This window comes from Drosophila sechellia, chromosome 2L (assembly GCF_004382195.2).
Source record: "Drosophila sechellia strain sech25 chromosome 2L, ASM438219v1, whole genome shotgun sequence".
Taxonomy (NCBI): Eukaryota; Metazoa; Arthropoda; class Insecta; order Diptera; family Drosophilidae; genus Drosophila; species Drosophila sechellia.
The window spans coordinates 4,117,659-4,178,461 of NC_045949.1; the positions used below are offsets into that span (position 1 = coordinate 4,117,659).

The 60,803-nt window shown below is 45.8% G+C and overlaps 6 protein-coding genes across 12 annotated transcripts; 2 read left to right on the forward strand and 4 right to left on the reverse strand.

The window, feature by feature from the left end:
• Nucleotides 1–5,874: 5,874 nt before the first annotated feature.
• On the reverse strand, nucleotides 5,875–7,409 carry LOC6613314 (tubulin-specific chaperone C). Of its 2 annotated transcripts, none has more exons than XM_002037754.2 (2): nucleotides 7,340–7,409; nucleotides 5,875–7,128 (listed from the first exon to the last, which is right to left on the reverse strand). In XM_002037754.2, exon 2 carries the CDS (start codon nucleotides 7,110–7,112, stop codon nucleotides 6,045–6,047), a length of 1,068 nt encoding a protein of 355 aa, XP_002037790.1. In that variant the 5' UTR covers nucleotides 7,113–7,128; nucleotides 7,340–7,409; the 3' UTR covers nucleotides 5,875–6,044. The 2 variants fall into 2 exon arrangements, with proteins under 2 accessions (XP_002037790.1, XP_032578533.1); XM_032722642.1 differs by lacking the exon at nucleotides 7,340–7,409 and adding an exon at nucleotides 7,196–7,304.
• A 122-nt stretch (nucleotides 7,410–7,531) lies between these two features.
• On the forward strand, nucleotides 7,532–8,899 carry LOC6613316 (C-type lectin domain family 4 member G). The gene is given in 1 exon segment (XM_002037756.2): nucleotides 7,532–8,899. A coding segment is annotated over 1 exon segment (1,191 nt). The 5' UTR covers nucleotides 7,532–7,682; the 3' UTR covers nucleotides 8,874–8,899.
• A 34-nt stretch (nucleotides 8,900–8,933) lies between these two features.
• On the reverse strand, nucleotides 8,934–17,047 carry LOC6613317 (nicotinate phosphoribosyltransferase). 6 transcript variants are annotated; one of them, XM_032722565.1, is made up of 12 exons: nucleotides 16,817–17,043; nucleotides 16,203–16,504; nucleotides 15,441–15,611; nucleotides 15,247–15,373; nucleotides 14,694–14,777; nucleotides 14,497–14,624; nucleotides 13,232–13,372; nucleotides 13,003–13,174; nucleotides 12,337–12,669; nucleotides 10,271–10,536; nucleotides 9,801–10,210; nucleotides 8,934–9,738 (listed from the first exon to the last, which is right to left on the reverse strand). In XM_032722565.1, the coding sequence occupies exons 2-12, from the start codon at nucleotides 16,291–16,293 to the stop codon at nucleotides 9,661–9,663; spliced, it is 2,001 nt and encodes a 666-aa protein (XP_032578456.1). In that variant the 5' UTR covers nucleotides 16,294–16,504; nucleotides 16,817–17,043; the 3' UTR covers nucleotides 8,934–9,660. The 6 variants fall into 6 exon arrangements, with proteins under 6 accessions (XP_032578456.1, XP_032578449.1, XP_032578468.1 ...); XM_032722558.1 differs by having other exon boundaries at nucleotides 16,203–16,605; nucleotides 16,664–17,043; XM_032722577.1 differs by lacking the exon at nucleotides 12,337–12,669 and having other exon boundaries at nucleotides 13,018–13,174; nucleotides 16,203–16,605; nucleotides 16,664–17,041.
• A 1,580-nt stretch (nucleotides 17,048–18,627) lies between these two features.
• Nucleotides 18,628–41,600, reverse strand: LOC6613320 (cadherin-related tumor suppressor). Its single transcript, XM_002037760.2, has 9 exons — nucleotides 41,075–41,600; nucleotides 32,308–37,873; nucleotides 29,102–29,410; nucleotides 28,796–29,029; nucleotides 28,534–28,735; nucleotides 28,179–28,465; nucleotides 25,123–27,885; nucleotides 21,510–25,066; nucleotides 18,628–21,444 (listed from the first exon to the last, which is right to left on the reverse strand). Exons 2-9 carry the CDS (start codon nucleotides 37,771–37,773, stop codon nucleotides 18,774–18,776), a joined length of 15,489 nt encoding a protein of 5,162 aa, XP_002037796.2. The 5' UTR covers nucleotides 37,774–37,873; nucleotides 41,075–41,600; the 3' UTR covers nucleotides 18,628–18,773.
• A 2,815-nt stretch (nucleotides 41,601–44,415) lies between these two features.
• LOC6613321 (cleft lip and palate transmembrane protein 1) lies at nucleotides 44,416–46,749 on the reverse strand. Its single transcript, XM_002037761.2, has 2 exons — nucleotides 46,620–46,749; nucleotides 44,416–46,540 (listed from the first exon to the last, which is right to left on the reverse strand). The coding sequence occupies exons 1-2, from the start codon at nucleotides 46,659–46,661 to the stop codon at nucleotides 44,651–44,653; spliced, it is 1,932 nt and encodes a 643-aa protein (XP_002037797.1). The 5' UTR covers nucleotides 46,662–46,749; the 3' UTR covers nucleotides 44,416–44,650.
• Nucleotides 46,750–47,416: 667 nt separating this feature from the next.
• On the forward strand, nucleotides 47,417–48,295 carry LOC6613322 (ubiquitin-60S ribosomal protein L40). Its single transcript, XM_002037762.2, has 2 exons — nucleotides 47,417–47,492; nucleotides 47,754–48,295. Exon 2 carries the CDS (start codon nucleotides 47,767–47,769, stop codon nucleotides 48,151–48,153), a length of 387 nt encoding a protein of 128 aa, XP_002037798.2. The 5' UTR covers nucleotides 47,417–47,492; nucleotides 47,754–47,766; the 3' UTR covers nucleotides 48,154–48,295.
• Nucleotides 48,296–60,803: the final 12,508 nt, after the last annotated feature.

Here is a 60,803-nt window from a genome sequence, read left to right on the forward strand (position 1 = left end):
GCCCCAAAAGGCGGTCAAAAAGGGTCAGGGAAGGGTCAAAGTTGCAGTCGCCTTCTGCCATTTGTCATTTAAATTTTTGTGAAAGGACAAGAAAAATAAAAATGGTTGCTCTACCAAAAGAGAAGGAGATCGTACACTAAGGAAAAAGCAGACAGACTATATCCTAAATTGTTTGCCAAAATCTTTAAAGTGTCATGGAGTATATTATAGATCTGAGAATGTAAGAATCGAAATATTTATCTAATTTCTTCGAGTGCAACCAAATTTGCATCTCTGTCTGTAACTCCACCGACGCCCCTGCAACCTTTCCATCAGTTTTGGTTTTATCTTTGGCACTCGTTTTCAGCTCCTGGAAACGAATAAAAAAAGTTGAAGTGAAAAAGTTAAGCAATTAACAAGCTGATAACTTTTTCGGCCGACTTGCAGCTTTTGCCGCTCGTCTCCTCGTCTCACAGCTTCTGTCAAAAATCCTCTTGACTTTTTCGCCAAATATATACGCTCCCATTTTCATGACTCCTCTCATTTATTGTTTGCATACAATTCGGTGTCATTTTCGAGGTCAACCCTGGGAGTCTACGGACCCTCGGGACCTCCAATGATAAACCCTGTGGGCTAAGAGTTTTATGGCCCCTGGGTCGGCGATTCCGGCATAAAGCGGCATATCCAGCGTATCCGGTTTTTATGTGCTTATACGGCGTAATTGTGGCCCCGTAATTGGCTCGACAATTGCGCCGAATGCCAACATAAATGCAAATGCCTCGCTGCCCGCTTAAGTAGGATATCAGACTTCCTTTGTGCGATTTTTTAAATACACATATATATATATATATACGGAAAGATATAGCCTTATCGGCCTTTATGCAGGGAGATGGTAAACAATGAAGATGCAGATGGCTCTGCAGCTCTTAAAATGGGCAATTACAACATAAACTCGAAAGAATTTAAAGGGTGCCAATTGTTGTGATCTTAAACAACTTGAATATACATTTTATTTATGTTCCTGGTTTAAAACGAATTTATAAGCACATAACTTAATATATCAATGCTTTAAAAAGCCAGCAGACTGCCAACCCCTTTTTTATAGGGATATACATATTTCTTTGGGAATATACACGCCATTTGACACATTCCCCCAGCAGCTAATGCTAATGCACAATTTTCGGGAGTTTATAAACCAGATATGAAGAAGCAGGACGACAAGATAGCGAAGGAGACAGTGGCAAAAAGATGGCCATCTTTATGCTGGGCCAAAAACTGACAGAAATAAAGTGAAGTTGGTCATAAATTTGCTTTCACGCCAAGATGACTTCATAAAGCGACAAATACGCAAAGCATAATGCCGAGTGCAGCCAACCCGAAAGTGGGGATAAGAAGGGGCTAGATGGATGGGGGGGTGATGCTGGATGATGCTAGGGACGCACGGAGGCGCCGCAATGCAGGCAACAAAATTTGTTGTGTTTTGTGTCTGGCCGGGCATTGTCGAGGATAATGCTGGCAAAATGGGTGGCGAAAAGTCGGTACTGGGTGCAAACGGTTGTCGCCGCTCCCAGACGTCGCTGATTTATAAGCATGGCTCAGACTGTAGCGAAGAAAGCAATCACAGAAAGAAATGCTCTTTGTTGCAATTGTTTAAAAGTTGCACAGAAATCTATACAGCATGAAAACTTCTTAGGTAGCATGTAAACAGTATTATATCGTAAGAATTAAAGCATTTTGTAGCATACTTTTTGACAGCTTTAGTCCCTAGAGAATTGGATACTTTTAGACACCTTTAATCTTTGTAGAATTTCTTACTTTCAGACACCCTTTGACATCATTTCAGATTCTCTCTGCCCGATTATGCAGTCTCATTTTTTTCAGTGCCCCATGTGGCAGGGAAATCAGGGGGAGTTGTGGGAGCCTCGCAGATAAGAGGGATGCAGACTGGTGCTTGATGCTGAAGCCGAAAGCTGAAAACTGTAAGCTGAGGTGCTGCCTCTCGCATTTTTCGATTTTGCATTGCATACTTTTTGGCGGAACGCGTCGCTGCCTGGCATCGTTGAATGTGCTGGTGAAGAAGGGGACGGACGCAAAGAGCTGGGGTATGTCTCGATTTTTTTCTTCGAACTCAAATATTGAACGTTTACATTACTCGCAGCCCCAAAAATCCTTGCCCCACTCGAATGCGAATGCTACGCATGAAAGCGTTGCAAGTCAGCAACGCGAACGAAGAGAAATGGCCAAAACGACCAAAGCACAACGAAAATGCCAAGCAGCGGCGAACAGAAATAATAAAAAATTCGGAGTAAGGGAGCCAGCCAAGAGATAGCAATGCACAGGGAGAAAAGTATTGGCAATTGCATTAGTTAATTTATAAATGGTATCCTTGTCAAGAAAATAGATCAGGAAGTGTTAAAAACTTTGTATTTTGCTTTTTTTGCGGCTTAATATCAACTAGAATTTCTCCAAGTGCATAACTGGAGTGCGGAAAGCAAGAACGGAACTGCAAGGGAAAGCGAGAGACGGAAACGTGGAGCCCGAAAAGGACAGGCACAGGGACAGCGAAAGAGACAGCAAGACAGCAGCTTACAAGCGCATTTCGATTATTGTTGATGTAATCATAATTTTTCATTTCCAAAGTAAACGATACCAGCTCCCTGCCCCCCGATCTGCCGCCCTCCCCCCTTTCACCAACGCCTCGTTCGACGCATAAAGAATCGACGAGAATTAAACGAACTTTTCATTTATTTACACGAAAAGCAGGAGAAACGCGTTTAAAACGCGCGCCGCGTCGATGATTTAAGTAAACAAACAGCCAACGTGGAAATTGCATATGAACGACTTTGTGAATACTCTAAAGTCTCATACTTTGAATTATATTATGAACTTAAAGCAACATCTTTAAGCACAAAGCACATCTTTAAGCATCAAAAACATATGATAAACAGCCAATCAAGAATTGGTTTTGCTTCAATCATGCACATGGGCATTGTTTCAGTCATGCATACAGTAGGTGGAAACCCCTATTTACAGGGTAAAATAAAACCCACAACAGAGGGAGGCGGATGCCACACGGTGGGCGGGGCAGGATGACAAGGCCAGGCAGAGATTTTCGGTTTGGATCCGACTGTGGTCGCTGGGGTCTGGATTTTGTGGGGGATCTGGGTGTGAATGGGGGAGGGACTGCCGGCTGTCTTGCATCATTAATTACAATTTGAGCGGAGATTCGCAGCTCGCGACGGGCGGGTGAAGGAAAAAAGCGAGACAAGCTGCGAGGAAAAAAGGCCAGAAGGAGCGTTACATAGCCCAATCCTGGACATTTTGCCCAGAAGCCTACCATCCACGTACATATTGAATTTATATATATGTATATATATCGCTCCGACACTCTGTGGCTGCGCTGACATTTTAATTGCACTGCATGACTCCCGTAATTCGCTTAATTAATCAACATTTTCTCGCTTATCAATAACGGAACAGCTTAAAGCGGGGATTGGAAAAATCGCTTTTTTTTTTTTTTTTGAAATTTGAAAGCTTTTAGATCTCCATATAATATGGTAGTATACGTGGCGTATGAGTGATATTTGGCTGACTTGATCAATCGCCGTTATTCCACCTAGAAATCACACTAAGCCCTTGTGACTTTGGGCCAACACACATTAAGGCCGCTTAACTAAATGCGTAAATTAGCATCGTTGGCCACATCAGCTGAGCCATAAAATCCGCACACAAAGGCATTTGCGGATTGCATGTCGGTCACCGTGGGCAAGGGCGCAGGATCGAAGGAGCCAGGACGAAAGTGGCGCGGCTCGGTGATTTTGCAGTAATTGAAACCATCAAAGTGTGAGGGAGTCAGGCAATTACACCCACTGCGATAATATTAATGTGGGGGCGGTCACCGTTGTTGGGTCCTCGGTCTTATCGCAAATGCGGCGAATATTATCTGCGATAATGAGAAAACTAATTGTGAGCTATGCAAATGTGGCATCACCAGATGCACCTGTACGTATACATATGTGTGTATGTGTGTGTGTGGCCGGAATTACCAACACAGTTCAAGTGTGAAAGCAATTAGATTTGATAGTGTATCGGCTTCATTTAAATAAACGGATATTGCAGTCGCTGGCAATCGCAAAAGACAAAAAGTTAAAAGAAATAAGCAGAATCTGCATTTTTAGATATTTACGTAATATTTCAGTTTAAATATTTTATATATTTAATATAATATATGTTTCATTTAAGAAGTGATCCTATTTTCCATAGACTGTAATCATAAAACGCATCCATTTGATATTCAAACGTTATTATGTTAAAAATGAAACTAAACTTTGATAAATTTCCAGTGGAAATTACAGGTGAATGCGAATCATGTGAACTTGACATCGACTGACAGCAAATTGAGGCAATTTCGTCACATTATCGACAAATCATTTGCAATTAGATTGGAACCATTTTGGTTTGTGTATTGCTTATTGTATTAAAATGGTAAATAAGTTGTTAAAATGTATTGGAAATAATAGATGCAGTACATAACATATCAATGGGGGTACATACATACCTCATAATCCTTTCGGTGAGATTTTTAAAATGATTTATCCATGCTACACATGTACATACATAAGTAGACGCCACTTTAAATTATACTTGTATCACTTTTATATCACTACACACCTCTAAAATTTAATTAAATTGTATCACTTCAATAACACAACACTTAAAAAAATAAACAAAAATAAGCTTATCAACAGCCGTTGCTACATTTTATACCGTAATTAGGTAATGCATACACATTTACACTGAATATTTACTTGCTGAATAGATCTTGTAGTAATCCCCCAATTTGCACTTTATCTCATGACGCATTCACATTGAATGAAAGCGCAATTTTAATGAGACATTGAAGATCAACCGAGAGATAAGCCGAAAGCCTGGAAACTTTCCCGTGTTTCTTTACCTCACTTGCTGATCTTCCGTTCTTTCGCACTCTGGTATTTGTGCATCTCTCATTCTCCTTGTTTCACGTTTTTGTCACTATCCGCAATTGTGACAGCTCATTACCTGCTCTCAATTTGGCACTCCCCCTTCACCAGCATACAGCATTACCGTTACTTGTGTAACTCGCAGTTCAATTACCTCTCTAATACGAGATGTCTCTTCCGATTCCTCCGCCTTCATGAGCTATAGACACATACATACATATATATGTATATACACACATGTATGTACTTATTTGCGGGAATGCATCCCCTTCTTCACCGCGTGTTACTCGAATTCGTTAATTATTTTGACAGTCGGCCATGTTGACAGCCGCAAAAGTCAACGGGATGAGAGAAATGGTGAGTGAATGGGGGAAGAGTAAAAGAGATTAATCGTTAAGAGAAGACGAAGAACAGATACTCTAACTTAAAATTGCATATAAGTTTTGAAGTTGTCAGTTCGAAAAAACTAAAAGAAGCAAAAATAAATTCTTAATTTCAGTTTGGCACCAAATCAGAAAACGCAATGAAAATAAGCTTTTAATTTATTTCTTTACATTTGTACTTGCAGAGCGAACCTGATGTGTAAGTGGAGTGACCCGATCAATGCAGGCAATAGCTTGAGAGGTCCTGTTGTGGCCACATGAAACTTGCATGAGGAGCCGTCTTCCGCCCATTCCGGAATGTGTGTGGCAGCCACAGCCATTTTGGCCAACCACTGATTATGCCACATCCGAATTGGACATGTCAAATTAGCCACGACATAAACAAGAACAGATACAAACATACGCATGTATGTACATATGCTATGGAAGAAGTCAAACTTTAACTCACCCACTCCAAAGTGAAATATTAACTGCTACGATACTTTAAAAAATTATGACTACGATTGGAGTGTCTAAATATACAGGAGGTCAAGTTTTGTTTTTTACATAATGTTTATTTAATCAACACGCTTATAGCTAATTACACAGATCGAGGATTAGATTTTGGGCCAGTAACTGAGGGCCGCAGCAGCAGTTCCCAGAGCAGCCAACCGAGGATGATGCCGTAGGCTAGCCAACCGAGGAGCAGCCGCCGATGCCACCACTAAATAATGGATATGTCCTTGACATCCTGCTTAAGTTCGCTGTTGTGGTTATTGGCAATAAAGTCGCGCCTTAGGGCGTTCCAATTCGGATCGGGATAATCCTTGAGGAGGCTCCAGTTCGGCGAGGGGACATCCGGCGAAAGCCAGTTGAAATCGGCCACATCCGTATAGTTGTTCTGTGCCTTATTCAGTCCAGAAGCTAGGTAGTCGGCCTCCAGTTCGGAATAATCGTAGTTGTACTCTCCGATCTCAATACTCTTGCAATCCTCGATTATGGCGCGGCAGGTGACATGCATGTATATGCGAATGGACCGGGAGGAGTGCAACCTCAACTGCTGGCAGGCAATGGAGAGGGTGCAATCCTCGAGATTCTCGGCAAAGAAGGAGCGTGCGATGGGGCCGCATAGCAGCGTGCATTTGGAGGCACTGGAAACTTGCACAGAACCGGGATGCCCCTGAAGTTCAACCAAACAGTGGGTTAGGTTCGATATTGTGATGTCCTGGCCATTAACTTTAGCGGAATCCAGGACTATATGCTCGTTCGTTCGATTGGCAATGGTCCACGTGAAGTTGGAGCCAAGTTTTTCCGAGACTTTACTGAGTTTCGCGTCGACTATATCCTTACTTGATGCGACTTTCGGCTTTGTGGCGGTCTTTTTGCCACTGAACCCAAACTTTTTCTTGGGCAACAGCCGCTGGCGGGTTTCATCACTCACGGCGGTCAGGGTGTTTAGGATATTCTGACAGGATTTGATCTTGAAGTCGGGCAGAAACATGGTGGATGCGGTGAGATATCGCTGCAGATCCTGGATCTCCACAGTTATGTCGGCGAAGTTTCTGGCCAAATCGATTGGCTGGCCATCGCCGCACTGCACATCCTTCAATCGCTGCTCTATATCGATGGTTTTTTGGCTGAAAGTCTGGTAGAAGTAGTCAACGCCCTCGTTCTGCACCGTTTCCTTGGACCGCAGCTCCGATTTCACATCCAAATAGTTTTGCCTGTCCTTGTTTCTTTTGTTCAAACGCTCGAGGATTTGATCCTTGCGATTTTCCGCGTCGCCTTCCATGATTTTCGGTATCAATCTGTAACGAAATATCTTGTTAAAAATCAATTTCTAGGGCATAACTTCAATTTGGTCGTATGAATCACAGTTGTTGTTGTTTTTCTTGCCAAGTTGCGCAGCTGCAAAAAATGAATGGAAAACCCGGCTTTCTCACTGGGCGTGTGTCATATGCGCAATGATTGCAGTTCAAACTAGCCGAAATTTTTTATATTTTTCTTCTGTTTATTAACCTTTTGTTTAATTTTCTCGTTATTTTGTGCAGCTGCTCACAATAACAAATGTTGCCTAATCGATGTGAATGTCAACAGTTATGTACTAAAAAAGACCACAAAACATTACCGTTTAATGCGCACAGTGAATGGCAACGGCGGCAAGAAGAAGAATGCGCGCCAAGGAAAAATTTAAATTTGAATTTTTTTATAGGAGAAATGTGATATTAATTATTATAAATTCTTGTAATCAACGTAAGAAACTTAATACAATCACACATCTCGACGAACACACAGTGCATTGAAAGTCGCCCGCAGAAGCGAGAAATTCTTGATAAGTGCAAAAACGGAATTCAATTCTCAAATGAAGTCTTATCTTGTTTTGCTCTTCAGATGCCTTTACATAAATGAGGATCACTACGTTTTATTTCCGCGCTTGCAGTGGTTGTGCGATATCAAAATGTTTAGGCTTGAAAAAATAATTGTGTACTTATTTGTTGCCTGCAATCTGGTTGGATCACGAGTGGAATGCACAGAAAATTCCCGATCCGTGTGCCTGCTGCAAGATCCGCCAAATCAGTGCGGAGAATTCTGCCTTTCGGTACTTCAACCTCTATTGGATCACATTGTGACGCACCAGGAGCAATGGAACACCTCCGAGGCCCTCAGGCTGAACGAAACCTAGGCCAAATTGGACAGGATACAGACCCAGCTGGCGGCACAAAACCTATCCTTGCAGGAATCAGCGCAGAAAGTTCCAGGAGACATCAAGGGGAGACTGGACAGAATGGAACATCTGCAGACGGCATTGCAGGAATCCCTAAAGAAAATGCCAGCTGAACTCGACGCGAGGCTGATGAGAATGGAAAATCAGCAAAAAACCATCGGCGACCAGTTGGAAAATCAGATCAATCTCACCAAGGGTCAGCAGGATCAGTTGGAATCACTAAAGAACGCCGTGCCCATAAACTTCGAAGTGAGGCTGGCTCAGATTGAAGAACAGCAGAACTTACTTCAGGAAACTCTGAACAAGATCCCAGAGGATTTTGAGCAGAAATTGCAAAAGTTGGAGCAGAATCAGAAGGATGAGCTGACCAAGTTGGGAGCTCAGCAGTCCGCCAACCAAGTCACTCTTATGGAAATTTATTCAAAGGTCTTCTGGCCGAATTTTGAGCGAATCGGCTCTAGACTCTTCTACATAAACCACAAAGATGCCTTCAACTGGCAATCCGCTGTAGACTTCTGTCGTGGCATGGGTGGCTATATAGCCGCCATCAAGGATCAAGAGGAGCTGGACGCCATTTCGGCGCGACTGGACGACAAGAGCTACTGGCTGGGCATAAACGACATGCACAGCAGGAACACCTACGTATCCGAGGCATCCGGCAGGGAAGTTGAGTTCTTGAATTGGAATGCGGGTGAACCCAACCACGGCCATGATGATGAGAACTGCGTGGAGCTGATCAATAGCAAAATGAACGATGATCCGTGCCAGAAAAAGAAGCATGTTATTTGTCAAACAGACAAAGAAGAAGAAAACACTGTCTTTGCATAATCGAAATAAAATAAAATACAGATACTTAAAATTATTCCCAAACTATCGTAAAAAGTTCAGTTCTCTTTGCGGCGTTCTTTTACCTTTTATTTTTAATCAAAACTACGGGCAAACATTATTAAGAGGCGGTGTGTTTTGGGTGTGTCTGTTATTGCTTAGTTGGCTTACAATTATCCAGTTGAACATATATACATTTGAATTTAGTTAAATACATAATCGCAGTATGTAGAGTTATATATAGATAGAGTACATATAGTTGTGTGCTTGATGTGTGCCCTACTGCGTGCAAATGTCCTAAAAAGCATTTGTACTTCTAACTTTCATCCTTCGTTCGCAACATTTCAACACTTAAGTACTAGAAAAATATTAAAGACATATTTATTCCGCTCCGATATTTGGTTGTTACTTATTAACTCGATTTGGGTTCGTGATTCCTGTGCATCCTGATTCTATTTCCGCTTCCGCTTCTCGTTTAAGGCACATGACACATTCCTGAATATGATGTGCGTTTTACATAGTAGTAGTAGTAGTATATTAGATAAACACGTTAAAACTATTGATTTGAAATTCACTCGCTACATTGCGTGGGAGTTTGTGCTTCGTAGTCAGGGGGAAATCTTCGTGTGACGGAACGAGTTCCAGCTCTACAATGCATATGACCAGCAATTGACTACAAAAATAATCCACCACGACCCCAAGATCGAGGCCAACAAAAATTGAAAACCAAAAGTAAGTAAATTTCTCGGAAATGTTTCAGCGCATCCTTGCCAGATCCTCCTTATATAGATCATGATAGCTCGCCAATGGGTGCATTCTGGAGCCACAGATCGTGAATGAAGTTGTAGAGATTATCGCTGACAGCCACCTGAAGAAAGTGAGACATTGGTTAGACCAGTTTCGCAAGCCAGCTCAAAGGATTGCACCCACCTTGTAGGGCGTCGGGTTGAGCGTGCGCTTGTGATCGTTGCGCAGCGTCTTCAGCGAGATTTGCACCTTCTCGCGCACCTGCTCCAAGGTGGGCAGCTGCTGGCAGATCTTGCCCGACTTCCAGTACACCTTGTAGAGCGACTCCACGTGCGAGGGTATCACGTAGGCACGCTTCGACTCCTGGAACGGATGCCGGCACAGCACCTTCTGCCCCACCGCTGGCGGAGGCTCCGAAACCTTCTGCAGCAGATCGATGAGGGCGTGACCATCGGCGCTGTACAGCCGATAGGCATTCTTGTTGCCCGGCATCGTCACCTTCTCCACGTCCTGGCTCAGTTTAATGCGCGGCTGGCCGTTGATCTCGACGAGCTTGTACACACATCCCAGCGCCGGTTGTCGTTGGCAGGTAACTGCAAAGTAAACGTTATTTACTACGCATTCAAGATTTGAAATGCAAGTACAAAACTCACCCAAATGCGTGCCAATGCCAAAGCAATCGATCTTGTGCCCCTGCTCGTTGAGGCTCAGAATGGTGTCCTCATTGATGTCGTTGGACGCCACAATGGTCAGCTTGTTGAACCACGGAACCTTGAATCGCTCCGCCACCTTCTCGAAGGTCTCGCGTGCCAGGCAGGATAGATAGGCCAGATCCCCGGAGTCGATTCGAATGCCCAGCGCATGGTAGCCCAGATCGTTGAGAGCCAGAGCCACGGCGCTGAAATTCAGCAGGCCACTCCTGTGGAGAAGAAATCACAAGCAGGTGTTTAGAAGTCGCATCTATGGATTCGAACAAGTGCTGCTTGGTTTTTGGTTTTCAATTCAACGTTTAAATTTCACTCATTTTGCTATACAATATTTAAATTTTTGGTTTTGGTCACTAGTTTAAAAGCGAGAATTACGCAAAACCAAATGTTTCGAAAGTGGGGTGGAGCTATAAAACGTGTTTCAGAACTCAAATTGGTTCTCTTCGATTTGCAGGTGCGGCTCTTTGTGTTAGAAATTGAAGCCTGGGAAAATGCCATAATTTTCTCAAAAGGGAGCAGCACAAAAAGTCGAAGATATTCGGTTTTGTTTTTCAAGCCATGCAGTGTGCTCTCTCGGACGCTTTTCTTAACTATGTACAGGTCATAAAACCAACGAAAAGAAAACACATTTTTGAAAGTTATCCAAGACGTCTGGGTTGGTCGGAAATAAAATGTTTCGGAAAATATATGTATGTAACAATACAAAACTGGGGCACAGAAAACAAGAAAATTTAAAATAATTTCCAAAATAAAATGTTTTACAACTGAAGACGAGGACAATAAGAAGGGGGTTTAGTCTATGACAGCATTAGGGTGAATCAGAGCGTGGTTTCGTATCGGGATTTGGTTTTTCATTTGTGTGCTTAAAACAATGCAGAAATATAGCGAACATTTTTACTTTACGTTTTTCCAAGAAAACTGATTAGCTTTGTTAATGAACTTTTTGGTTATGATCGAGGTTCAGTTGAAAATTGCACGGTTTAAACTTCTCTTGATTGTTTTATGCACCTGGTTATGTGTTTGTGAGCTTAAGGATCGTATATCATTATGCATGAACTTTGGCTTTGTTTGCCGCATTTGTTGCTTTTGAGTAGGTGAGTTGTATGCCATGTGATATTTAATCATGTTTCTGTAGGTTGAAGACGTGTGTTTTACATACCTCTGCCAAAATAGTGCCGGAAGTCATTTGTTTACTATGTTAGGTTCGTAAATTCTTTTCATTTGCTTTCGATATTTTATGGGTTTCTGATTCTGATTCGGGTTTGATTATGTTTTCGATTTTATTTGTTTCACACATTCACATTTAGGACGAGAAAATAAAAAGCATAATAAACAAAAGTCAGTTAGAAAAATAATATTAAACGGAAAAATGTAATATGATATATTGAGCGTGTGTTAGTAGAAGAAAGTGATACGAAAAATTACACTGAAAAAAGTTTTGGGCGGGCAACAGGGAGAAGGCAAAAGATAAATTAAATAAAATAAAATGACTTCACCTGTTCTGGTTGGTTTGCATTGTTCGAATCTTTTGCCAGGATAAGTTTCCCACTCTAGAGGATCTTTGACCAATTTCGTGACACCAAAGCAGAGGACACATACATGGACATACATATATATTAGCTTAGATATATAAACGCATATATGCATGTATATGAGGTTTTGAAATTTTGAATTTAGTATCGAAATTCTAGTTGAATGTTTCTCCACGTCGTCATGCAAGGCTTACGTTAGTAAAAATCATAATTCGAGAGTAGAGCTAACAAAATGATCCAGGATATTAACTTCTAAACTAGATTTTTGTTAGCTCCAATTAGTTACATTTGAAATAATGAGCGTAAAGTCTTAAAAAGCAGAAGAAAATGCTGTTAAAAATGCAGATGTGATTTATGATTAGGTCGGTTAGGAGGAAATGACAATGGAAAGATAGATTAGGATGCTTTTAAATTCGATATTCGCCTATTTAATCATTTGGTTTTTCTATTTCTTTGTCTGCTTTCGATAACGACATTTACCTGAATGACTTCTCGACATATTTTGGTAGGTATGCCGTCCCATTGGACACTGTGGTTGTCTTTAAGGTTCCTGTTGCTGTTGCAGTTGTTTTCGTAGTTGTTGTGCTGGGTATCTTAGTATCTTGTATATCTGTATCTTTTGGCGATCTACTGCCATTATTCTGAGCAACGCCATTCTGGTGACCATTGGTCTTGTGGCCGTTTACGTGGCCAGCAGCCTGACCATTTTGATGGCCATTGGTCGAGGGGCTTGTCTTTGGCTTTGGCGGACTGTTCTCAGACTTGATATCATTGATAAGCTTGGGTTCTGTGTTGGCTTGTTCTGTTTCTCGGCTGTTGGATAATACTTTTGATTATTACTCAAACGAAAGAACGAAATGAAAAGCTCAAGAAATGATTGGGATGAGGCAGGGAAAATTAAAAACTCTTCTTTGGAGCCTTGTTAGCTATGTATGAAATAGTTACTCTGGTTTTGGGGTTCTGTAACTGGCTGGTGCACGTCTCGAGAGTCTCAAATACAATACGAAATATAACAAAGGAATCCATACTCAAAATAAACGAGGGCAAGATGAGGGTTACCGGGATAGTTACGGGAGAAGATCACAAACGTAGGAATAAACCGAAAACTAAAACCGTTCCGAGAGAATCTGCCTAAAAGCGAAATACCTCTTAACATCGTACGTATCGACAAGTGCCATGAATCCATCAGGGAATGCGATGGCATAGGACACCATCGCCGCCAGTTCTCCCTCACTGGATTCCTCCGTAGAAACGTCCAGGAGATGGGACAGCAATGCCCGGTGCCTGACAGCGTGCTCCAATAGATCTTCCAGGATGCCTAGGAAATACAGATTATGACTCTGGTTTCTTAATGGTTAGTACAGCATTTACTCACCTGTTTGCTTGTGCTTAATCAGACGGGTCTTCAGCTCTCCAATACTACTGAAACTAGTGATATAGGCATGGGCATGTGTTCCCTTAACGGGTATGTTGAACAATTTTCCAGCCAGCACATTGGAGGTGCCATCAAAACCGCCTGGTAAGAAAATAAATGATCGTATAATTTAGTTTACACAAGGATACAAAGCCTCAAAACTTTTAAATACTCGCTTAATGTTCTCGTTTCATTATTTTCCTCCATTAAGAGCGGAAATTCCGGCTATAAACATTTCAATTTCCCTTCAGTTTATCACAAAAAAAACCTTGAAGGGAACCTTGACGCCACGCGATTTGGGGTGATACTATATAGATGATATATGTGTAGTCCAAGCACGATGTGGAACGCATTAAAAACTTGGAGCGTTGCTTGCCAAACAAACGAAACCGAAAAAGTTACGATGTGTGAGCGCCAATTGAGAGGCTCCGGAGCAGGAGCAGGGTTTGCCATGTTCGAATCCGGATTCGATGGGTGCCTGGCACCGATATACTCCATATACATGGACACCCCACGTAGGCGTTGCGTGTGCCACCCACTTTGGGCATTTTACTGCCGCCCGGGCGCATTTAGTTTAACACATAAACTAGAGTTCTTGAACTTTGTCGCGAGAGGAGCAGGTGGAGCCGAGCCGGAAGCCTTGATGAAGGCGGAGAATTACTCATAGTTCGGAGGGAGAGGGCCTTGAGAAATGGCAAAATCGGAAAGCAGAGTCAGCGAAGCCTCAGCTCCTGACAGTGACACGTGCTTTGCATGCATGCACATCATAAAAGTCGGCCATAGGCAATATGAAAAGCACCGACTTCCTGCAGGCCCTTCGAAAGGATCAAAGCCTCATATATAATGGTTTTTGGACTATTTAAATGCCCTGTAAACTTAGTATAGATAATTACTTAAGCGCTGACATACTGAATGTTCGATTAGGCTTATTTTTGTGATTAAAAGTATATAGTGTAGTTATAACATCTAAGAATCTGTAGATCGGACTCACAGAAATGTTAAGCTTCTGAAAAGAAGGTGACTGTGAATAAGCTTTGCCCGAATCCTGATGGTTCCCTCTCCCCTATTATTTTTAATTGATAATGAGCTGTCTGCATGCAATTTGGCAATGCCGAAGAAACATTCATATCGCACACGGCTGACCTTTCTTGTCACGATTTTATAGAGCTCCATGAGTCTCGGAGTTTGGGGCGTGTGAAAGTTCATATTTGATGGTGGTGTAGTACCTGTGTAGGAGTATTTCGATGCGGATAGACCTCCATCTGGTCCCTGGGCACGACGCAGTCCAAATTCCAATAGTTTGACATGTTTACCAGCTACCATGCGATAACGGGCTGCATTGGTGGCCATCAAACTGTTTTTGGGTGGCAAGTGGAGTAGGTATTATTAGGAAATTTCCAGATAGTGTGTAAGCGATGCCTACCTGGCATAATTTACCAAGGTGAGAAGTGTTGTCTCCAGCAGCTGGACTATGATCAAAGGTCCCTCGATCTTAATGATGGGTACTCTAAAAGTGGAAAAATACATTTTATGAACACGCCTGCCTCCCTTATCTGGAGTGTTTAAAGTTTACATAATTGCTGGGTAATCCTATTACTTTGTTTTCAGATAAGAACTTTGATGAAAATAAAATATCTTAACTCTTATCAGTTGCAATGATGAGAACTGTGTGTTATGGACATAAAATTATATTAAGATGAATACTTTCTGACTGTTATGATGTCGGTTCTAAAAATATTTTTAACGATCAAAGATACATTTTAAAATGGGTTAGCTTTAATGTTCATAGTCTATGAGAATTTATATACCAACATGCTTGAAATGTGTGTTAAACTTGAACTGTGTCTATGCCAATAATAAGTGATAGCTAAACTTATATCTGCTGGAATTTCCTAAACTTATATCGCACTATCTAAGCCTATCATCATTCGTAAATATAGACATGTACTAATTTGATGGATCCCATGCAAACACACCGTGGAAATGCTACTGTGCCCTCATCAATGGCATACAAGGTGACATCCCGCGCCGTCAGATTGCCGAGGTACTCAAAAAACTCGTGCTCAATGCCCTCGGGCAGTGTTTGCTTCAGGTATTCGATATCTGAAAGGGTCCAATCGAGTTGATTAGCGTATTAAAATCAAAATATTATGCTATCTATAACACTCACCGCTCTGGGAATAGTGGAAGCTATCCAGGAATTTGAGGCACTCCTCGAGTCCGGCAAAAATCGTAAATTCGCCGTGGAATGGATTGTTGCGAAAGAACAGATCGAATACCGCCGTATCATCGGTCTTATCGGATTTCCAATAGGCATAGGCCATGGTTATTTGGTACAAATCTGTAAAGGGAATCATTATTAGTTTTTAACTATACTGGGGGTTTAACTTAGCTAGGTTCCTCTGTAATAAGTAGCAAAGTGTTCAGCGTGTTATGCAGATAAGATAGCATGAAGCGTCAATTGCTGGTGGTGCAAATTAACGCCGCCCAAATAAATGAACAAAAGCCCGAAAATGAAATGCAAATTCTTATCTAAGTGCAAAGACCTAAAAATCGGTTCGCTTTTATTTATTTGCGCTCGTGTCTGCATGGCCTAAAAATATATGCTGTATATATGTACATATGTATATTTATGTACCTATACCAAGTGCAATACTCGTAAGAAGCCGGCAAAAGCAGCGCATAGCGCGCCAAAATGTCTGCGCCCAAATGTCAGTCGGCTTTAAAGATTAGAAATTCTACTATATTCTCCGATATATTGCAATTATTTTGAACAAACAAAAAATAGAGGAATGAAAAGCTGCAGTAGTAAATATTTAAAAATGATAATAGAATCTTATGTATCTGATCATATCTTGGTATCACCATCTCTACCAGTTTTTTACCACTATCATGAGCGCCATCTGTTGGCGACGTATGGCTACCTACTTACCAGTGAGCAGCGGCTGGACAACGCCATTCTGGTTCATCCGCCCGCGATCCATAAATTGTCCGCCCGCACAGCCCAATTCACGGTCGTTCATTTCGTGGCCGATCTGTGGAATCTTGGGCTATATCAGCTATATCTGCTATATATCGATGCGAACGTCTGGGTGTCCGTAGTTCTATTTGGTTCCTTCACACGCGACTCGTTTGCGGGCAATTAATGTGCCAAATCAACAAAATAATTAGTTGCTCTGGCCGCCTGGCTTATTTTTACACGAATGAATGCCGTTGAACTTTGTGTTTGTTTATCTGTAAGTCACAGAAATTGTTTTGCAATTGTCGCTGGAGGAGGATTGTAAATTGTTTAGCCGAAATGACGTAAGAAAAGCCAGCTCGTTGTAAATAGTTTTCTACAAATAATGCAATTGAATCAATTATGAACTTTTTAACATGAAGACCGTGCGTTACCCATTAATTGGACTTGTGAATTTAAACTTATTTTTGATTAGACTTTTATTTCAGTTTTTAAAAGGAAATACTTTGTAGTTAAAGTAACAAAGCATTTATTACTTTATCGAGCGTTTTGGTTTTCCAAACATAAGGGCAATCATTTCACCATACCCGTGTAACGAAACTAAAACGCAAATTAGCGAAGGTTTAGAAATGCTAATGAAAAACGAGCTAATTAGCATACGAAAATCAAACCCGATTTTTGTCTAAAGCTACGTTATCAATTCAAATGACACGATTCGAGGCTTTTTGATAACGCGAACGGTAATACTTTTTCACTCGAGCAAGGATCTCTGGTTTTTCGCGCGCCCAACTTGTCCGCTCGACTTTTGAAGTTGAATTGAATTCGAAAATCGCCCAATCGCAAAAGCAAACGGGTTAAACGAAGGAGAGCGCCAAGCTCAGAGAGAAAAAGTGAGAGAGAGCGAGAGCGAAATGCAGTTTTTTGTTTGCTGGGAGAATTTGTTGATTTTTGTTTTTGTGTTGCCATTGGCAGCCGGTTGCTGGCTTTATTTTGCCTTTTATTTTGTTAGCGTTTTATTCGATTCAGTTGTTGTTTCTTTAAGATTATTGGCAAAAAAAAAATGTTAGATTACACACAACGAGTTGCTGCATGTTGAAGGTTGCGTGAAGGTCGCGCAACACAGGCGCCCCCCACGCACACATACACACAAAAAGGGGGGGGTGAAGCGAGAGGGACGGCCGTTACTGCCACTCCCCTCAAAAAGGGGCGTCGTGGGCGTGGGCGTGAAGGTTCTGTATGCACTTTCACTTTTTTTTGCGCACACTTCAATTAAACTTTTTTTATAGGCGGTTGGTTCTTCTACGCACCAATACTATATCATTTAGTGGGTGAGCATTGGGTTTGTCATAAAACTTTCTTCTATCAGCGTCTTATCAGCTTGTTTACCACATTTATTTACGTTTTCTGTTCCGTTTCCGTCCGCTAAATACAATAAAAAGTAAAATATTTTAGTTTCATTCACCGAACGCTCGCGCACGCTCTTCTTCTTCACTTGCGAACAGCTGATTCCGCTGTTGTGGGTTGGCCAAAGCTGTGAGGTTGGCGCTTTTATCGCCATATTTAGCTTTTTAAGCTAATACTTTGAATATGGGGTTTTATGTGTTGTTATTGTGTCGGAAATATTGATAAACTGCCTAAACATTATACTCTTCATAGAACAAATAGTTCATATATATAGTAAACTTGATAAATTCTTTTTCTTGACAATTTAAAACTTCAATTGTCGCTCTAGCTCGTTGTCTATATGATGTCTGGTAACACTGAAAATAGCACAGTAGCTTGGAGCCAAAGAAAAATTTGAAATTAAGAGTCGTAATAAATAAAGGTTTCCAAAATTCAGAATGCAACTAATATGATGGTTAATATGTATTTAATAACATTTCCCTACGAATTACATACATATACAAGGTGTTTGCGCTTATATCTAGAGGAATGCGAAGTATCTCTGACATTAATTATCTATAAGTACGACTAAGGCAGTTAGGGGATGTTGGCGAGATTGTCAATAAATTAGAGCAATGTTAGAATGTACTTAAATGGCGACACAAATCAATACACACTGGTGCTGAAACTATCTTAATATAGCACTCGGAAAACATATACACAAGTACAGAAATCGAAATAATCAGCAATTGAAATTAACTGGGTGTGCTAATCAGTCGTTATTGTTTTTTATCTTTCGAACCCTTAACAGAAAGTGCACTTAGGATGGTTGACCTTGATACAAGGCGTTCTCATAAGATTAGTTGCTTATTGTCCGACATATGCACGATTCTACACTTTGTTTAACTTACTATCTATCCTCGTTACGTTTTCGTTGTACATTGCAAAATAAAATGGCATTACTTAGGATCTACTATGAAAAGATGTAGCTTTACACAAAATTTACAAATACATTTACGTACTATCGAGAATTTCTCTCTTTGTTTTTGACCACACGGAATCGGAAAAGTCATTGAATAGTTTCAAGTCTTCAGTTTTGACATGTTTTTGCAGTGAATTGGCTCAGACTTTAGGAACACTTTAGCTTTCGTTGTAGGTGAATTACACGTACTCCTCTGGAGCCGCCGGTCCATTCGATGATGGCATTCGTAGCGTAGACACCACTTGGGTTTGCTGCTGCTGTTGCTGCGACGGTCCATTTGTGTCCGGCAGCTCGGCGATGTCCTTGAAGACGCCCATTAGGTTTTCGTAGCTGGGTCCCCAGTTGAGCAGATACTCCCAGCCGAGGGTGGTGGCCGATGGGGATGCCGCTCCATTGGCCTTGCGGTAGATACCGCTCAGGTGGTTGGCTATATCATCGTCGCTGGCCACGAGCGTGCTGAGCGATCCGCGAAAGGATGACTCGAATCCATCGTAGGCGTGCGGCGGAATGGGCGGGGTCTTGACCACAGTTGTTGGCGGATTTCTGCTCGTCTCTCCTCCGCTTAGTGCCCTGGACACCGGGCTACGTCCGTCCAGGAGACTCTTGCTGGTGGAATACTTGCCATCGCCACTGAGACTGTTGTTGTCGTACTCGATCTCCGAGCATGTGAAGCTGTCGTTGCCGCTTTCGTCCGTGGACGTCGAACTATGGGCATCCACATCACCGCCTAGAGACATATGCAGGGCGCTACTCGACCCTCGAGGCGCCTCACTGCTGGAGGAGACGGCATCCAGGGTGGAGATCAGGCTGCAAGTTCGCGGTCTGCCATTCAGCCGCTCAATCTCCTCGGCAGTCAAGCCCATGGAAGTTTGCTGCGCCTGCTGCTGTGGCACTCCGGGCTTCTGTCTACTCGCACTGGAACTTTGGCCGGACAGCTGCGACATAACCGGGCTATTCAGGCTGCGTTCGCTATTGCTGTGGACGTCCTTGCCCACGCCACCGGAACTGGAGGTGGTGGCCAGCAGGGCACTTTGCAGCGGCTTTCCGGAAATGTCGTGCAAAGTGAGAATGCGCGGCTGCTGGGAACTCAACTCCGAGCTGGGCGAGAGCCGGGCCAGCGGAGTGCTCTGATGGGTGCGGGATGCACTGGTGGGCGGCGGAGGCGGCTGGCCACCTTGATTCCGGCTCACAAAGGGAGCTGTGTGGCGGTGCTGCTGCTGCTGCTGCTGAGAGCCAGAGTTCTGATGCTTGTGATGCGTGTAGGCGGAAACAGGAGGAACACTGGCCTTGTACTTGCGTAGGCCAGCAGCCTCCCGATAGCCCTTGTAGTGATACACTATGTCAATGTCGGAGGGAGCAATGGAGCTGGCGTTCTCCAGGTCATAGTGCTCCGGGTACTCGGAACCCATGTCCACGGAACTGGCGTGCTCCAAAGGTAGGGGATGAAGCGGCGGAATGGGCAGGTGGTGATCCTCCCTTATCAGAGGACTCTCGCGCTCTATGATATCGGGTCGCTGGGGACGTTGCTGCTGCTGCTGCTGTGGCTGTGGCATCTCTGCAGTGGGTTCCTTGAACTTCTTGGTCAACAGTTCGGGACCGACCAGGTGATGGCTACCTACTGGCGGGCGCATATGATCTCCAGCTCCAACTGGCGGTGAAGGGGCTTCACTGGGATGCAGATTGCGAACCAACACGTGATCCACCTGACTCTGTGTCACTGGACCACCAGGGTGCTTGATCTTGAAGCCGGGCACACCGCAACTCAAACTACCAATCTTCTCCTGCTCTCCGCGGAATCGATAGATGACATAGGAGCCCAGAATAGCAACCACCAGAATGACGAAGAAGACAATGACCAGGGTGAAGCCAATGCTCAGAGGATCGGCCACCTGGGCGGCATCTTGCCCAATGTCTCCGCTGCAGCCGGACTCAATCTTGCCGTGATATCGAACCTCCGGAAAGATGCTGCCAGATCCGTTCAGCGGCTGCAGTTCGTTGTTCACCGTCACATTGGCCAGGCAGCCAACAAAGGCTTCGCCACCCACAATCAGAGTGGTCAAATAGGGATCGAGGAAGTCGTGCACCCCGGCAATATCCAGCTCATCACCCACTTGCCTTCCATCGACAATGAGTCTCAGACTTCGACTCTCGCTGAACAAACTCACATTGTGCCACTTGCCATCGTTGAGCGATGAAGTTTCCTGCACCGTCATGTTGATGGTAAGATGCTGTTTGGAGTAGTAAACCAGACGACCCTCGCGGAGGGACAATGAGGTAAACATCTGATTGGTGGCCGCATAAAGGATCTGACCCTGATCCTTGTAGGTGCGGAAGAGCATGCTTAGCATCTTTGGAGCCTCGTAGATCTGGGAAGCTGTGCTGAAATTGCTCACGGCCCGACGTTCCCTCATCTGTGGATTATCCAGCCAGGCACTCTTGCTGTTATAAAGATTGTCCAGCAGCTGCATGCGACGATATATCTCCGAAATTCTGAACTCCACAAAGGCACCTTCGCCCAGGGTGATGGGTTCCAAGGAGTCCGAGCAATCGGGCGACTGTAAGTGTCCGCCGCACTGACATAGCGAACTGGACCACCGGTCGATGCATTGTCCTGCGAATCCTCCACAGCGTTCGGCCGCCAGAGCTGGTTGACACGCCTGCCGATTGCATCCGGCCAAAATGCCTCTCTGTTGGAGCGGCGAGCTAAGGTTCAGGGCACGTCCTCCGATGTGAACACTGTGCAGACAGCCCACCAGATCATCACTGTGCACTTGACCAGGTCGCTCCAAGATAGGATCAGCCGAGGACAAGCCACCGATCATCAGGGGTTGTTTGTTGAAGTTCAGAGTTCTGTGGGAGATATATATTCCAAAATTAGAGGTCTAATAGATGTAATAGATTTATCCTAAGCTTACCCCACTGGTCCCACTTCGTCCGCATAGCAGCTAGAGTCTCCGGGCAGGCATTCCGTACAAACGTCACCGGAATCCGCGCACTTGGCCACGCTGAGTGACATCACCCGTCCATTCCGGGTGGCCGTAACCTTGTGCCAACCGCCGTCAGCCAGATTTCGTCCAGCAATCACAGTACTGATGGCGGTGCGAGCTCCTCCAGATGAGAAATACGCCCTGCCGTGCACCAGTTCGATGGCCAGGAAGTCGGATCTGCCGCCACTCTGCATCCCGTAGTTGTACAGCAATAGGGAGTTTGGCTTCGTTGTGGCGAACACAATGGATATATCATTGGTGGTCACATCCAGAGCGGGAAAAGTCATGTAGGACAGAGGTTGGAATCCGTAGCTGAAGCGCTCGCAATGTCGTCCATATCGTCCCGGCGTGCAGTTGCACTTGTATCCCGGCTTGAGACTAACACACAAGCCGCCGTGCAGACAGGGATTGGGTCGACAGGAGTCCGACACGCTCTCGCACTGATTGCCACGGAATCCGGGACGGCACAGGCAAAAGTAGGAAGATCCGTCCGGACTGCGTTGGCAACTTCCTCCATTGCGACACGGCTTGCTGTAGCACACGTCACTGCGCTCCTTCTCGCAGTGCTTGCCATCCCGATTGGCCGGACACATGCACTGGAAATCGCTTCCCAGGCGACGGCATTGGACCTGCGAATGGCAAGGATTGGGCAGGCAAGGATCCTGCCGACGACTGCACTGCTCGCCCGAGAATCCACTGGTGCACTGGCAGCTGTAGTCGTGCACAACCCGAGGACCACTCAGCACCAAGGCAGGACTGTCTTGGATAACAAAGCTGTGGGCATCCAGCAGTCGCATGGTGGCACTGCAGACTCCGCCATTTTCACAAACATCCGGCTCACTGCACGGCTCATAGCCCACAATCACCTCCTTTTGCAGGAGCTCCGAAAACGCTGAACGCTTCTCCCGCAAGCGTTCAATCAAATATTTGGGTTGTTGGTAACTCGTCTTGGCCGATCTGACTGCCATTAGCAGTTGGAGATTAGTAGAATTGCCACTGCCACCCTCTAGAAGACTATATAGAATGACCTCATCCTCGTTACTCATTTTGGACTTAATCATCTCCAGAATTGGTCGATAGTGGTTAGCCAAGAAGTGGTTAGCTGTCATATTCCTTACCATGATGGACACTGAGTTGGCCAATGTTTCGTTGTTAAAACTCTGGAAGGCGACACTAACTTTGGAGCTAACATCCCCATGCTTCCCGTCATTTCCCGTATAGCTGAAAACAGAAGCTATCGGCGTCGTATGTGAGGTGGTGATCAGATCACAGGCACGGGGAATAGCCAACTGCAGCTGACTCTGGGCGGGATTCTTCTGGAGGCGACAACGATAATCGCCCACGATGTCAATATCATTGGGACGCACATCGGCCAGCTTCACATTCGAAGGCAGGTCGCCGTTAAACAGACTGACAGCTATGTGCAAGCTCCTCGTGGTCGATGGATTATCATTCTGATCCAATACCGTGATCGTGAGTAGGTGCTGGGACTTCTGCTTGGGCTTTCCACTGTCCTCGACCTCAATTAAGGCCTCTAGAACTGGTGTCATTTCCCGATCGAAGCTGGTTGTGGACCTAACCACACCAGTGTTTTTGTCCACACTTAGCCAGGACTTGTGCTTTCCACCAACCAACTGGTAGGTGAAGGGTCCTCCATTGCGCGGTAGATCGGGATCACTGGCCATTAATGTCATAATGGAAGTGCCAGCCGGTTCATTCTCGGATATATAACCATTCAGACCCTCAGGCGTGAAGGTGGGTCCATTGTCGTTCACATCTTCTAGTTCTATGTGCACCGTCGCGCTTCCCGTCTGTGGAGGCAGACCCGTGTCAATGGCTCCAATCACCAAGTTATAGGTGGATGTCTCCTCACGATCCAATCGACTTGCCGTGCTTATCTCACCCGTTTGCACATCTATCTTAAAGCTCTGTTTCAGGTTGCCATTGATGATCGAATAGCTAAACTGATTATTTTGTGTGCGCACATCCTTGTCGATGGCCTTGACCGTTGTGACATTCGTGCCAACCGGAGCTGCCTCGGAAATCGTGGAGGTGTAGTAGTGCTTTATGAACTCCGGTGGATCGTTGCCATCCTGAATCGATATAATCACTTGTGCCTCGTCAGTGTCGTTGCCACGAATACTGCCATAGTTTTTGGCCATCACTGTGAGTACCACACGGTTTTGTGTCTCCCTGTCCAAGTGTCGGGCCACATAAATCAAGCCCGTATTGGTATCGATGCGGAAACCCTTGTCGTTACTGGAACCCACCAGAAGGTAGTAGACACGTCCATCTTCACCGCTGTCCTTATCGGTGGCCTGGACGGCACCCACTCTTGTGCCCACCGCCGATGTTTCCGATACGTCAAAGTGAAAGACGGGCTGCAGGAACTGTGGGTAGAACTCATTCACGCCCAGCACATGCACGTAGAGATTGGCGTAGCTCTCCATGCTCGAATCGGGATTTTTCGCCTTTATCTGCAGTGTGTAGATGCGGCGTTCCTCATAGTCGAAGGAAACCGCTGACGAAATGGTGCCATTACTCTGGTTCATTATGAAGAAGTGCCTGTCCGGTCCGCTGGGCAGGAATGCATAATGGATAATAGCGTTTTTGGGTGAATCCTTATCCGTTGCATGAGCCTGGAATACAAAGGTGCCCGCCGGTTTGTTTTCAGGTATATAACAGTGGTATTCCTTGTGATTAAAAACAGGTGGATTGTCGTTAACATCAGTCAGGATGATCGTAAGCATTGCAACGGAGGATAGTGGATGGTAGCCCAGATCTTGAACGGTGATATTCAGATGGTACTCCTGTATCAGATCATAATCCAATTGCTGTTGTATTACGATGCCACCCGTGCGTTCATCTACACTGAAGTCTTGACGCTCATTGCCACCGGAAATCGAGTAGCGGAGCATTCCGTTGGGACCCGTATCACCGTCAGTTGCGCCCACAGTTAGGATTGTGGATCCAACAGGCTCGTTCTCGGGCACAATCACTTGATAGCTGTTTACTCTAAATCTAGGTGTGTCCAAGTTCTCCCCGGTTACCACGATTACGACTCGAGACTCATCCGACTGGGGAGGAACACCACGATCGGTGGCCCTAACAACCAGTTCATATCGAGTGTTAGGCGGCACTTGGATGGGTTTGACCAGAGTAATCCAACCATCGTGTCTGCCGACAGTGAAGATCGAACTCAAATTGAATGTCATCAAGGAGTAGTCCATTTCGTTGGTCCCCAGATCCTGTTTGTCATTTGCGTGGACCCGAACTATTCGCTGACCACGAACTGCATCCTGTGGCAGAGGCGCCAGATACTCCTCCTGTTCGAACTTTGGAGGATTGTTGTGGGCGTCGACGATGTTGATGTTCACCAGGCACTCGGAGTACAGAGGAGGCTTACCATTATCGGTGGCCAGAACGGTGAGGGCGTACATGTTCTCCGGTGAGCGAACGTACTGAGAGTTTTTGAAGCGAACCGCCTGTCAGGAATTCAAATTCTTAATATATATCTAATAGATTGGCTTCAAGTACGTACCTTCTTACTGAAGACCTCACCCGTGGCTGGATCTATGCTGAACATGGGCGACGGCTGCTGCAGTGAGTAGGAGATCACTGAGTTGGGACCCTGTTTATCGCGATCCGTGGCTATGATCTGGCCCACCAAAGCAATCGATTGCTGGAGCTCCGGGAAGCTGAAGCTGTAGAAACTATGCTCGAATTCGGGAGCATTATCGTTCTGGTCCTGAATCGTGATGGTAATGGGTGTCTCGGCACGCCAGGCTCCATCAGAGGCCACCACTTTGAGGATGTACTCATCCTGTTGCTCGCGATCAAGATGCCCGGCCACTGTAATGTTTCCGCTCTGCGGCTCGATGCGAAACTTCTCGCCGGGATTCTCGCTGAAGGAGTAGGAAGCATTGGCATTTGCACCCAGGTCCAAATCGGAAGAGGTGACTCGGATCACAAAGCTACCGATCTCGGCGTTCTCGGTTACATTCAGGGAAAAGAGGCGTGTAAACTTGGGCGGGTTGTCGTTCTTGTCCAGTAGATGCAGTAGGACACTAGCTGTTCCCGTCAAATGAGGAACACCCTGGTCAACGGCCTCCACCACGAACGCATAATCGCCGATCTCCTCACGATCCAGTCGCATCCTGGTGTAAATCTCACCCGATTCCGTGATCTCAAAGGTGCCGTCGAAGTCATTCTGCAGGCGATAGATGACATTTCCATTGTCGCCCGAGTCACGATCGCTGGCTTTCACAACGGCTATCAACTGGGGTGGGGACTCCTCCTCCAGGACCTCGGCATTGTAAATGAGCTGTTCCATGACGGGAGCATTATCATTGGCATCCGTTACGTTGAGCGTTATAAGAGTTACACTACGCAGGCTTGGCGTGTCTCCATCGACTGCCTCAATCCAAATCTCATACAGATGTGTCAGCTCATAGTCCAGACCATCCTGCCCAACGCTCAGCAATCCGCTATTGGGATCCACTCTCAGGGAATCCCCCATTATTCCGCCGGCTATGGCATAGCGAATTTTACCCACCAAACCCTTTTTGGGCGACGTGGCACTGACTTTGGTTATCATCTTGCCAGGTTTTACATCCTCCGACATGGTAAAGTGACTGTTGGCCATGTAGGCAAAGGTGGGAAAGAGCTCCGGTGGTCGGAGGATAACTGTAAGCTCAGCCTTGGAACTAAGAGGTTGCTCGCCCTGATCCATTGCAGATATCACAATCGTGTAGGTCAAATCATCAGAGGACTTGGTCTTGGTCTTCAGCTCCAGCTTGGTGCTCACCACACCCGTTTTGGTGTTGATATCAAAGTAGTGTTGATCTCGCCCGCTAATGGTGTAATGTACCACGGCATTCTCGCCATCATCCAAGTCCAAGGCTCGAGCTCCAAACACGAACTCACCCTTGCTGATCCTCTCCGGAACGGCTACGTTGTAGGTGGTCGAATCGAACTTCGGGATATTGTCATTGACATCGGACACACTGATTGTAAGATTTACGGACGAGGCTCGTGGCTCGGTAATCGAGCTATCCTGGGCCATTAAGGTGAAGTGATACACGGGAGTCTCCTCACGATCGAGAGTTGTAGCTGTGCTGATCTCGCCCGATTCTGAATCTATGTGGAACCGATGCATGTGCTCTCCCAACAAGTTAAAGCGCAGCTTGGCATTTAGTCCTTCGTCCTTATCCGTTGCTCTGGGGGTCAGGACATGAGTTCCCGCCGGCAAATTCTCGCGCACAGTGGCATGATAGGACTGCAATTCGAATACTGGATCATTGTCATTAATGTCCTGCACCTCCACTCGCACAATTCCCGTGCCCGTAAGTGGAGGCGAGCCCGTGTCCATGGCCACCAGTGTCAGGGTGTACTCGCTCTGCTGCTCTCTATCCAGGGGTTTCAACAGCGCGATGTCACCCGAGGAGGCATTGATGCGGAAGAGATCACTATCGCCTTCCTTGAGGAAGTAGCGCACCTGCGAGTTTAGCGGTGGAGTGTCTGCATCATAGGCGTTTACAGTGAGCACATATCCACCATTTGGCGGCACAGTGTTCTCCATGACACGTGCCAAGTATGGGGAATCCAAAAACGTTGGTCTATTATCGTTGATGTCCAGGATGTTGATGGTCAGCTCGGCAGTGTCGCCGGCAGGATTCTCCAAGGCACAATCCTCGGCTCGCACGGTGAGGGAGTATCGGGAAAGTCGCTCGTAGTTCAGGTTCTTGGCCACCCGCACCACACCCGTATCCTCGCTGATGCTGAAGTCATGGTTCTGATCGCCCAGCACTATGGAATAGCGTATGCGTCCATTTGCGCCATCATCCACATCCGTGGCGGAAACCTGAAGAACCATGGCCCCAATGCTTGCGTTTTCCGCCACCGAGGCAGAGTATTGCTTCGGATCGAAGACGGGACTATTGTCGTTCTCGTCCAGGATCCGAATGAGTAACTGCGTCTCCGTGGACTGGGGTGGCTCTCCACGATCGCGCGCTGTGATATTGAGCAGATAACTTGAGCGCAACTCGCGGTCCAAGGCATCGACTACGCGCAACTGTCCATCGGTGGGATTGAGGGAGAAGGGCAGCGGATCGGATTGACCCATGTCCTCATCTCTGGCCTCCTTCATCAGATAATCAATGTACCCGTTGCGGCCCTCGTCATTGTCGACAGCCTTGACAGCGATAACGACCGTATTGATGGCCACGTTCTCCATGATCGCCGTTTCGTTTGCGGAAACGAAGACGGGCACTTCGTCGTTGACATCTTTGATGAGTATCGTCACCTGAAAAAAGGCGCGGATCAGTATTTGGCTAATTGTGTTTCATGGCATTCTAGATAAAACGGTGAATGTGTGTACGTTTTTCAAACTGCCACACCACCGATAAAGGAAGCAAACGGGTTTGGCCATGCCTGAAACTAGTCTTCTATTTAATTAGGGCTTCACGAACTTAACGTTTCAGTCTGACCTGACAGTCTCGTTAACTGCTGTTTCTGTCCAACAGCAAGATTTGAACCAAGAGCCGACTTTCAAGAACTCATGGTTCCAGATTTGATATATCCTTGAAGGAAACTTACCTTTACAGTCGAAGAGAGTCGCTGCTGCTTTTGATGGGCCAAAAACTCTTGCCGTGTTTGTTGGTACTTTCTAGGCGATCGGTACTTGAGCTTCAGTTGCGTCTCCTCCAGTTCGCTGAAGGATGCAAATTCATCGGCACAATCTCGTGCGGTAACCGTAAGTGTGTACGCCGATCGGTGTTCCCTGTCCAGGTTGCGGCGAGTGCGGATGGTGCCATTGCTATCGATTCCGAACTCTGAGTCGACGTCTCCTGCGGTGATGCTGTACTCAATGAGCCCATTGTTGCCTGCCATAAATAAAGAGATATGCATGGTAATAAGGAATCTGCGGGAGGTAACAGCGGCACCAGCTTACCCGAGTCTATATCCTTTGCTGACACAGTGACTACCTCCGTGGCGATGGGCACATTCTCGAACACCTCGCTCGAATAGCTCATGGGATCGAAAATAGGTGCATTATCGTTCAGATCGAGGACATTGCAGTAGACCGTTATGGTGGTGGACAGGCTGGGTTGGCCATTATCCTGGGCCTGAACTATCAGGATGTAATGCTGAACCTAATAAATAGAATTAAGTAAGTGTTTTTGAGATCCGACTATATCATATCATCTTCCCACCTCTTCGTAATCCAGTCTCGCGGTCAGGGTCAGCATTCCTGTTTGTGGATTCAGGCTGAAGACGTCGTTGGCCCAATCAGAGACCACGCCGTAGGACAACTGGGCATTCTGGCCCAGATCGGCATCCTTGGCCACAATCTGACCCACTTGGTAGCCTCGTTGAGCATTTTCCGGAATGTCAAAGGAGTACACGGTATCCTCGAATAAGGGTGGATTATCATTGGTATCGCTTACCTGATAGAGAGTTTAAAGAATTATTTAAAAAATACCGGATGCTGTACCTAAGATGGTTAAAAGATTTCTCACCTGGATGGTGGCATATGCCTCCGTGTACTGCACTCCGTCGGACACGCGAATCCTTAGCTCGTACTTGCTCTTTGTCTCCCGATCGAGGGTATCGTTGAGGATGAGTTTTCCAGTGGACGGCTTCAGCAGGAACTTGCCATCGTGCCCATCCATCAGAAGGAACGTCACCGAACCAAGAGTATCCGGATCGTGGGCTCGCAGCGTGGAGATGGTGTGTCCAATCTGTAGATCCTCGCTGACATTGTAGACGAACGGTGTGTCGAGGAACTGCGGCGGACTATCGTTCTTGTCGAGAACGGTTACTCTGACCTGCAGAAAGATACATAAAGCGTATTCGTTGCGTCAATAACACTGACCCACTTGGCAGGAGGAGGACCACAAACTGGCAACGGCGATATGGCATCGAGCGGAAACTAGTTCCATATTCGGCACTAAATGCCCAGAGTATTCTATGTACGAGCCACCACTTATGTGCCCACCAAACTTTTGTCGCAATGTCAATCGCATTCTTCATCTCGCTTAACCTGGCCTCGAATTGACCCGCTTACACTGGGTAATGGTAATGGTATATGGTTTATGGGATATGCGAGACCAGTTGCCACAGCTTGAACTTTCTGCTTATGACCCAGCGAATTATAGTTTAGGCCACTTCTCATCGCGACCGGCACGAACGAAACCGGCTTCTTAACCTTTATTGCGGCACTTTAATGTTTATAATTATTTTTCTTTACTAGTTCTAATTAATGTACAATTTGCAAGTGCCTTTCTAAAGTCATTATGTGCGAAGAAAAATGCGTTGTACAAGAGTCGCAAAGGACGAAGTATCGATATGCTCTTGGCCTTTTTGTAAGTCCAGCTAGCGCTCCACAAAAGCCAACTCTTATTTCTTGGTAGTGTCGCACATGGAGGGCAGAGAAGAGGAGCCCACGAGGCCATAAATTCTCGACACCAGATTCACTCGTAAAATATATAGCGTCGTGTGCTGAGGTGATGGTGTTAAGTCGGTGCCGGGCGAGTAAATACTGCATTTGTAATAAAATTTATGCAAATTTGTAACAGCAGACGGCGGATGCTAGGACCCAGCTAGGGATCCACTTCCACTCACGAATGCATTAGTGGGCAGCCTTTGGAGCGAAACACCATTTGGATGCCCGAGGCCGGGTGAAATGTGTGCGGCTAATTGAACTAATTTGGGGCGGTGGAAAGCGGGTGCAGCTGCAGAAAATGTTACCATTTGTCAAACCGCTTAATGGCCAGAAAAAGAATCCGGCTCGACACAGAAACTGGCCTTGGGATGGCCATAAATTTGCGTGAAATTCCAAACCCTGCACTCGGATCAGGGGACATTTTGATGGAAAGCTAAATGACATTCACTCGCTTGTTTGCTCACATTTAATTGCCTTCGTTTCGAAAGCAGGCTGAGATCTGCAGACTAGAAAGCAGCTAAATGGGATTCTAAGATCATTATGGCCAACACTAAGCGCTAAGAACGTATGTATATATTCTTTACCCTTTTTAAAATCAGTCGAATTACGGAAAATTGGGGATTAGCTAATGCATCTAATTAGGACTGCCTCCAAATTCGTCGGCTTGTTTTGCTGACCGGATAGAGCGTGGTTTTCTTGCAGTCTCGGCATTAAAGTTATTTAAAATTAACGCGAAAAAAATTGAAAACATGACAATCGTTTTAAATCAATGCAACAATGAATTGATTGAAACGATCTTCGCACGCGAGGACCAGCGATCGAAACATCCACTAAACCATAGTTGCTTGTACTAACCCAAGGCTGGGTTTTTTCTACCTTTTTCCGCTGCAGCCGCCGCTTGCACGAAACTGGAACTGGAAATGGAACTACACACATTTGCATGCGTGCATTGTTGGCATACCTACGCATACGACGTGTTAGCCATGAACACGCGGAGCGGCTAAAAGGGGCAAAAAGCGGCAGGAGCTCGACGTCTGTCTGCAGAGCCGAAGAATCTGGCCGCGAAGAGAAGACTGTAGAGTGGAGAATCGAAAATGGGTACACAAGGGAAAAAGGTAATCTACCTATAAATTTAAGTTCAAGAATCAAAACGAAAAATTTGCTATAATTTTATTGCTGTTAAAGTCTATTAAAAGTGAACAATAGATTAATATTTTTCAGCAACATGCAATTAAACTTCAGATGCGCTCAAGTATAATCGTTTCAGCAAGTAGTTCATAATACGAAATCCTTACTGTTTAATTAACAACTCAATCATAGTTATTACCCTTTAATTGAACCTAATTTGTTTGAGTGTACTTGAGCCGTGCTCCTTTTGCCTTTGTTCTCTCTTCTGTCCTTTTTATTTTCGCTCGAAAACCAGTATGAGTTGGATCGCAGAGGTCGGCGATATACCCTGCAAAGGCAAGAGGGGCGGTCCATGGACCATCGGGATGCCTGGACAACGCTGAGTAGGGTACTGGGCATAATTAAAGGCATCTGCCAATGAAGCAACTTATTATAATTCTATCCCTGCGGCCCATTTATGCAGCGCTGGGATGTGAAATATTTTCTCGATACACAGGTCTGTCTGCTTGCCCCTGCTGCACTGTACCCCCCTCCCCCCGTCAAATTCATTCAGCAGATAGCCGGGCGGCTTAGGGAAGCGGCCGGCGAGTCCTCTTCGTTGCCCTGTTAATTTGCATCTGAATCTGAGGGCATAACCGCATGTGCATGTGCACAAAAGGATGACTGAGGGACTGGGGCTGCATGGAGCTGGAGCTGGAGCTCCGGAGTGGTTGGCGTGTAATCAACATTTCATATCAGCACAAGACATTAAAAGCGCATTAGTGCGGTCTCGACTTGCACTGATAAGCCCTTGAAACTGCCCCAGAAATGGCCGACTCGGCAACAATATCCCATATTCCCTATATTCTCATTTCAAGCAAGAAGTACCTTTCGTTACAAAGTAAAGGAAAGGTCGGTCCACGAAGTCAGTTCGAAAGCCCCTTTATGTAAGTAATCGGAATCTGATAAACCCCCACTCGGATTCCGGACCTTTTGATCAAAGTAAGTATGATGCATGGTGTCCTCAGTTTGGGTACAACAAAAGGAAGGTTTTATGTAGTTAAAAAAATGTTGAGGTAAAAACACAAAACAGGTAGCTACTTGTTTATATTTTCAATAGAAATTCAGCTTTAAATATTACTTGGTGATCAACTGGACTTTCTAGTAACTCACCTTCGTTCGGGATGTACGTGGCTGCCCGCCAAGTGCGATGGCGTATACCTCCACCTCGTACTCCTCTGGACCGGCCTCACGGTCCAGCTCAGCGGCGGTGGACAGAATTCCCAGCTTGGCATCGATGTCGAAGAGGCGATCCACCTGACCACGCGATCCGGCTGCCGTAACATTCGTCACAAAGTATTCTATCTCGGCGGACGCCAGATGAGCGGTCACCGTCAGAATACTAGTTCCAATTGGCTCGTTCTCGTAGACGGAACCGGAAAGCTTACTCCGTTGCTCGAACTGCGGCACAGAGGATTCACTTCCGCCGGAGCCCGGTGTAATGATTGTGATGTATACCTCGCTGCTGCGACGTTCGCTTTGAACGGCTTCGTCGGTGGACTTTAGGGTCAGCTGGTAGCGAACCTCCTGCTTGAACTGAGGTCCTGGGGTAAAGGTTATGACACCCGTGTTCCTTTGCAGCTTGAACAGCTCCTGGGGGCCACTGACAATCTCGTAGGTCACCAATCCGTTGCTGGACGAGTCCGCATCCTTGGCATGAACTTGCATCACCGCTGTGCTGCTGCCCTTGGAAGTCGAGAACTTTGGAGGCAGGATAGCCGCATTCATGGACACAAAGACTGGTGCGTTATCGTTAATGTCCTCCACAATCACGGTGACCAGTTTTTCCGTCGAGAGCTGTCGCTCCGAAGGCTGAGCACGATCCGTGGCCACCACGGTTAGCCGGAAGGTATCAATGGATTCGCGATCAATCTCCCTCAGGGTGTGAATCACACCCGTCTCCGTGTTTATGCCAAAGTGTCGTCCCTGCGGAAGTTGGGGTTCCTGCTTGCTAATGGCGTAGCTAACCTTGCCGTTAAGTCCCGAATCCGGATCGTCGGCGGTTACGGTCACAATGGGTGTCTTTAGGGGAATGCCCTCCTTGATCTGCCGGACAATCGCAGTGCTGGGAAAGATGGGCGGATTGTCGTTGTCATCCACCACGAGAACGTTGTACAAAACGGTTGTAGACAAGGACGGAGTGCCACAATCTGAGGCCGTGATGTTGAGAGTATAGCTGGTTATGTCCTCGTAGTCCAGAGGCTTGTGGGAATAGAGGCTACCCGTAATGCTATCGATGTGGAAGGTGTCACGCCGATTTCCAGCCGATATACTGAAGACCACCTGGCTATTGACCCCTTGATCCGCATCGCTGGCTCTGAATCTCATCAATTCAGTGCCCGTTGGACTTGTCTCCAAAACGGAAACCTCACTGCTCGACTGCGTGAACTCCGGAGCATTGTCGTTCTCGTCCAGAACCACAATTGTAATGCTGGCATTGGAGCTAAGCGGATGCTTGAGAGCAGCATCCTTGGCCACGACGATCAGGTGATGAATCTCCTGGGACTCCCGGTCCAACCTGCGCGCCAACGAAAGCTGTCCTGTGGCGCTGTCCAAATTGAACTGACCAGCCTCATTTCCCTTCGCCAGTGAGTAGTATACATCTCCATTCAGACCCTCATCCGCATCTTGGGTGAAGACATGCGTTATGTGCGTGCCCTCAGAGGCGCCTTCAGAAATGGTAACATGATAAGGTGCTCTCAGGAATTCCGGCGCATTATCGTTGACATCGGTGACGATGACCTTCACCTTGACTTTGTCCTGTAAACGAGGAATGCCATTGTCCCAAACGGTGGCCTCCAGTAGCATATAGTTGCCAGCCATGGATCCCCTGAGGGAACCATCCTCTCCGCCTGCCTCCGCATTCCTGCTGACTTTCACCAGAGCCTCGCGATCGAATGGTCGCAGAGTTTTTATGAAACCATTCCTGGTGTCAATCGTAAAGTCCTGCGTCTGACTGGACAGGGTAAAACTGAGCTCCGCATTTCTCCCGATATCCCGATCAACTGCGGTTAGCTTTCCCACAAACGTGTCTGCAGGAGCGTTCTCCGGAATACTAAACGTAAATGTGCTGTTGGTGAACTGAGGGGCATTGTCGTTCTCATCGATTACATGGATGACAACAGGAACCACCGAAGATCTGGATGGTTGACCAGCATCCCGGCAAGAAACAGTTAGAGCATAGTAATCGCGCTCCTCGCGATCGAGTGGAGCTCTTACAAACAGGAAGCCATCGGGAAAGACACCAAACATGCGCTCAGTGTTGCCCTCGATGATCTCGTACGAGATCCGACCATTTTCCCCCAAATCAATATCCGTAGCAGCCAAAGCGAAAAATCGAGTGTTAACTTTCGTGGTTTCTGGGAGGGAAGTCTCATAGGATGTGTGATCGAAGACGGGAGTGTGATCGTTAACATCGGCTATCAGCACAGATAGACTCAGTTTACTGGAGAGCGGAGGACTACCCGCATCCGTGGCCATTAGCTCCACGTGGATCAGGGTTCCAGGCTCTGCTCTTATGGGCCTCTGAAGGTAGAGAACTCCCGTGACCGGTCCAATGCGGAACTGCTGATTGGGATTGTTGGTGAGGCTATAACTGATCCTACTGTTCACGCCCGCATCCCGATCTCTGACCCTAGATAGGTAGATCTCCTGGCCCACGGCCGCATTCTCCGGCAGCGAGATCGTGGGCTCTGACTCGCGATCTAAGGCGAAAACGGGAGCATTATCATTCAGATCGATAATGGCTATATTAACAATGCACTGGCCATATGAAACGCTGCTGGCGGCTGCACTGGAGCTGGAGCTGGCCAAGATAGTCAAACGATAATTGGCCTGCTCCTCGCGATCCAAAGGTCGGGCGGTGGTGATGCGACCACTCCTGGGATCGATTCGGAAATTCTGAGCCCTGTCGCCTTGGATGATATCGTATTCGATATGAGAGTTCGCCTTGCCATTCGCGGATTTTACCTGCACGATGCCCACCTCGCGATTTGGTTGGCTGTTCCTTTGCTGCTCGTGATCCTCGACCATCTGGAACTCATAACCACCAGCTTGTGCCTGACCGCATTCAAGCATCTCTGACTTGGACTTGAGCACAATTTCCACAATGGCATCATGCTGGCTCCGCCGCTGCCCAGCATCACGCGCCGATATCAGGAGCTTGTAGTGGGGCTTCCAGTGCATCGATACTGGAGCATCGCCACGCAGGCTGATGGCTCCCGATCGGGCGTCCAGCTGGAAGAGACCCTCGCCACCTGACTCGAGTCTGTACTCAATTAAGGCATTATCGCCATCGTCTTTATCTGAGGCCGTGACATGGAGCAGGATCCTCTCCTTCTCCACCTCCTCCTTGAGCTTGATATCATCGTCATCGGTGAGCGAGTAGATGTAGTGCCTGGGATAAAACTGAGGATAGTTATCGTTTACATCGGCCACATTCAGCCAAACGGTGGCCGTGGCCGATTGGGGCGTGGGTGCTCCCTGATCGCGGGCAATCACGGGGATCTCATACCGCGACATTTTCTCACGATCCAGAGGCCTTCGCGTTGTTAATTGGCCCGTCAACGCATCCAGGGCAAACTGTAGCGGGTACAGGCGCTCCACACTGGGCGCCAGGGCAAAGGTCACCGATCCATTCGTGCCCTGATCATGATCAGTGGCCGTCATCAGAGCCACAATCGTTTGCGGAGGAGCGTCTTCACCTAAAGTCACATTCTGCTCCCTTTGGCTGAACTGAGGCGCCTCATCGTTCTCGTCCAGAATGATCACCTTCAGCTGAGTGTAAGCAAATTTGGGATTAGGTCCACCGTCCCTGGCCGAGATGCTCAGTTCTACGGTGTCGCGAATCTCTCTGTCCAAAGGACCCGTGGTCACAATCAAACCCGTCAGGGGATCCATGGAGAACCACTTGAGCTCATTTCCCGAGAGAATATCGTAGTGCACCTGGGCATTGACCCCAGTATCCTCATCCGTGGCTGTGATTGAAGCCACAAAGCTTCCCGTGGGTGCCAGTTCACTCAGCACAGCGGAATATTCCGATTTCTCGAACACCGGTTCATGATCATTCACATCGTTTACATCGATGATAAGATGGGCTGTGGTCGTTCTCGCCGGAGTTCCTTGATCCATTGCCACCACGGTCAGATTGTACTTCCCGATCTCCTCGCGATCCAGGACTCCATTTACCCTTACTATATGCAAGTCGGCAGCTTCTTCTAGGCGAAAGTGTCCCAACTCATTACCGGAAACAATTCGCACCGATGTTCTGCCATTTAGGCCGGAATCGGAATCCTTAACGGCCACGGCTGCCACTACAGTCCCATTCACCGCATTCTCATCCACAGTGGCTACTTTTCCGCCATCCGGAAAGAAACGGAAACTGATGATGGGGTCGTGATCGTTTGTGTCCAGCAGGTTAACAGTTACATATGTGCGTCCATCCTGCCGTGGGGATCCATGATCCCGCGCGAAAACAGTGAAAACGCAGCTCTTCTGGCTAGCAGAGCTCTTCACGTTCGTTTGCTGGGGGCAGTTCACACGTTCCGTGGTGGAGATTACTCCCGTCTCCGGATTCACCGTGAATTGGTGCTCCGTTTCGGCCAGATAGTAGGTGATCTTGCTATTGTCCCCCAAGTCGTTGTCCGAAGCCATGACGGTCACGACCGGAGTTCCCGGCAGAGCCGTTTCGTTTAGGGACACATTGTAATCACTGTGATCGAAGATCGGTGGATTATCATTGACATCCAGAATGGTAACGTTTACTTGGAGGTAGCCAAAACGTGGTGGAGATCCTCCATCTCTGGCAGAGATGTTTAGTTGGTAGCTGCCGCGCGACTCCCGGTCGAGATTTCCTGTGGTTTCCAGGTGCAGATATGAGGTGTCTCCACTGGGATTCGCCGTAGTCACAAGCCGGAATTTGTTGTCCACATTTCCAGCCACGATCTCATACTGATCAGTGACCCCGTTTTCACCCACATCTGCATCTGTGGCGGCATCGAGGAGCAACCGAGTACCCGAAGTGGCACTTTCGGAGAAGGAAATCGCGATGCTGGGTTCGGGAAACTCCGGTGAATTGTCGTTGACATCCAGAACCTTAATCCGCACCTCGATGGGGTAGGTGGGCTGTGAGGAGAGCACCACCAAGTCGTAGTGATCCCGCATTCCTTCCCGATCGAGCACCACATTGGTCTTCACCTCACCCGTTACCGGATCGAGTGTGAATTCCCGAGGAGGCTCATTGAATCGATACGAGAACTTTGGCTTTGTGGGTATAAAACCAACCGAGGTACCACGCGGCTGACCCTCGAGCACCTCGAAATCGGCACTGGTGTCCACAGCACGGGATTGCATCTCACCCGATGGCGAGGATGAGGAGCTTCTCCTCCGCGGAAAGGCGGCATATTGTTCATAGGTGGTGGCATAACTGCGGCCACGCGGTGCCAGTAGCTCCAGTTTGGTGTCGCCTGTTTGGCACAAGGATTCCCTGCCGGGCAGGAGCAGGAAAAACAGGAGCAGTAGCCACTCCATCTGGAGGCTGTTTTTAATGTTCGTACTAAATTTATATTGCACTACTTTCATTTGTCGCACTTTTGTCTTGTTGCTCACACTCTGAATGCATCGTAGAACTCGTCATTTTGCATCAATTATGATAATGATTTATTGATTTTTCGTCTGTCGCCTGCAACGAAAAGAATGTGAAATTAAAATTAGCTATGGTTAAGGTAATTGTTGCTTAGTGCTAATTAGTTATTGACGTGTTTGTACCACTTGTTGGCGTAAGCCTTTCAATTAACAGCCCGCTTTCATGCACCGCGCTCACCAGGCATATCAGCATTTTCATACTCCGTCGAGCATAAAATTAGTAAAGCTCAATTCGGTGAGATATGAGGCGCTAAAGCGTAAAATCGACTATAACTGCAGCCCAAGCCAAAAACTTAACAAACATACTAAATAAAAAGTATTACACACAAATTAAGGAGGCAAATCAAATGACTTAGGAAACGAACTTGAAGAAAATAAAATGTCTGAGGCAACGAACTCAAGTCAATAAAAGTAAGCTCTTGCATGCTTAACTATCACAAATAGAATACGTAAGTCCTAAAGGTTCTATAGCTTTTTCACATATATCCTCCTGTTTCAATGACCTCAAAGTGAACAGAACCCTCTTCAACCCACGCTCTCCTTTAATCTACGAAATACGGGCGAATGGAAACGAAAGAAGCTGCGGTCCAGCGTCAAGTTGATTGAAATCCAGAGACCCAGACCCCAACTGGGGCTTCTGGTCCTAGGCTTTTAGAAAAATCTAATCAAGATTTAGGCGGCGTCTATTAATCAAACTAAATTCCGAAACACTCGGAGACAACGACCGGTGGAAGGGAAAATTTCCATTAATAGCATGCGTGTCAGCTTTGGACCAAATTAATGCTTTGTGGGCAATCTCTTGTTAACCTGAGACTCTAAGAATATCAATACAAAGACGCCAAGCCCTGGCCACCTCCGCCCCTTTACACCAACGCTAGTAGTAACGCTCTGAAACCAGCTAACTGAATCGTATTCGTATTAACACCAGAGCACCGTAAACGCCACATACTTCTATTTAGGTAAGTGATAGGAAACACCCTTTTTGCAATCACAGAAGTTATAATATTGTTATATACCTTAATAAAATTTTACGATTTAACTAGTTTGGCTCCTCAAGGGTCTAACCAAAATGTTATTAAGAAGAATTGAGATTGTATATTAAGTATCTAAATGAATACATCAAACATGCGCAACAGAAATACCTCCTCATTTGGTTATGATGGTCACTAGATGGACTAACTAGAAGAAACTCATGGCAGTGGACCCGCAGAATCTGTCAGAATTTGGACTGGGGCTCGAAACGAATCGAATCGAATGGGTTCGGATCGGATCTCTCTGTCTCCTCGAATACATGGCTAAAAATGCGTCGTAAATTTCGTTTTTGTTTTCTGAAGCTTTTCAAGCCGAACCCGTTCATTAATCTTAAAAATCTACCTGCTCTAATGGTATTGTTAGCTGTCGGTGTTGTTTTTGTTCCCTTGCAATCTTCTCATTTCGTTGTTGGTCTCTATCAAAGATATTTTTTATGTCTTGGTGTTTTGTCTTCTTTATTGCTGCCCCACACACATATAAAAATTCATATACATAGAAAGGTCTGTGTCCGTCTCCAGGGTTTTTTTTTTGGGTTCCCTGTTGCTATTGAATACCTAGTGCATTAGTAATCCTCGCTCCAAACCGAATTTTCTCAGAATTTCTAAAGCTCCGCTGATGGGAGTGTCAAAATTTTAATATTTCAACAAAAAGTTCAGTAAAAAGGTTAAAATAAGTAATATAACGACAGCTACATGCGATAGGATGTACCACCGATTTCAATCAAAATTAAAATTTGATTTACACTTCAACCACGTTTTTGTGGGAAATATCCCATACCTCCCCATTCAAATAAATTACTTTCATTGATGATCCAAAACCTTCACAGCTCATTTGAAGTTCACTATTCACAGTCCACACGAATGGCAGAAAAATTTAAATATTGTCTCGAAGAAAGGAAAGAAACGCAAAGCCCATTTGTTTGATTGATGTATGCATATGTCGCCTTATCCGTCTCCTTTACACTTTCCCATACGCACCGTTGGCCAATGGAATATCTGGTTTCCACGCCATTAATATCGATGTGGGGGCTATATTTGAGAGCTCATAAAACAAAAAAAAAATAACCAAATACCATATAGTCGTGCATGACCCGGCTAGTTTATGCGGCTTCAGACGATTTGCAATGCAAATCCAAATTCAAGCTCAAATCCACAACAAAGGTAGCAGATATCATATAGAATCGCCGAAAAAGAACAGAACCAGTCTTGGCAATTTCGTGATGATGCCTTCGGCACTCGCGATTCCTTTTCTTATTGTTATTATGAATTTTTTTTTTATTTTATTTCAGCTTTTCACTTTACATCGCAGTGGCTGCAGTGCAGCTCCAGTTAAGCCGAGTTCCGAGTTGGAAACGTGTTTTTCATATTTCCATGTTCATTTACATGAACATCTCGCTCTCCGGCGAGATACCAGCTATAAGGTCTGTGGAGAGAGTCCAACTGCCCAGGAATATTTTCTTTTTCTTTTTCTTTCTCCCGCTCATCGATATTTCTGACAATAACAAAACAGCCCGAAAAAACGACAATTTTCAACCATTACGTGGCAGCCAGCCCCAGTCGTTCCATGCTCAACTCAACTCAACTCAGCTCGAAATCTCGACTTTTGGCTGAGGCCCAGCATCCGAAACCGAATCCCAATCCGAATCCGAAAACAACAACATCGACATCAACTTCAGGGGCCAACCTTTACAACCACAACTGCCTACGTTACCGTTGGCTCATAATAATTCCACAATTAATCTTGTACGCTTTTTACACAGTATTGTGTGTTTGTTTGTCGCTTTCCGTTGACTTCAAGTATTTCCATAGATCTATAAATATTTTTGTGGCCTAACCGCAAGCTCAGAAAAACTGAAATAGTTTACTTTAAAGTATCTTCTATCTTTACATTGATAACCAATAATTTTCTATATATTGGATTTACCTTTGTTTCAATCTATTTTAATCCCATTATAACCTTGCATACCAGACACCCATTTCGATTTGCATTAACTGAAAAGTGCCTTTCTTGAGATGCGCGTGGGCTGGGAAAAGTGATTTGAGCTCGCTTAATGATTTTATGCAAATTTCCTGGCCAAGATTGGCTAAAAACTCCATTGCTCCGATTGGAATACAAGCTGATTTATATGATATATGGGTAAACTGGACGGTTTCGCAGGGGGCAGCCCGCAAATATCTATCCTGCATGAATGTTTATGAGTACCTACCATTTTTCTTCACATTTTTACATGCATTTTGGTGTTGGTGGGCTCGCACAGACACACACACACACGCACGCACACTTGTAGAGACGGCGGCACTCACACTGTTGCACTCACACACACGTACGCAGCATATTTATTTTTTCTTGTATTTTTTTCCTTCAGCAAAACGTGTTTTGCCTCATTTTTCGCTCTTGTATATATGGCTTGTAGCTGCAGCAGCAACGTTGTTGGAATTTTTCACTTATAAAAATTTGCAACGGCGACACACACACACACATATATATAGCCACAAAAATGGGTAAACTTGGGGGCCAGCTGCTGATCTGATCCCGTAGACGGATTATATATTTCTATAACATATAGCATATGTTGCGGGGTAACATAGATCGTGGGTATTATGTTTTGGTGGGCCTATCCAGAGGTCTGCGGTCGCACCTTCACTTTTTTTGCCAACCGTTCCGCGCACGCGCGCCTTTTAATCCGCCTCGAAGTGAAGATATCGGGCCAAACCACTCGCTCAGTGGTCTCAACGGAACTGAGTGGCTCTGGCCACGGATCCAGCCGAGATTCGGCTGAGAGCCGAGGACTGGGAAAAGCCGTCCGACGGGTTTTCAAGCCGCTCCGCAGAGCGACTGAGTTGGACTCTCTGGAGAGAGAGATACCTGTTGTATCTGCAACACATTTTTCACTTGTTGCAGTTTCGTTTTTCATTTTCTTGTTCGGAAGGAACAGCGCTCTCCGGGCTTCGCTCCTCATCTTGGTCGTCGGTCCAGTCCAGTCCGGTCCAGTCCAACGAGATTCAATAGCCACCGGCGGCCCATACACAGCGACAATAAAAATTACTGCGGGTACTTCTGTGGGCTCGGATGCACTGGAAGATTGCCAGTGGACATATGAAGCTTACTACTTATAAGGATTTCAATATTTCTGGATACCTATATCATAAGGGATCAGAATGCAATACTATTATTACAATATACCATTAAATAAGCAGTCCTATCTTAAGTTCTATTTAATATTTCTCGGAATATAACTATTCCATCCGATCCCAACCCATTTAAGAATTCTTTTTAAGATGATATGTATCTTAAGCCACTCAACTTTCCTAGAAATCCACCCCTTTTTACCCATCTTTCTTCTCTGTGCACTAGTTGTTTTCGTTATTGTGCTCAGTCGTGCTCACTCGGTCCTAGTAGAATCCAGGGAGATCAGGAGGAGGAGTATGGCATGGCGTGGCTTGGAGTACATGCTCCCCACTCCCATGACGCAGGTTCGGCACAAGAAATTCTTTCGCAGCTCTCTGCGGATCGCTCTCCCGATCTTCGAGAGGCGAAGAGCCTCGCTCTGTGAGTCTTTTATTTGGTTTCCTCCACTGGATCTTTTCTTCGCAGCGCCGTAGAATTTTGTTTAGCATAGAAACTGGTTTCAAATTAAAATTATCGCTGGTCATTTTTCTTATGGTTAGTTGTCGTTTACTTTGCCGTTGTTGTTGCTCTTCTTGTTGTTGCTACTGCTGTTGTTGTTGTTGTTGCTGCTGCTGGTAGTGGTGGTGCCTCATTTTTTTAGGCTTTCTGGAATTTCGGTGTTTGGTGTTTTGTATTTTGTGTTTTGTGTTTGGGACCTGCGTTTTACTTCCCTTCGCTGATTTTGTTGTTGTTTTCTGATTCGGGCGATGGTGGCGATGTTGCTGGTGTGAACCTAGCTCTCGGTCCCCATCTCCACTTCGATCTCACTCCTCAATGCGTGCCCTAAACCCATACACTGAGGAAAATTAGGGTACCGAAACTGAATACGTAATATATGAGGCGCATGTTTGAAAACGAACTCTGTTTCGAGACTTGAAATGCATGTAATATATTTGAATATATAATAAAATATATGCATATATCCTTGCCCAATTAAATTGTAATTACTCTCCACTTTTTTCTGACCGTGTACTGGAAGGTCTCCTCGAATGAGTTTCTGTCTGGGCCCTTAACATGGCCAGCAGACGATTGCTGTATGCTGCCTATCGAATGTCGCTGGCTGGCCATCGTTATTCCTATTAGGCTGGAAATTAGAATCTGGGACTGGCGAGATTCCAGGAATACCTTGCGGAGCACCAGCACTCAGAAATCTAAGGGAGAGAGACCGCCGATTCCACACCGATCGTAATCTGTGTGAATATTCAGGGGTTTCTCGCTGTGCCAAAGGGAATAGAAATAGGGTCGGGTGTGCGCATTGTGCTCCCCTAGACCACATGGAACTGCATGGCCGGTGGGGCTGGGCGGATTGGGGGAGCTGGGAGTTGCGGATTGGGATTGGGAGCCCAGCAACAACCTGAATCAGCGAGGCAACCTCTGCCGAGTCCCGCGACTCGCTGGCTGCCTCGTAAAACTGTCACTTAGTGCAGTAAAAAGAGCATAACAAGAGTTTTGTCCGATTTTATTTCTTTATGAATGTCGTCTTGGTCGTGGCCGCTGCCTAAATGCCAGTAGAAACCTCTGCAGCAGCCCGGTCCGGTCGCATTCTTATCTTTTGAGAAATATTACAAAAACACGCAAAGCCCAGCTCCCAACGCCATGCTCGATGCGCCGAGCTCCAAGTCCAGGCTCTGGTTTGGTGGCTCTGTCTTTGGCGATTGGAGGCCGAGAGCCACAAAGGCAAACCAATAAAAATAGCTGAGCCTACGACGCAACACAATAACTGCGGCTTCTTGTGGCTCTGTCGATTCCAGTGGATGCCAATGTCGCTTGTCGTAGGTGTGATTCTATTCAGTGCTCACTTTCAAAAAATTTAAACCGTCCGAGTCTCAATCACTTTATCTTAATAAATGCTTTAGTTTATACATCTTAATAATCTTAATTTCCAGTACAGTTCAAAAATTCGTCATTTAAAAAAGTTTTATCTTGGATTTCGTGCTTTTTGAATATCAGTTTTGTAAGGAATTATTTTTGAGTTCAGTTCAAATTTGGCGCGCTCCACTTCAGTGTTGCAAATGGCTCAGGTCTAGTGCTGCATAATGTGAAAACTTATGTGTACCCACTTTGCGTACCTGTACCTAAATTCAATTGTATTTAATTAATTTGGAAAATTATGAGTGAAGTTCACTTAATAGGAAAAAACAATGAATGGGACTCAAGATGATTTAGAACATACGAATTAAAAAATCTATTGACAAACCAATATATAAGTTAATTTAGTTGCCATACTCCATATATGTAGAAACCTTGTATCTTTCCGAAATTAGGTGATAATTATGTGGGCCATGTGGCCAGTTTGTATATATAGGCGCCCTGATAAGCAAGCTTATCTCCCCACTGATCAGCCCACTCAGCGGGCTGCAGATTAGATAATAGTAGGCATATGGATCATCTCACGCTTAATTTATTAGATCTCCCAACGCAGCGAGAAGCGCGGAGGGCAGGAGAAAACAAAAACACAAACATACGTACATACAATTAGCCCTATGAATGATGCTATCGGGATTACTTGACTATGTATACTGCAGAGTGATTACATACATATTGGGGGAGTGGAGTATATGGTATTGCGTCTTCTAATGCTAATGCATACTGTGGCCACAGCTCTGCACTCCATCTAGTCCTGCTTCTTTTGTGCAGCTGTCTTTTTGGTCGCTGGCGCAGCGTCGGGACCTTCGATGGCTCCATTGGCTGTCTTGCCCTCCAGCTTCTGGGCGGCATGCTGCTGCTCCATCTCCCCGGAGAAGCCGAACTCGTTCACGCGCTTCAGATCGACGCGGTACTGCCAGCGCTGGTAGAGGAACACAAAGAAGATGATGTCGTCGCGGAAGCAACCCAGCCGGTACATTGTGGGCATTTTGATCACAAACGCAAAGATGTCATCGATAAAGGTGTTGAGGAACTTGTAGGTCATCATGCGCCACGGCATGTGGGCCACCGACTTCAGCTTGTAGTTGATGAATAGCTGCGGCGTCATCAGGATGAAACCGAAGGTCAGCAGGTAGCCGTACAGCATGTTGAGCACAAATGAGTACCAGCCCTTGTGCTCGTTGTAGATCAGCGAGTAGACAAAGTAGGCCACCAGGAGCGGGAAGCATGCCCAGCCCAGGTACTTGAAGGCCAGTTTGTCGTAGTCCTTGGTCGAACTCTCCGAATAGGAGCCCTTGTCCTGGAAACTGATCCTCGGCAGCACTCCCAGAATCTTCTGATCGTGGTCGTAGTTGATATCCACGACCTTGTGGATCTTCCACACCTCGATACCCAGTCCCACGAAACAGGAGATGCGGATCATGAAGTTGGTCTCGTTGTCCAGCACGTACAGCAGAATGATTAGTGACTGGAAGACACCGAAGAACACAGATCGCACAGACAGTCCTTCGAGCGATTTGCGATTGTTCCAGAACTGAATGTCGTTCTTGAAGGCCAGCAGTTCGAACACGGAATGCAGTATGGAAACGGCCACTGTGATGCCCAGCAGGTAGATATTGGTGTCCAGCAGAGTCTCCTTCAGCGAGTCCTGATCCTCGTCACTCTCCTCCGGCTGGCTGGCGGCCATCAGCTCACCGAGCATATTGCCGGCCCACTTGTTCTTCATCTGCTTGGCGGCATACAGCTGCCACTTGAACATGCCCAGCGGCTGGAAAGTGAGGTGAAGCTCCAGTTCGGGAGTGGTCTCATTAATGGGTTGGTACTCCCGCTGAAGATTCCAGTAGTCGTTGACGAACAGGATGGGCAGATAGGTCTTACCGCCGTCTACGAACTTTACGTAGTCATCCAGTGGCGGCGGCACAGATCCCTCGGCCCAGTTGGTTTGGTCCACCACGAGATTGACCGTGAGATTAGGATGCCAGTGAGACACGATGGTATCCTTGAGATTCGCATGCTTGAGCTCGTGCTCCAGTTTCTCCTTCTCGCTGGCCAGCAAGTTGTAGTTGCGGTTTACGCGCAACTTCTTGAACTTGTTCAGCTGATGTTGCTGGTGGCCCATGTGTCCATTGGTGGCGTAATTCGGGGCTTTGGGATCGGGACTCATGCCGGAACGCGTGACAAAGGCATGGAGGTACACACTGCCATTGTTCATCAAATGCTGGCTGGTCTTAAGCTTCAAACTGTGCGTGTAAATGCCATCTCTGTTGACGCCCGACGTCCAATCGCCATAGGTGAGGTCCTCCTGCAGCCAGAGGAGATTCGACTTCTGCTGGAAGTTAACCTCATCGGGGTTCTCCGACAACCACACGTGCAGGTCAAAGTCCGTGCCGTTCTCGAAGTAATTCCAGGCCGTGATCTTGGGACCCGCATTAGCGACACTTTTGCCTTGACTGGCGGCATCGGGCGCGGGTCGTCGGAAGAAGGAGCTCACAAAGTAGATGATCAGGGCACGCAGGATGAGGGACTTGGTCATCGCAAAGAAGGACTCCTTGCGGGTGGGCTGATTCGGCGGGGGTTGTTGTTGCTCATTCTGGCCTTCATTTTGGGCCAGCTCAGCGTTCCCATTGCCCGCAATCACCTAGAAAAAACGATGAGAACCAGGTCGCGATTGTCAGCGGATCGGCGTTGAGAGTAGCTGAAGATTCTCAGATACTTACCGCACCCTCCGCTGCGGGCTGATCTTCGCCTGCTTTCGACATGCTCTGTTCTCAAAGGTTTTCCACGCTTTTCCCTTAGTTTCCCGTTTTCCGCACAACTTGTGCTACTGTCATCGATAGGTGAGTGTTGCGAACTTATCGAGCCATTAGAACATCGATATCGAAAGGGGTATTTTTCAGAATATATCGATTTGACGCCGAATGGAAAAGCAAGGTGTTCGCACTAAGCCATATTACATTTATTTATTCATAATATTTTACATATTTAGCAATATACGTTTTTTGATTATCGTTGGCTGAAATCTGTATCCGTAACAGAATATTAATTAGAAATACTTATCAAATCTAGTATTCAATCATTGTTCTTAAAAAGATGGACAGCAACTGGAATCATTTAGTATAAATTCAATAGGTGTAATATCTGAAAAAATATTTCAAATAATTCAATAAAAAGATAATTTTAATCGTTTTGGCGGCTTTACAATTACACAAATTAAATATTTGAACCTAATCTAAAATTTAATTATATATACAACATTTTATTTCAATTTTTTTGTATACAATACAGATAGTTTCTTCATGCCATAATAATATAAGTTGAATTAGCTGCGCTATCAGTGAGGTAACTTTGGGGTATAAACATATACGAGAAACTAGGTGTATAATTTGTAAAGTTGGTTGCTTCGTTAAAATGGTTAAGATATTTTTCATTAATTAATTTATTTGTCTGAATATTTATTAGATAGGTACAATACTGCTTAAGATGTTTTGGTATTTTAAAAATACTAGTTTGGTATATTTGCTGTGCTCCGCGGCGACCACACTCTCTTTTCCCTTTTTCTTTTGAATAGCATTTGTTGCACGTTTCCTCTGGTGAGTTTCCATTAAATATATCAAAAATAAACGAAAAATCGCAATAACGTGGCAGAATGTAAACATATTGTTGTTCAGTGACGTATTTGTGATATGAAAAAGATGGACACTGGTGTTTGCCGACCGGTGGAGTTGTTTCTATCGAACGAAACATGCCAGCAGGTCGGACCTAACCTCCAATCTTTGCCCGCTCTTTGGGACGCACAAGTTCGCTAAGAAATCGTCCGATTTGGTACTGATTTATGTTTTATCTGCTTTCAGTGAAGCCACCACTATGCAGATCTTCGTGAAAACCCTCACCGGCAAGACCATCACCTTGGAGGTGGAGCCTTCTGACACCATCGAGAATGTCAAGGCTAAGATCCAGGATAAGGAGGGCATTCCCCCAGATCAGCAGCGTCTGATCTTCGCGGGCAAGCAGCTGGAGGATGGCCGCACTCTTTCCGACTACAACATCCAGAAGGAGTCGACCCTGCACTTGGTGCTCCGCCTGCGTGGTGGTATCATTGAGCCCTCCCTCAGGATTCTGGCCCAGAAGTACAACTGCGACAAGATGATCTGCCGCAAGTGCTACGCCCGTCTGCATCCTCGTGCCACCAACTGCCGCAAGAAGAAGTGCGGACACACCAACAACCTGCGCCCCAAGAAGAAGTTGAAGTAGACTATGATCACCCGTCGACGGTCCAGGCTGGTCTTTCTACCGACAAAACCATGGTTAACCATCTAAGTAAATATATGTACATTTTGTGAAACCACATCTCCTCGAAATGTATTGCATTTGCTGCCAAGGCACAGCCTATTTACACCGTGTATGTTTCTGTTTTCCTGCCATCTGTTTTCGTTTGTGGTCTCCGAAGAACGAGTTTCTGCGGTTTCAGGAAGCTCTTATACTGCAATTAGTTGGCCTCTCCGAGAACCCAGTTAGTTTTTCTCTCTGTTTCTGGTTCTGTTTCGCCACCAGGAAGCGGGCGACAGCAGCAGGTAATTGATATTCCATCTGCCAGCGATACCAGACCCTTGCGGTCTGCTCTTCTGCCCAAGGGAAACAAGGGAGGGGAGTGACGACTGGCTGGCGTACTCCGCGGATGGCCGAGCAGACCTACTTGGCCATGCCAAGCCAAGTCCACTTCGAGTACAGTTAATTGGTTTCATTGACCGCCGACTAAGGCGCGCAACGGCTTCCGTGGCCAACTGGTAAACCTGTTGTTGGCGCTCTAATCCATGCTAGCACTTGGTCGTTGGCCCCTTGGAGGCTCTTATTATGAATATCTTAATAACCCAAGGACTGGCTGGTGACGACCCAAAGGGCCTGCCTGATAGGCAGGACACGATAACAAGCGTGAAACCGAGAAGAGCAGCTGCTGCCGGAGGACCAGGCACAAATTGCGGTCAACATTAATTAAAAATACGGTTTGGGGTTCCCGCGCAGATTTCCCAGGCGCAGAATGGGCGGCTGGATTGGAGCAGGGGACGCGACTGATGAAACTGCGGATCAAGCACAATGCAAAAAAGTTAAGGGCCGTCGCCCGCAGGAAAGTCCCAGCAAAAGGTGAGTGGAAAAGCAACCTGAGCTGCCCAGAGGTGAGGATTGCACTGGCTCAAAAACATCCTATGATAGTTGATAGTACAGTGGTACCTAGAAATACTTAACAAGTACAGATTTATTCCACATAATATAAAAAACAACTAACAAAATGCTTAACTACGTTGTCAGAATTTAAACATTATTTAAAGATATAATAAGATAAGATATGCACTCGGTTCCGAATTATCAATAGACCACTGTGGCCACGTTCTCGTCCAATATACAAAGGTGTTATATGGGCCAGCCGAGGGTCGGGTATTTTAAAAATTAAGGCTCTGCCTTTCGGAGCTGCAGGAAAAGCGGCTGCTTATTTATGTGTCCCGGGTCCTCAGCCTTGAGGCCACGGGCTTGAAAATGCCCAAACAGTTTCCAGCCTCCTCCTCTGGCCCGTTTCAGCAGGCAAGTGCGTGGCTTTCGTTTTTATTTTTTGCAGCGCACGAGGGGCAGGAGCTCCTGCCCGTCCAAGTTTGGGTCTCTGTCTTTTGGTCGCCGCCTTTGCCATTCTTGGGAGCAGGACTTTTATGGCCGGATGGGTCGCAGTTTACATAACAGATGTGACCAGAATAATTAAGAGTGCGATTCGAGTGGTGGCCCAAGTGTCCTCATCTGGGACGTCTCCGCTGGTCAGTCTTTTGGCTTGACACTCTTAACGCTCTGGGCGTTGCTCCTGGCGAGCATTAATATTGCAGGGCAGGTACTCCTCCTCCAACGATGAGCAGATTGGCGCCGCCCATGCCCATACCAACCAACCACCCACCCATCTACTTTGCAGCGAAAAGTGCTCATTGAAAATTGAACGTTTTCCCGGGTCTCCCTTTGCGAACTGCTCGTTTGCATATGCCGGGCGGGGATTGGGTGAGTTATGAGCACCGCTTATGCCACAAAGTCAACTTCTGATTGCCTGGATAGTTTTCCGATTCCCACCATGCGCGAACGAAAGTAATTCCGTTCGTAAGTTCCTCTAAAATATGCACTCCGCGGGTTGGAATTCGGATTCGGAACGGATGAGACGAGACGGGATGAGGTGAGGTGGGAGGCAGGCGATGCTGGCTCACTACTGAGAGCGCATAAATGGATTTTTCCGTCTGCGGAGGAAGAATTTTCAATTTGATATAAATTTCTGCCTCGGCCGGGGCATTCCTTGTCCTTCTTGCCGCCTTTTTCTCCAAGTGTCCTGCCGGCGGAGAGGCAAAAGGATCCCGGGAGCAGCTCAAGATAAGGCAAACAGCCAAACGTTTATAAATTGGGCGCTAGTGTGGAATCCCAATGGTAATGATGGCGGAAAAAAAACGAAATAGGGGGCGAGGCCAGGGCGATTCAACTGAGACGTCAGAAATACACACGCACAGGCCAATAAGGAAATATAAATTGCTCCGCCGGAGCACCGGGCGTCTCTGGAGTACACCGAAAAGTCCAATATTAAGTCGTAGTATATAATGCAGCGCAACACTGCGTATGAGTAATATACATGTGATATATGTATGTAAATTACTTCTAGTTTCTCAAGAGCAATATTATATATAGTATATCACTAGTTTCGTGTCGTTACTCATTAATTTAATTGTTGGTCGCTTTTCTTAAAAATAAACTAGTAAATATATTGAGGTTACCCCCGATTTGTTTCAGTGCACGCATACGAACTCAAGCAAGAATTGTAAAGGCAGTGCGTGTAATTTAATATGCATAAATCGATACCCCACTACCGCGCCCCCTGAATCCTTCCCCAGGACATGTGAATGGAATTGGCTGTAGGCTCCATTCCGTTCGGAACTACCCACCTTCCCCGAAAAAGACGGAACCATCGCCATCCCTTGCGCCTTTTGTGTTGTTTGTGTTCTATTTTGAGCGCAAAATTGTTATTTGTTTTTACGTATTCTCAGCCTTCTTCCGCTGGAATGGCGGTAGCTTTGCATATCTACAGTTTATGGCTTTCATACAGTTAACATTTTCCAATAGATAAGCACTTCTGGCACCACCATGTGCCCGTGCTCCGCCTGCCCTGTCTCTTATTGTATCGCAAATAATTTGAAAAGTCATTTTATTCAATTTCAATTGTGTCCGTGGGGAGCAGAAGGGCAGAAAGAGGGGAGGGGGGGATGGGTCGGATAAATGGGCGGAAGTGAATGCTCTCGATTTCATATGCCCGATATGAGCGGAAGCCCCGAGAAGTAGGCAGATACAGATACACAGATATACGGCTACGGATGCGGATGGACGGAATGGGCAATCGGTTGGGCGACATATTGATTTCCTTGATAAATACTTAATAAAAATACACTCAAGTGCCGGCACTTGTCTCATTCCGACCGGAAGCGATATCTTCAAGTGAATGGCATGAATCTAATCGCATGGCGGCGTGGAATCCCATAAAGATCTGACTTTTCATAAAGTTATCCCAGCGCTTTAAGTCGACATCTTTGCCAGCCAAGTCGCCGGGGGAATGGTTGGTGGTGCCACCAACTCCCCCTGAACCCAAGTCTATTTGCATTGCGCACAATAACATTTCTATAACAATTCGAGAGTAAACAGTGCCAGTGCCCAACTACACAGAATCCAGCACCAAGCGCCATGCGCCGCCCCTCTGCCCGCATTATCGACAGCCACAACTATTTTTCTTGCAGCTGAACTTTTGCCTTCTTCTCGCCATTTCCCAGTTGCATCCTGCATCCTGGATCCAGCCACCAAGCCACCCTGCTCCTCGCTGCTCCTGCTCCGTGACACGCAGTGTGCTGTGCGATTAACCAGACATCAATGGCCAGGCCAAAAACGTAGTTACACTGAAAGATACTACTATTAAGTATCTTATAGATACAGTATCGGTTTAAAACAAAACTAATGTTTAAGAACAAACTAAACTGACTATATAATTGTGAAAATGACATAAAGTCGTTCAATTTAGTTTAGTTTCTCCCAGTGCAGCTCAACTGGTAGCTGTGGCCGCCCGACCCATTCTCCTTCGATGCCCTCCATTCCCCGATTCCCTGGAGCAGCTCGGTGCACCACAAAGTTGGAAATTAGTTTGTTTTTCTGTCAAGGTGCCAGTGGAGCTACTTGGATTTTTGGCTTTGTTGGCTTACATTCCCAGTGCCTACATCGTCCGTTGCCTGTTGGACAAGGACAGGGACACAAGGACACAGGGCAGGAGGAGGCAGGATCAGGATGGCAAGCCACAGCGTGCTGCGCGCCAGGACAGCAGGAAAAGATTTCACATCTAATTAATTTGTACGCTTGCTGTTTATTTTAATTCGAAATTTAATTATAAAACGCACTTTGTGCTTAAAACTGATTGTTCGCACTTTGTATGGCATCTTAAATCTGGAAAAGCTAATCAGTTGGTCAGTCATGGAATTTAATATTACGCCAAGTTCTTGTATTTCTGCATTAATTAGACATAAATGAACTCAAATTTACATTACGTTCGTACTTGAGTGTTCTCTGGGGTAGTCTTTAATTAAAGAATAACTATCCATCAAGTTGTTGCTTCTGTGGCATATTGGAAATCTAGATATATGTATGTACAAATGCCAGCCTGTCATGAATTAAACTTCGCTCTAGAGCAAAAGGTGCTGAATCCATTCGCCTGGGAAATGTTCCTCCAGTCTGGTTGCATGCAAATGAAGTTTTCCAATCCTCAATTGGACGCGTTTAAGTTGTCAGAGCTTCACTCAAATTGCCAGGATGTGGATGTACGACGGACGACGGGGTCAAGGGTGAGAGAGCGATAAAAGCATAACACAAATCAAATATTCTGAATTGTCTCCCTGGCCTGCTGTTGTGTATCCTGCGAAAGGAGGAAGTCCTTTTCGAACCGAGTTCGGGCACTTTGCACAATTTCGAGTCATTAAAAATGCAAACGGCTTATTGGCCAGACAGACTCGACTTTGACCAGTCCATTTCTGCCCCCTCAGTCCCTCTCTCCTCCACACAAGTGGGCGTGTCCTTGTCCACTCCCACAGGACGACCGATGGTCGGAGGACCCAGCTGTTTGTGTGTGTGTGTGCGCAAAGTTTGGGCAACTTTGCTGTTTTTCAAAAATATTGACACGCAAAGTTTGTGCAATCACCAAACAAATTACTTCATCAATTTTACAAAACAACAGAAATTTAAGATCTTTTAAAAGTTTTCTGCCAAGCCAGCATCGCAAACGTTCCCAAAAACACGGAAGTGAATTTTCGCCCTCCAAGTAGCCATCACTTTCAGAAAATTAGCAAGCTAAGTGGGATATGATGACAAAAATTAAAATAAAATAAAAAATTGAACGTTATAAGGAACTCATCATTTATACTTTAAGACACCATTCTAAGTAGTTATATATAAGAGTAAAGATTGCATGCACTTCATCTTAAAGTAGAAATTCATATTACCTATTTAAAGTCAGAAAAACGATTTTTTAAAGTAGTCTTCGTTGCCGATTTTTGCTGTAGTGTACCTCCTCTGGCAAACGCACCAGAGTTCTGGGCAAGCTCTAGACCCACTTTTGGAGCAGGGACGGACATGGAGAGACACAACAAAAGCGAGCAACAGAAAAGTTTGCAACAAATTGCTTATGCTCCCAAACCAACACAAATACGGGGGACCGAGAAAGTGGGACATGCGCTGGAACTTGTTAATTTTGACCAGCTGTCCAGGCAGTAAACTGCCTCTGCCGCCGCCTCCTTTGGAGCTATTCCTTCACAGACTTTGAAAGGGTGGCTTAGGGGTAAAAAATGCTTCTTTTGCATAAATGAAAATGAAATCAGAGGGATGGATGGGGTTTAAATAGATATGGATGTATGGGGGGTGCGTTGTGGCAACTCCACCATTAAAAGCGCATTCCTAATTTACGTTCCGCTTGGTCTGGACTGGAAGGCGTATCCCCTTTCACTCCCCAAAAGTTCCACTTCCGAAGCATTGTTTCGGGTTAGCCAGGAGCTTGTTCAGTTGGAGACAATTTTGACAGTACATTTCGCAACTCGCAACATGCTCTGCATATTGAATGGAGCTTTTTGGGGGGAAAACGGGGCACAAACAAGCCAACGAAACAGCCAGCCCTTCTGCTCTGTTTGTGTTTGTGTTGGTGTTGGGGATTTGGGGGAGCAGGACATTTTGCGGAATTCGATTTTGACAAGTTGACTTCACTTATTTGCAAATTACTTGTGTACAGCCCTCGCACACCTACATACAAACCGCACTGAGGTCTTGTAGGTTTATGGGTATATGTCTCGTCATTAATTGCATGATACTTCGAAGGAGCCTCTTCCTATTCCCTAGGTAATTTGGAAAGCACATAACAAAAATGTTCATAAGGTCCTTTCTTGAAGAATACCTAAATAAACTACCATATGATATAATCTCTCAAGAGATAGATGAATACTTAAGAATAGCAAAGCCTATAAGAAAATTATAAACTTTCATACTTGTTCGCAGCCTAAATCTGGCATAAGAAGTTATAAAGCTGCAGCACATGTTTTTCTTTCAGTGCAAACCAATCGATGTCGCGCACGTGCTCATTGGCCTGTCCCAGAACGTTGTCAACTGGCTCGCCGATGTCCGTGACAAGTGGCTCATTGATTTTTAGCACTTTGGGCCCATCTCCGCCGGCACTTACAGGGTGCGGGAACCGGAAGTGGAGAGCGGGTAGCGGGAAGTGGGCCATCTGATGGCCAATTGACGGTCAAGCGAACGGGTAATACGTGTCGACCGTGTCGCTGTTTACGGCCATGCACTCTGAATTATTCATGCAATTATGCGCGCTGTCCGCCGTCCATCGATTTCTATATGGGAGACGGAGTATGGATCCTGCTCCGATGGCCAGTGCCAACCGAAGGAGTGTAGGTGCCGTTGCAAGTTTAGCAATTTCATGCATTTCTGAATAATGTCCACAGTTGGCTGGCAAACATTTGGCCAAAGTTTCGCCCAGCTCCTTGGCTCGCTGCATTGTTTTAGTTTTGTGCAAACGCCGGAGGCTTAAACATCGAGCAGCTGCGTCCCCATGTGGGGAGCCAACTTTGTATGGCTCTAATTAGTTGGGTCTCTTGTGGGCAGCCCTTGATCCAGGTTGATGGCATATGTGCCACCCACATCCCCACCAGTCGATCCCACATGCAAACAACTGGGCTTTTTATCGAAGCGAACAGATGGACCCATAAAGTTTCATCCGAATTACTTTTTAATAACTTGGAAAGCTTACGGCGTGTAATTTCTTACCATAATTTATTTCTTTAAGAGCGATACAAATTGATAAAATCGCCCAGAGATAAGGCGCTTTAAAGTAAAAGTAAGGTATCTAACTAAAAATTTGTGGCATATCTAAAACCTAAAAGAGATTTCTTGTGCATTTGCGCATAAAATGGATTTGTTTGTGGTACTTTTGGCATTTGGTAACTTAAGCTTTTTATTGGACAAAGTAACTCTTGGCTCTTGGCAAATTGCAGAATGGCGCAAATTGAGTTATCATTGGCAGTGCACATGACCCGTCAACCACGAACTACGAACCTTCGACCTCTGACCCGATAGTCATGTACTTAGCAAGCATGTCAGGGAGCACATAATTCCATTGCACACATTTGAGCGATAACCTAATCCTTGACTTGCAACTTGCGCTTAATCGCAGTTGGCTTTAAAGTTATGCAAAATTACAATGAAAATGGGGCGAACGTGGGTGCGAGTGCGAGGGACTAACCAGCTGGCTGTCTCACTCCCGCAACTCGCTAATAGTTTCAATTAGGAAAGTTAATGAGTGCGCCTATGTGGAGCGTAAAGGACAAAGTTTCCGACATCGCAACTCTAGGGCGAAAAGGGGTGGGGACTCCGACGGGGGACAGGAGACAGGTTCGATCTAACTAGGCGTGAATTTTTACACAATAACTATTGGCTGATGGAGGGGCCAAGTTACATTAGTAGTTTTTTCTTTCTTTTTTGGACATTCTGAGCACTGCTTCCTGTTCCCTGTTCCTGCCACTTTTAATGACTGAAGTGTCAACGAGGCGTCCTGGCACATCCTGGCGTACACACACACGCAGCCGACTCCACACATGGCGGACAAGTTTATTTAAATCTGAGACGTTAATTGCTGCTGAACATTTATCTTAATTAAGTCGGCTCAGACTGCGACACGACTCCGGTTTAAGCAGTAGTTTGTGGCAGGCAACAGGGGCGAGTTGGCCGCAAGGAAACAGGATGGCAGCGGCCAGGATTTGTCTACCTCTGGAGCAGCCATGTTGAAAGGGCAAACTAATGGGCAGACTTCTGGCCCCCGAGGACAGCTCCTTTTACCAAAGTTACCAACTATTCCCATAGAATTAACTCTAAATGTGATTTGCAAGATGATACAGTGTCTACAACTACATTTTAAATAGATTTATTCAAAGAAATTGTTTAGGGTTCAAATAACATTAAATACATAACAGTGTTTAAGCAGGAGCTAATCCAACGGATGGCAATGCATCTGGGAACAATTATAAATCATAGTTATGCTGCAGAAACGCCGATTCGTTATCGCTGGCGGAACAGTAAAAACTTGTCAAAATTTACTGCAACTTTTTGTGCCGATGCTGCTGTTTGTGGCGAGCACAAAAATTATACAACTAAATTACAGAAATGCCACTTTGTTGCCAACAGCAGTACAAGCTCACGGAGCTGAAAAAAAACTTTTCAATTACCACGCAACGGCAATTTCCGGTCGTAGTCCTGACGGCGGTTTCCTCCGCCTCCGCCTTTGCCTGTGCCTCATTTTGCCAACGGCCTTTCCCTCCCCCCTGCGATGAACTTAACAGGTGGACGACAGTTTGGATAAACGAGCTCGTAAAAAACGCATTTAATGTGTTTTTGATGACATGTCAAGTTGGAACCCACCCACCAACTAAGAGCGGCACCTGCGGCAGCGAAAGCAGCAGCCAAAAGCAAGGGACATCCATTTTTTTACAGTTCAAATTTGTTTTGTTTCGTCCTTGTGCCCCGTACACTCAAACCAATTCCAGGACAATTGGTTGCCCAAAAAAGAAGAGTGAAATCTTCTTGATTTTAATCTACTTCTGTAATGAGCATGTTTTTTTCCGTGTGTATTGTAGCATTTCACATATAAGAGAGCCCAGCATATTTGCGGCCGTATTGTGTCGGGGACACTGCAAATAACTTCCTTGCCGTTAACAATGCTTGTTTGTTTGAGCCTGTACACACTCACTAACGCACACGAACACACTCACGCACATGCGTGCATAACATGGCATAGCACTTAGGTGGAGGAAAACACGTATACGTATTACGTATACGACTAGTTTTCCATTCTCAGCCGTAGACAGCGGCCAGCAGGTCGAAAGCGAAACAGAAGGAGAAACACTGGCGACGGAGAAGAAATCATCTCGAGAGTTTGGCGAAAATGTGAAAAATTCAAACCTCGAAGGGTCCTCTAAGTGCAGATTGTGCACGTGAGCTGAAATTTTAATGAGCAGCCTACGTAGTCCTGATAGAGGCATATCCTCGGACACGGACACTGGCACTTGGGGTCGGGTTCGAGTCCTTCCCCCAGGATCGACAACCAGCCAGCAGCTGCCTTTGTATGGTAAATAGTGGGGCTGTGTGCCTGTGTTGGTGAATGCGTTCGTTAGACGGCTAAATACGTGGAAGGGTGACTTTTTTTACACTCTAGATGCACACTGCAAGAAAAAATATACAATTTGTTACTGTCACTTGTACTTGCTGCTACAAGTAGTAGTAGTTTGTAGTTTTCAGTGCACGGACACTAACCGTGGTGTGTATAAAAACCTGATGGCACTTTGTTAAGCATACGCAACGTGGGCCGCAACGAAGGTAAGTGATTTTTAACTTATGCCAGTCGGTGTGGAAAGCATAAGTGCTGTTTGCGGTCTCCAGAAGGAGCATGATTTCAACCCACTCTCCATTCCGAGTTTAACTGAGCTTTATCCACACCTCTGCGCGAAAGTTTCATGGTCCCCATGATAGGATAAATTTATTTTGCAAATAAGAAAAGGAATTCAGGAGCCGGGGGACTAGAGCAAGGTCGATTAGAGTCGGGAAGGAGGAAACTTTTGCCTGGCCTTTACGCTCAATAATAATGCCCACCTAATGCTAAGGGGGTTGGGTTCGCATCGCATCGCATCGAGTGGCTGCCAAAAAACTGACGCAAAGTTTCTTCAACCGGAAATTAATTGTCCTGACCGCAATTTCCAATGTCCTTAAAGACCAGTCAGCAAACTTCAAAGCAGAACAAAGCGGCCAACTAAAACAAAAGGCGGCCAAGAAAAATGGCCCAAAGAACAAGCAAGAGTACAAGGGTAATATGTTTGAGTTGTTAAAGCGAAAGTCGGTCTGGGGCTAGTGCCCAAAAAATTTCGACAAGCACGAGCAGATAAGCTACCCGAGAAATGTCCCTATCTGCTCTCTGCTCTTCCTTTCGTCCTTTCTCGGGCCAGCAGACGATGTCGTCGGGGACAACAACAAAATGTGCTGCTAAGCATATTAACTCAAAAATGCACAAAAGCAAAACATAAAGTGGCCAAGACGTCCAGAACTCGTCCAGACAGCCAACGAGCGCCCAGATAAGATCCTAGCCCGGATTGGAACATGTAAATGACTTCAGAGGGCGGAAGAGGAATAGCTTGTCGCTGTCACGCGGCCAGAAGACGAGGAGAAAGAATGAGAAAGCGCCAAGGAAAGGTAGCGCTGCACAGAGAAAAAAGGATACTTTCCATGGGAAACGTTAATTGGACCAACTATCTTTTCAAGCTTTTCTAATTACCTACAAGGCAGCTTAAAATTGTGCAGTGAAAAATGCTTCGTCCTTCGAACAGGAAATGCCTGGTTGCACATTTTCGGACACCTTTCCCCAGATACTCTTACACGCATTTCGACAAAAGCTTTTCATTCCAACTTACAGTATATATTGGCCAAGTATATCAGTGCCACTATGATTATCTGACACTCAGTTGTTCCAAGCTGGGCTTCTGAAGGATTTTATCTGCGGTGTAGGAAGAAGGGCGCTGCAAAAGTGTAACGACCAGGACGATGGTGCTGTGCTGGCATTTACACAGTCGAGTAATAAAACCCAAAAGCTATGCAAACATTATTATGCGCCGCCCCTTCCACTCCGCAAAATGTTCATGAAGAGTTTATGAGATGGCAGCACTGTCGAGTTGACCAGGTTCGTGAAATGACGTCGGACCAGCATCTTGGGTCAGGGACACTCGATGGAGGCAGTAGACGTAGCCGGAATACTCGCTGTCCAGGAATCCGTACTCCAGACTCTGGAGACAGCCCGCAGGCCTAAGCAGCTTATAAAGATACGGGGCTTCCTAAGTGGCAGATTACTTGGGAGTGCGGCTCTGCACTAAATACCACTACACAGATGCAAAAAAAAAAAGAGCCCATGTCAATTGGAATATTAAATTATTGATAACTACCTAACTAAGTATTTAAATCGCCTGGTTAATATTCAAGCAAGCACAGCTATTTGCTTTTCGAAGTTATAGAAACTCAAAATCATTGAATTACTCATCATGGCAAATCAATTTTGCCTTCTCTGTTTGAGCAAGTTGAGCTGGAGAAGTCTAAGCCTTTATTGATGAGCTTTTGTCAACTTAAATTTACTTAAGTCCCCCTTTCAGGCTATGAATACTTAATGGAAATCAATTGCATTAATTACTGCGAAATGTTGAACTTAGCCAGCTATGAGTGCACAATCATTAATAGAAGACTTAATGTCAGTAGTCCTTATCCGCTTCAATCGATTTCGGACGAGGATGCGAATCCTATTAACCCTTGAACCGGGATTACCCAGTGTCCCTCGTTTGTATTTTCTGCTGTTTATTGTTTAAACTCGAGAGTGGGGAGAATGGGGAGAATGGTATCCGAACTGGAAACTGGCACATTGCGCCATCTCCTTGGCATCCGGTTCGGTTCCTGCTTCGTCTGGTTTGGTTGCAATCATGCAATTTTAGCTTCAATTGAATTGAAACAATATTTTTCTTTTCCGTTTCCGCTCTGCCGCTTGTGCTATTTTCCCCGAGATGCCCCAAAAATATATATATATATATATATCTATTTTCGTTGCTTGTCGGTTGTCGGCTGCTGGCTGAGTTTACTATACATCGCGTGTCTTTCGCTTCAGTCGGTGGAAAACCCCTCCACCTGTCGGTGCTTTTACCTTTCAACGACGGAATGCACCAGAGGATCCCTCTGCAGAGAGCTGGGCACACCGCAAACAAGGCAAGGATGCGGAGCAGCGAAAGGGAAAAATTTATAAAATGTGAAAATAAAGCGGGTTTACTGTATTTTTCATGGCTTTCGCTGGCCCTCTGTCTTCCGTTCGTTTGGCTCCTTTCTCCCTTTTGCCAGGGCAAGAACACCAGACGAAAGCGGATGAATCCAGGCCAGAGAAGATGTGCACATTGAGGAGTCCAATTGCAGCAATTCAATAAGGACAGCCCAGCCCAGAAACCAGCATGAGTGGCTCCTTCGGTTGGGCTCCTTGGAAGGGTCCTGCCCCCTGAAATAGCAGTGCCGGAGCAGAAAGGCCGGTCGTGGAAACAAATAAAGAATTTGTGATTTGGAAAATTAAATTTTTCGCTCAAAGCACACTGATGCCCCGTAATAAAATTAGGTATTTTGAATTCGTTCGCGATTTCGGCAAGTACTTTTGCGTGCCTTTTAGTTGGTCCTTTTGTTAAAAGAGTTTTCCACGGATTCTTTCGCCTGATGCCACAAATAATTGGATCTTTACTTTTTGGCTT

What these genes read in the sequence shown, in the direction of transcription:
- LOC6613314 (XM_002037754.2), bottom strand. Translation starts at nt 7,112, where the DNA reads ATGGAAGGCGACGCGGAAAATCGCAAGGATCAAATCCTCGAGCGTTTG.
- LOC6613317 (XM_032722565.1), bottom strand. Translation starts at nt 16,293, where the DNA reads ATGAACGACCGTGAATTGGGCTGTGCGGGCGGACAATTTATGGATCGC. An exon ending in GATTAAGCACAAGCAAACAG is followed by an intron (nt 13,175 to 13,231) that starts GTGAGTAAATGC and finishes TGTATTTCCTAG; the next exon opens with GCATCCTGGAAGATCTATTG. An exon ending in GATACGTACGATGTTAAGAG is followed by an intron (nt 12,670 to 13,002) that starts GTATTTCGCTTT and finishes ATTATCCAACAG; the next exon opens with CCGAGAAACAGAACAAGCCA.
- LOC6613320 (XM_002037760.2), bottom strand. Translation starts at nt 37,773, where the DNA reads ATGAAAGTAGTGCAATATAAATTTAGTACGAACATTAAAAACAGCCTC. An exon ending in CACGTACATCCCGAACGAAG is followed by an intron (nt 29,411 to 32,307) that starts GTGAGTTACTAG and finishes ATCTTTCTGCAG; the next exon opens with GTCAGAGTAACCGTTCTCGA. An exon ending in GACTCTCTTCGACTGTAAAG is followed by an intron (nt 27,886 to 28,178) that starts GTAAGTTTCCTT and finishes GCCTTTTTTCAG; the next exon opens with GTGACGATACTCATCAAAGA.
- LOC6613321 (XM_002037761.2), bottom strand. Translation starts at nt 46,661, where the DNA reads ATGTCGAAAGCAGGCGAAGATCAGCCCGCAGCGGAGGGTGCG. An exon ending in AGCCCGCAGCGGAGGGTGCG is followed by an intron (nt 46,541 to 46,619) that starts GTAAGTATCTGA and finishes CGTTTTTTCTAG; the next exon opens with GTGATTGCGGGCAATGGGAA.
- LOC6613322 (XM_002037762.2), top strand. Translation starts at nt 47,767, where the DNA reads ATGCAGATCTTCGTGAAAACCCTCACCGGCAAGACCATCACCTTGGAG.